Below are 60,948 nucleotides of genomic sequence, written 5' to 3'. Positions count from 1 at the left end.
TTTTGGACATTTAAAATGTTTTTTAAATTAAAAAATGTAAAAAGTGATATTCTTTTACTTTCTGTCTCTTTGATCTCAGTCTTTCAATGTTATCCTCTCTTCATTTCATTTTATCTATCTTATTTTATAGTAAATTTACTAACCTTATTGGGCACTTCCTGGTTTTTAGTCTGTGTGGCTAGTGAAGGACGCTTCACTTCCTAGTTCTCACTGTGTGGCTTGCTTCACGCTGATTGATTGAGGGGAGAGATCGATCCTTTCGCCTCTCACACAGGTCCTAAGTTCCCGGGAATTAACACTGGACTGTTTTTGGCTCACCATCTAAGGACGTTGATGCATAAAAGCCTGCGGTAAGTTTGTGGGTGAGCATGAATCTGTGGAACAGCGAGTGGCATTTGTTCACCGTTCAGAGCAATTTACGGGCCATTGTTTTAAACCTAAAACTTAAATTGGGCTACATTTCTCATCTTTTCATAATCAATGGGTCCAAAATTTAGATGTATTTTTGAATGTACATTTCATAAAACAGAACTACATCATTGAAGATGAATACAGATCATGGTCACCTAAGGAAGCTATCAGAGCAACAGAACACTATCAGTAAATGTTTAATACTGCAATTCTATACAACTTTAAAGTTGTTAGTGCAAGGCTAGTAACAGTTGGAGCAGCCAATGCCTGTATTCAGTTCAGAGTCAAATATGATAAATCAAACTATCAATTGATTTCGGTTCCAGTTTAGGCCAATAATTTGAAGGCTGGAATTCTGTAGAATATTAAAATACAATCAGGTCACAATAATAGGATGAATGTCACCATGTTTGATAAATTTATGTGTAGATCCTGTGTATCTAATAATTAACAATACAACATTTACATGTTTATTGAATTATCTATTACTTTTCAGTTCCAATATCTCAAAGGTATGCAATATCACAGAAACATAACTGATGGACTTGACATTAATGGTTTCACAAGCTCTAGCACCCACATAATGTTTGCAACATGTGGAGCTCTTTCCATCAGGACAGCCTGGGAATTTCTCCACTCTCCAAACCATGCCTTAACTCCCCACTCTCTTAACTTCCTCACTGTCCTAAATGGTCTTTTTCAGTTCACCTTTCTGTTCCTTCATTGGTCTAACTCAAGCTCAGAACAGGCGCCTCTGTGGGAAGTGCAAGGCTGGGGTATTTAATGCAAAGTTCCCCTAACAGATCTTTTAACAAGCTGAACTCAACTCACCAACAGAATCTCCAGCACTATTTTTGACATTACCTCATACAAGAGAGGATTATTGGTGCAGTGGTAATAGTAACAATAGCGAACACGCTGAAAATTACTCCATCTTAACTCTCAATTTGCCCATGTGCTAAATTTAACAATGAAAAGAATTTCCAGACCAGTGTAACTACACTTTATGGCAGGGGATCAAATTGAACATCTGTATGATTATTTTCAACCTGATTTGGAAGTTATTCTACTCAGTGTTCCTTTGACTTCCCCTTCATAATGGACTATTCCATCATGGGTTGGCTGCACCAACAAGCCCAAGATTAATGAGACTGGATAAGGCACCATTGATTTTCCATCTTCAAACTTTTTTTCTGTTTGACACCCAAAGAGATCAGAAAGTTACTGTACTGTACAACAAGGGTTGTAGGCAAACTTATATTCTGTATGAAAGGAAAAGGTGTAAATAGTATAATAAGGGTAATAAAAATATAACATGGAGCACAGTTTTCTTGTAATAAAAGATACTCAAGTTAAAGGTGCTTTGTTTTCCTGAAAAAATGCTTGGAAAACATTTTTGAAAGAAAATGTTTTCCAAGCACCTATTTAAATCAGAACAATATAATGTGCAACTGACAATGTAGCTGATGTTGTCATATTGTGCATTTGCAATCAAACAACAAAAAAGTATTTGCCAAATGTTTCCTATGAAGGCACTAACCAGTTAAAAATCTTAATTGTGTTTTTTTTCTTCAAACATGCTGTGAGTATTCCAGTATGGAAGTGAAATTGCTCTTTATAGAAAAATAAACGGAATGCTTGGGATAACCCAGCATCATAGGTGTTTTGGCTCCAAATCAGAAGGTGACAAAGGTCCTTAACCAACATTTGCCTCAAATCAGTTCCTCAACATTGTCATGCAACAGGAGCATATTTCATCGTAAGCTGAGGAACAACTAATGGAACCCAGTTCACCTCTATTGAATGTTACCTCCTGCTAACAGAATGCATGGAGTTTGGAGAATTCAGATGTCAATTAGGGATGAGAATTTTTAATTTGCTTCTCATTGTAAATTGTGTAAGTCTGTGGAAAAAAGATGCCGCACATTAACCAGCTGAAAACAAATCCAAGGGTGAAGTACTCCAATTCCATCCCTTTCTATTGATCATTTGGGTTCTAGATGAAATTGGATTGTTAAGAACAACAGAACCAGGTAAGAATGAGGAAAAAAATTAATAATCTCTAAAAGATTCTGTTATAATAAAGGTGTATTCTAACCTGCTATAATGCATGGCATAATGATAAGTTAATGTAGTCCATTGCTAAAGTACCTTTGCAGCACAATTCCTCCAGAAGGTTTTATGTTCAGATGGTATTGGTGAACAAAAAAAAGCTATTAGGCTTTCCAAGAGGGATGCAAATGAATCATTGACTTGCTTAATCAGTCTCAGTTTTCCACAATTGCTTCCAATCTGTGGAACTGGCAATGCATTTAATCAATGGATTAGTATTAATATAATCTTATACTACTATTGGGAAATTCAAAAGCCATGTACCTTTGCTGTGGCCCAAAGTACTCTACCCTTTTCCAATCTGAAATGAAAGGTGTGACTCCCACGACTTGTTATTGTTGCTAAGATGATCTTTACACATCAGACTGTTATTATTTATTATCACTTATTGACACATTAGAAAATTTTCAGTAGGCAACGATCATGGAATCACTTCCTTAGAAAATAATTTACCTTCGGCCTCATTACACTGGCAGTAATTTTGTGCTGCTGCTGCTCTCACATTACCAAAAGCAGGCCTGGTGCTCTCAGCACAGACAACCTGCTCAAGTACAGTTACTTTTTTTTGTGAATACTTTTTGTTTTCTATTATAGTAAAGTATTCTGTTGTGTTCATTTATTTCAGCATTTGCTTCTGCATTGGTATTGGATCACACAAAAAAGTGCACACTGACACCTTACAATGAGCAACATTAATTCAATTAAAGGTAATTTAATACACGAAACATAATAGGCTCAATTTTAAAACCGAGCCGGGAAGGCAGGCGGGGGTGGGGTCAATTTGAGATCGGGAAACCCTTTAGTATGGGTTTCTCGGACATCCTTACGATTTTGACATAAGGCAATAAGTCTTTTATTTGTTTTTGATTGGCTGATTAACAGGCTGGTCTCAGTCGGACGAGAGAACAGCCAGGGAGAGGACGACTTCAGGTAAGTCTGCAGGTAAGTCTTTGTTTGTATAGATGGGGGGTGGAAGGGGGGCTTGGGTGGGCACAGGGGGCATGGGTGGGCATGGGGGTCATGAGTCATGGGGGATGGGATCAGGGGTAAGTCACGGGGGGGCAGGATCGGGGTCATCGCGGGGGTCCACGATCGTTGAGGGGGAGTGGGGTCGGCAGATCAGGGTCGGGGTCAGAGGATCGGGGGGAGTGGTCCTCAATTGGGGGATGCGGTCCGCAATCAGGGAGGGGGGGAGGAGGTCGGTGCAGGTAGGCTTGTTGGGCCTGGGGGAAGCACTCCTGCTCATCCAGGCCCACAAGCTGTGCCTTTCTAGGCACTTACCTGTTGGTCTTGGGCCTTCTCGCCTCCTTTCATGAGGTGTAAAGCACAAGGCCCGGGAATCTCGGCCCCCCCTGGGTTGAAATCGGGAATTAGTGAAAAATGGAGGCCTGAAGCCGCCTTGAAAGGTTTTAAGGCTGACCCGCCTCCTGGGAGCGGGTTGGCTGCTCGCCCCTCGTCCCGCGCCCTGTGAAAACCGGAAATGGGCGGGTTGGGGGCGGGTCTGAAATGGTGGCAATTTTCAATGCACCCCCGCCCCAAACCCACCCATTTTTAACTTTTAAAATCAAGCCCAATATCTCAGGTCGGAAAACTTCATAGTAAAAAATAAATCTTGCATAGTTAGAGAGAGAGAGAGATGGGGTGATGTTTTTAGGGGCAGTTTATTTACCAACTGATCAGTTGAACTCCCCCACAAAAAAGTGTTGTGCCAACCTCCTTGTGACCATAATTATGGAAACATTGTGCTGGTACAACACCCAAATAGCTCTTTTTGAATGAAAAGTAGACTCCTGTCCCTCTAAGTGGACAAGAGCCTTCCAATGTGATGTGGTCAGAAATGCTCTTTAGCTAATCAGTACTCCACTTATCTCATTTGCCCTGATGCAGTATCCAAATGGTGGCTTTAGTGTTTATCAGATATCACTTGATATCAGAAGCTGGGTTAAACTGATATTACAAACTTACTGGGATTGAATAACATACCTTTTTGCCAAGAGTTTATTTCATTGAGGTTGTACCATTAACGACACTCACTCTGTACATGGTTGCTATTAATGTATCACAACCATTATCTGTTAAATTCCAATCCATTTGTGTGTCGATATCTGTTCAAACAGTTTATTGATTTGTTCATGTTATGAAACACAAACAATCTCTAAGTTATTGAGCAATGGAAGATTCTATTTACAGTTCAGGAAAAGTGGAAAGGAACAGAGTGGGTTCCTGGATTCTCAGATTACCTTCTGATGTCTGCTTTATGACTGTTTCTGTAGCTTTTTCCAGTATGATTAAGGGATTCGATAGAGTAGATACAGAGAAACAATTTCCTCTGGTGGAGGGATCCAGAATAAGGGCATATAACTTAAAATTAGAACTAGGCCATTTGGAGTAAACTCAGGGAGCACTTTTTCATACCTCGGGTAGCAGAAATCTGGAACTCTCTCCCCAAAAGGCTGTGGATGTGGGGCGAATTTAAATTTTCAACAGCGATGCTAAGATTCTTGTTAGGTAAGGGTATCAAGGGATATGGTGCAAAGGTGGGTAAAGATACAGATCGGCTATGATCCAATTTAATGGTGGAACAGGCTCAGGGGACTGAATGGCCTATGCTTGTTCCTACCTTCCCATGGGATTGAGTGAATCTGCCTTTGAATCTCTGTCTTTCACTCCACTGACTCTAATTAGACTTCAGCTTCAGGTGAGTGGCAGAATCATTTTATTGACAAAAAGCTGTCTCCCAGTCCCCTCTTATCGCATTAATAATAACTACCGGAGGTTGGATTTATCCACAGCTTGTTTGAAATGTGACTTTCGTTTGGCACTATAAGTCAGTCAAGTTATGTAATTTGATTTGGAACACAGCATAAACCAGGCATTTGTCGGGGTAGGTTTCATACCAACCCTGGTTCAAATTAGATAGCATACCAGTAGGAACTGCCATTTAGCTCACAATCGACTTCCCCTTCTCTGCCTCGTCAGCAACTATACCTCTGTATATCTCTGTGTCTACTCTTCCAGTTCCACTGTTTAAATTTTTAAAAATGTTTTAATTATCTGTGCATGTTCATGCTTATAGATTGAATTTGCTCTTGCAGAACTACTGTGCCACGTAAAATGAGGCAACACCACCCAATCTACTTAAATGGATTCATTTTCTAAATCTAGAGTGTGGCACTGGATTTTTAGCATAAATTTGTACATGCCACCAGATTTTCTCAGACTGTTTGATGAGTAAAACTGGGGCAGATGCTAAGTTCTCTGTGTCTTTTTCTTTTGGTACGTTATGCTTTACTTATTCTGAGGCCTGTGATTGATGGGTACATCAGAAACTGCTCTTTGGATGAGCTTTTCTTTAGCATTTAATCTTCAGATCAGATAGCTCAGTTAGGCCATTTCCTCATCTCAAATCAAAATGTTCTTTTATTCCATTTTAAACTGTCTTTCATTTTCGATGATTGTCTGTGAGACAATCTCCTCTCAACTATTTGGAGAATATTTTAACCTTTCTGTATTTGAATTTTCAGATTTTTCTCTTTCAGCAATTCTTTACTCCATGATGTCACTGTTCTGATAGCAATGTGATAAATGCAATGACTGATAATTCAACGATTTACTGTGTCTCTTTACTGTCATAACTACCGCTGTTTAAGGGGAGAAGTGTAAAATAACTGAAAATGGCTGTATTACCACTGCGACTTTGCTTGAATTCCACGTTCAGTTGGACTACTCAGTAATATAAAAGCAGAGTAATGAAAAATGCAACAGAAAAGTTGAAATATAGAATATTAGTTAAAAGTATTGTGAAGATAAATTAGTAATATTGGAGAATAGGAGAAGAAAAAGTCAGAGAAAGCAGAAGAAAATGTTTCACATTTGAAATTTATTTTCATTTAAAAACTTTTAAAATTGTTTTACATCCTTTATTTGAATAAAATAATATACAATATTTAAACTACTGCACTATGAGTAACTTTATTCATGCAATAATACGACACATTTCAGAATCAGAGCACACAAAGTAAAATCTAAAAAACTGACCAGCCCAGGGAATCTGAAATTCCCTGTAGCTGCTAATAAGCTGAAGGTTAATGCATTTCAATGAGCCTGTAGCCAGAGTTCTCTGCACTTGTCACTTATCCAGGACTCACACCTAATGTAGGCATCTTTAATAACTTCTGAAACCACATTATTGAAATTAATAAAGGATACTATTTTAAATAATTGAGCAGACAGTGTTTGAATACAGGTTATTTTAATAAAACTGATTAATCACAGTTTCTTGGATTGGTGCTGATCTGATTTTTCTGCATGAATTTTTTCATCGTATTCACAATACACAAAACTAAATCACAGACTTTTATGACCCAAAGAAAATGCAATTATCTGTTAAATCTTTGCTTAGCCATCTTATTGGTTTCCAAAATCTGCATATTTGTGTTACATAACTTTAACAGAAATTAATTCTATATTTGCCCTGATATAGCAATGTTAATTAAATTATAATATGGTTGTAATAGAGGACTGAAAGTTGATTAAATTAACAGCAGAGTATTTTAATCTCTTAAACGCCCCTTATTTCAAGGTAACACATCTTGAGTGTTTCATTAATTTTTATCTCATTAACTGTGATGTAGCTACAAAGTTTTCACAATGGGGTCATTGTGGCAATGAAGGTTTTACTATCCTGGTCAATATAATTGGTGCTTTCTGATTAATAATACTTAAATATTACAAAGTAGAATTTTAAAAACGTATGGTATGGCACAACATTTACTCACATTATGTATAAACTAAACATATACAGGCTGGGGATGATATAACTTTAACTTAGGAAAATGCAACCTAATTTTCCAACCGAGCTTGCTTGATTCACACGACACTGGAACAGTGGCATCAGGAGCACCTGCTTAACATGGATGGGAGCTTCTAATGTCCTGCATGCAATGTTTCAATGTTGATGTGTGCAGAATGTCCATTTGTTACTACATAGCGGTAAATCTACAGCAGTTATTTTAAAGGACACAGTAATGTCCAGGTAATTATATTTAAGCCATGAAATTAACAAATGGACATTCCGAACACATGAACATTGAAACATTGCATACGGGACATTAGAAGGGGATAATTTTATTATTAAAATAAAGCTCCCATTTCATGGCTTAAATATACTAATTTTTTCTCATGAACCTTTGTATCAATTGTTCTGCTGCATTGTTTTTGCCAATGGCACCATTACTCCTATCAATGGGTTTCCCAATGGAAATTCTCCTATCTGATCTTCTTGGAAAAAAAGGAGAAGCCAGGCAGGTCAGCCTACACCACTGGCACTCTCTACCCATCCACCAGTACCTACACACCTGTATCTACAGACAAAGGTTCACCCTTACGTCACTTTATCAAAGGATTGGTGCATGTGGAGGCTCCTGTTGCTAAAGGACACTGGGACAGCAGACCTGAAGACACAACATTAAATATGTGAATGCCTGATTAATCATAATGCTGGATGCTTTCTAAGTAACACCCCAATCACAATGTGCCATGCTTCCTGCAGTATTGCATGAAAGAAGGCACACTCGACAAGATGCCATACCTATATGTGCTGGCCATGTGGAATTGTCTTCACAGCATCTGGGTTATGGGACAGCCAGATGCAGAGCTGTGCCATCAGCTCCTGGGACACCTGCAGCTATCGCACAACGCAGGGCTGGTACAGCCAGCAAAAATACTGATCACTTACAGGCTAAAACTTGCCTCCACTTCTTGCAGACATGTTACAATACTGGCCCATTGGGTGCTGGAGCTGTGGAGTGGAGAGGAGGGCAACCTGCCTCACAATCTCCTCATGCAGCACCATTTCCACTTCGCAGCCATCAAAGAAGGGATTGAGTTCTGGGCTGCACCATCACTTGCCTGCAAGGTTCATGCTTGCGTCTTGGTTTTTTGTTCACTTTGTCTGTCACTTCTTTGCCCTTTCCCTCTTCAACTTTGCTGCAGGCCACCAATGGATTGACCTGCCTTCTGAGCCTTTCCTAAAGTTGTAACGATTTTTGGCCCCCTTTTCTGACATTTCCCTTTTAATTGTCTGCATCCCTTTAAATTTCAACTACATTTAACTTTCCACACCCACCACTAGAGTGCTTCCTGCACACGTCCCCAAGCCGGACCTGAAGTCGTGCATAATTATAACAATAAGCTGATCGTGGAAAATTGGGTGCAAACAGCACATTTCACTTCAACACCATGAAGATCTAGTTCTTTGTTCCTCCCAAAAGATACACCTTAATATATAATTATGCAGAGCTGAAATCTGAACACCTGAATATTGTCAGTCACATTTTGCTACCCAATAACATTTGCTTCCCACTGGCAATGAAAGCGTAGAAAATAAGCTGGCATCCACAGAAAAATCATTGCAACCTTGCTAAGGTTCTTCCACTGTGACGGTCATGTCAGATGTGGGAATACTAATTGGAGTTTTTGAGGGTTCAGCAACTGGCACATGCTTAACTATAAACTGAAAGGACCACCTGAGACTAGAAAATGAATCGTTATTGGTGACAGAAAATGGCAATTCCTTGACAATGACAATTCCAGAAAATGACAATTCAATTAACTAGCCAGTTTTAAAATGCTAATTCAGTGTCCAATAAAATATAGATTGCTTTCTTGACTTAAAAAGAACTGTTTTAATAAGTTCTACTTATATACTGTGGCATTTACTTATGACTTATTCATGTGTAAAGGATTGGATATCTCATTATTTCTATTTATGAAATCAGGGCTACCATGGGTGCAACTGTTCCTTCAATATTCCCAACAAAACCCATATAAAGTACATTATTTCTGAAAAAGCTGTTTGGCTTTGCTAGAAACTAAGATAAAGTCTTATCTCTAATTATGAATAAGGGTGAATTTGTCCTTTTCAAATCCAAGTAGGGTAGTACAGCTTGTCATACCTACTGTCAAAATGCAGGAGATTACCACCACCACCATCATCATCATTAAAGAGTCAGTCCACTAGCATCTTTAATGTTGCTCAGTTATCACAGCAGGCAAACCCTAAGCTGTGCATTTCTGCTTACAAATGGGAAAATGAAAGACACCTGGGGGGGCTGACATTCTAGTCAAATCTAAATCAGCACTATTTTTAGTAACCTGGTTAATGCGTTTGTATCGAATAAGTGGTCTTAAAAGTTAATTAAAACACCACACAGCGAAATTTCAACCTCTTGAGCTTTAACAGTCCTTTGGGGAAGTAGAGCTGTAACCCTTATGTTATTGTTACAGTGCTAACAGCAGCAGCAAATTAGTAGAGCTAGTGTGCAAGTGAAATTACATTAAATACTGGCACTTTGCTTGCACCTGCCACGCTATTCTGTCTGGCATACCCAGGTTTGTTCTTTGCATGGACACCCAGTGGTGCTTGGAGTTTCAGACAAATCCAATGGCTTGTTTCACCTTTGGAATTCTCTACCCCAGAGGGCTGTGGATGCTGAGACATTGAGTGTATTCAAGGCTGAGATAGACAGATTTCTGGGCTCTAGGGGAATCAAGGGATATGGGGATCGGGCAGGAAAGTCGAGTTGAGGTCGAAGATCAGCCATGATCTGGTTGAATGGGCAGAGCAGGCTCGCGGGGCCATGTGGCCTACTCCTGCTCCTATTTCTTATGTTCTTTTGTTCTTACCTGGTTGTATGTACATTCAACTCATTGGTATCAAGTTAACCGTAGTTCATTCGCCTTGTGGCTGACCCAGCTGCTATACTGGGGCCAGTACAATGTGAATACATTGCCAGAGCCTGATATATGGAGAGCCTGAAGAAAAGTGCAACAAGGGTACCTGATTCCACAATAGTCATCACATTTCATTTGAATGATTCACTTAGGGATGAAAAAATATTTACTGATTGGGTTTTTCAGTAGGAAAGGACAGTTAGAGTGACATTTTTAAATCCATTTTTGGGATATGAGCGTTGCTAGCAAGGCCGGCGTTTATTGCCCATCCCTAGTTGTCCTTGAGAGGGTGGTGGTGGGCCTTCTTTTTGAACCGCTGCAACTCGTACGGTGAAGGTTCTCCCACAATGTTATTAGGTAGGGAGTTGCAGGATTTTGACCCAATGACATTGAAGGAACAGCGATATATATCCAAGTCAGTGTTATTGGTTAATATTGGTATTAACATTAAAACAGCTAACATTGAGATTAATTTAAAAAAATCAACAAATCAGTTTAAAAGAGAAAGTTAGGAATAATACCACGATGCCAGGAAAATTTCAAAGGAAAGAAAAAACTTAGATGAAGTGGAGAGTGGGAATGGTAGCAGGGGATTGAAATAAGAGTTGACAAATGAGAGTAAAGAAATGGTGATCGCAGGACGAGTGGAAAAGATCACAACTAAAAACTGTGAAGGGCAGAGAATAGAGTGAGAGGCAAGGGGTTAGGACAAGGAGGCCTAGAACCCAAACTATGAGCATGGAAGGAAAAGCAAAACTCTGCAGGCAGATTTAAAAAGCGATGATTACAAAAGCAGCTAAGAGAATTTGAATATCATTAGTATATTTACATTAAGACTGTAAAACCATTTAATTTTTACAACTAACTTTTCAGTATTAAACAATGTAATTGTAAGGTGTATTTTAAAATAATAGGTCTTGTTATTTGTAAATAGTGCAATTGAATTGTAAATGTATTCTGTTTGAGGGTGAAATTATACTTACAATGTAATGTGATGTGGATTTTATTGGTAGTAACTGAAAATAGTGTATTTCAGTGGAATGTACTGAACAAATATCTGGGGATAAATGTTATTAGTACTGGTGCCAAATCTTTCAAGTTGGCTAATTATTTCATACCTTTTAATTAACTCAACTCAGGTGCTTAGTTTGCTTTTTGGAATCTGATCCGAAATTGGCAAGATGACTTTTAAGTTAGTGGAAAAGCTTTTTTTTAAGCCTTCCTTTCATGATTATGGCAGATGAGGTCGTGGGAAAGTGTGATGTCTTCCAGTTTGGATCCGAAAAAGACAAATTGGAATATTTTCTTAATGGTAAGACACTATGAGCTGTGGAGGAACAAAGGAATTAAGGTGTCCATGTACGCAAATAATAAAACCCGCTGGACAGGTCAAAAAGCATTCTAAAGGCGAATGGAATGTTGGCCTTTATCGCGAGCAGGTTGGAATACAAAAGCAAAGAAGTGATGCTTCAGTTTTATAGAGCCTTAGTCAGAACCCATCAGGAGTACAGAGTTCAGTTTTGGGAACTACACTGTAGGAAGGATAGACTGGCCTTGGAAGGGGCACAGCACAGATTCACCAGAATGATATCAGGGCTGAAAGGATTAAATTGAGGACAGGTTGCGTAAACTTGATTTGTATACCCTGAAGTTAAGGAAGTTGAGTGGTGATCTAATTGAGATGTTTAAAATAGGGTAGATACAGAGAAGCTATTTCCTCTGGTAGGGGAATCGAGAACAAAGGGTCATAATCTTAAAATTAGAGCTTTCAGAAGACATGTCTCTCCCATTCTCAATGTATGGACCTGAACATATCTTCTGAAAGCTCGACTACTATGTCAGAACACAATGGTGAGAGAAAACCTGTCTAATTATGTAAATTCAATGATAAACTCATTGGGGTAGTTTCCACTTTGGGCGCAATTGGCAAATAGGGCAGAAATTGCGCTTGAAATTGCACTGGTTAGGTTATAGTTCAAGTTTCCGCTAAAAATCATTTGCATAATCACAAATGCGTTTGCATAATCACAAATGTAAAATCGTCCATGAACTAGCGCCAATGGTCAGTGTAATAGAACCTAATCCTTTATTTTATTTTCTTTGCATTAAAAATATTCACTGATGTATTTGAGAGTGGTAACCTGGTGCAGTTTTATTAATACAACTGAAAATGGGTTTATTTCAAAAAATAAGCATTTTTAATAAGAGTGCCTAGTCCTCCACCTGTGAGCAACCTGATTTTAAATGACTGAAAATAACTTAAAAAAACTATACTGAACCATTAACTAGTTTAATTGGTGTACACTAGTCAGTTTCTGGCTTTGAGCGCAATGATTTTTGAACTAGCGTTAAAGATCGCGGAAACTCGATTTGCACTTGGCGTAACTTACGCTTGATTATCTGCGATTTTCCTCGCTCTTTTGTGCTGGTTTGGGTGCATTGTGCTGATAAAACCAGCGCAATCGAGTGGAAACTCTACCTCTCATTATAAATTGGTCCTGACTTCTGGGGTTCGGTTTTCCCGGGAAATTGCGGGTGCATTGGGGGCAGGGGCTCCGAAAAATGGGACATCCCATTCGAGTTCGAAGCCTGGCTCCAACCCGTCGAAGTCCAAGTTCTCCACGGACGCACCTGTGTGCGCGCGGGTGTCCCGAATCTGGAATTCCTGCCGGGAAATAAAGTCGGTGGGATGATAGTTAAAGAGCCTAGTGCATCTCATTGAGGTACTTAAGGCACTTTACTTGTGACATATTAGGTAGTTAGAATGATTCTTAACTTTCCTCGGCGGCTTTCCCACGGCTTCTGATTCACGCCTGGTGAAACCAGGTATAATAGGCCGGATCAGGCAAAAAGAAACAAAATAAATTAAATAAAAAACCATTGCACGAAGTTAAAACACAAAATCGACCTCCCTTTCCGCCCTGCTCAGATGTCCGATGTCTCCCTCTCCGATCTCCCCCTCTTCACTCCTTGATCTTCCCTTCTTCACCCCTCCCCACGATGTCCCCCCAATCTTCCCCCTCCCCACCAATCTTCCCCTCTCCCCTCACCCCCGATCTTCCCCTCTTCCCCCCCCCCCGATCTTCCACTCTCCCCCCCACCCCGATCTTCCGTTCCAGTGCTGGATGATGTCTTGCTCTCTCGCTTTCTCTCCCCCACCTCGCGTTGCAGCTCCTGACGGCAGCCAGCCTGTCAATCAGAGCGCGAAACCCGGAGAGCACGTTAATCACCATCAATTACGATGCAATCGCGTCGGAAACGGTAAGGTTTGTTTATTCGGGTTTGCCACGCGCACCTTCACCCCCTCCCCCGCTGCCAACCCGCCGCCATTTCAAAATTGAGCCCCCGATTTTTGTTTGACATCTCATTTTGGATTTTTTAAGGCTTTCCACTGGGGAAAAAAATAACTTTGAAGATTACTTTATGGCACTGAGAATAAATGGGAAAGCAGTAAAACTACAGCTGGGGAATGTTTTTTTTAATTCATTCATGGGATGTGGGCATCGCTGGCGAGGCCGGCATTTATTGCCCATCCCTAATTGCCCTTGAGAAGGTGGTGGTGAGCCGCCTTCTTGAACCTCTGCAGCCCGTGTGGTGAAGGTTCTCCCACAGTGCTGTTAGGGTGCTACCTGCCAAGGAAATCAGGAGCAATAGTGTATTCTGAAGTTAGCTACACAAATATTAAAGTGAACTAGTAGAGCTTTGCTGTACTGAACAGGAATTATACAGCAGTGACTACCCCATTATTTATCAAGATTACTGTTTGATTAATGGCACAGTGGCATTTAAGTCACTGTTAATTATTATACTTTAAAATCAGAATACTGATAATATGTCTTCTTGTCAAGGGCAAGAAATCTAAATGGAAGGACCACATGCATTAGCACCAAACCCCTAGCAGCTGCAGCTAACTCTTGAGGTAAATTAGTGAGCCAACAAAATGACACAAATATCTTTTATCTGAAAACGGAACTTTCTAGTCGGGTTCAGTGTTGTGTCAACTATCAAAACTGAATTCATTCCTTTTTGCATAATGTACATTATGCTTTAAAAAATGGTTTAGCAATAAAACTTTATAACAGATCATCAGGTTATTTAGTATTAACCTTCTCATGTTAGGTCACATCAAAAGCTATGGGGGCTGATATCAATCACACTGACAATCACTTAGCCCTTCAGTAATTTCTTTTGCCCCAGTCTTTTTTTAATTTTCTAAAATGCATTTTATGTTCATCAAGAAATTAGAAATAAGTATTGGGAATAGAGAAATAATTACTTTTAGAACCTTATGTCCCTATCAGGTGCTCCCAATATAGCTGCAGCTGTTATCTGCAAGGCAAAGCTCGCTTAATCTTTATTGCAATAATATACCTTAATCCTGGGGCACGATTTTAAAATGAAAGTGCGGGTGCGTTGGGAGCGGGAGGCAAAGAAAATCGGGACTCTTTGGAGCGGACAGGAATCCCAGCTCCAACCCACCAAAGAACTCGCACAACCCAGAGTCATAGGGCCCGATTTTAGCACCCGGTCTCGGGTGCGTTCTCGGCGGTGGGGGCCTCAAAAATTGCGAAATCCAGGAGCGGGACCGGATCGCGCCTCGATCCCGGCCACTTCTGGGTTCCTCGCTGACGCGCGGGCGTGCATGCGCACGCAGCCCCCGCTGGTGGGAATCCCGCAGGCAATTAAAGCCAGCGGGATGCCACTTGACGCTATTTACTTTGCTATTTCAGGTCATTAACTGACCTGATTAAGGGACTGTGTGTGATTTTTGAGCAACATGGGACTGTTTCCGTACTGGGGGAAACACTCCCAGCTGGAATGGACGTGTTGCAGCTGTCAGCCTGTGGCAGCTGCAAAGGTCCATTTGACAGGTTGGGGGGGGAGACCCTCACTCATTGCAGGAGGCCACTCTGTCACTTGGGACAAAGTTTGGCCTCCACCACCCTCCTCCTGACAATCAAAGTCACCAACTTGCACACTTACCCCGGGGTCCGGAGACATGTACCTACCTTGCGGACCCCCTCAGATGTACATCTTGCGGATGGGGGCCGCCGTAGCTGCAGTCATGACCTCCTCAGAGGGCGAACAGCATCACCAGCCTCGCCATCCACGCCGTCCACCTCTGACACGTGGAGCTCCACAACAGAGTGCTGTGACACATCCACCTGCACAGCAGGAGGGAGGGCTACCGCAGAGAGAGATGTGTCGCAGAGGGCACTACCCTCGCCACAGGGTCCACAGACCGAGGCTCAGCCTCCTGGACCTCTCTGAGCAGCAGTGCACACGGAGGCTCAGAGTCACTCGACATGTAGCCGTGGACATCTGCAGCCTCTTTCATGCTGAGCTGCTCCTGGCTGGCCCTTGCACCATCTTCCTACCTGTCGGTGTCAAAGTCACCACTGCCCTCCCGAACTTCTCCTCCGCATCCTTCCAGGGTGCCACTGGGGACATCGCCGATGTCTCTCAGTCGTCTGCGCAGAAGAGCCCTGCAAATACACCTACACCCACTCTGTAGTGACACAATGGGTGGCATCAGTGGTGGGTCCTCATAGTGATACCCAGGAGTGGGCTTTATTGCACAAACCGGACAGGATTCGCGAAGACATGGCAGTAGTGGTGCCAATAGAATGTGTGATGTGAGTTGTTCTGAAATTCAATAGAAATAACAACCATGACAAACCCTCAAATACCCTTGTGCATCCCCTTCATGCTCACGACACGTTTGCCTTATGCTGCCTACTGCACATATGTGATACATGCCCTGTGGCTGCAGCACAGGTGGTGGCAGGTTGAGTGAGGCTGGCCGTGAAAGAGATGCACGAGAGGGTGAGTATGGGATAGAGCCATGAGATTGTATGAGGATTGGGTTGCGTGGTAGTGGCGGGATGAGTACTGGCGAGGTGAGTAGGTGCAGGTAAGATGAGGATGGGGTTTGAGTGGGTATGAGGGGTGATGTGACAGAGTAGTGTTGGCAGTGCAGAAGGAGATGTGGGGTGGGGGCAGTGATGTAGCAGACGGAGTGTAGGGGAAAGACTACGTGTTCTCACTGTGGCTGACCTACTGAGGTCATTGGACCGCCTCCTGCACTGTGTGCAGGTGGGCGATATGTTGGTGGCGCGGGTGACCCCCTCTGCCACCTCAAGCCAAGCCTTCCTGGTGGCAGAGGCAGGCCGCTTCCTCCCGCCCGCCGGGTGGAAGATCTCTGTCCTCCCCCTCCTCCTCACCCCATGTATTGATACCTGGGGTGAGGGATCATTAAACTGGGAGCAGTCGTCCCCCTGGGCTGCTCCATGCAGTCATCTTTGCTATTGGTTGCAGCATCTGTCAGTGGAGGACTGCCCCTTTAAATAGAGCGCCTCCAGCTGACAGATCTTACTGCGCATGCGCAGCCTGCCCGAGGCACAGATCAGCATTGGGGAACCCGGAGAAGCAGGTAAGTGAATCCAATTAGTGGGTTGCCTGCTGCGATCGTGTGGGAAACCCACTAAATTCATCGGGTGCTTCTTGCCCATCCGCCGGGAACCCGCACCCCTGGTAAAATCGGGCCCATATTGTCTAGGACAATATTTAAAGCAGTAAATCAAGTACTTAAAGTACTTGAAATGTCCATAAATCCAATTAAGGCAAGCGATTTTAACGCTGCCTCAATGTGTTTCCCGTGCTGTGTGTAACACGCCATGGGAAAGTAGTCGGGTTTCAGCCAGCAGCCACTTGGACATTTAAATCCCTGATTGACAGATGGGGATAAAAGGTCAGGTATTGCAGCAGGGCACTCAGTTCTCTCAGAAAAACATTCTGTCAATCATCCTTGTGCATACCCTTCGTGATCACAAATTCTTAGCCTTTCTCCTCCTACTGCTTCTACGTGGTGCATCCCCTGTGGCTGCAGCAGAGGTAGTGGCAGGTTGCTCATGTTCATGTCCTGACTGCTTAGATGCTTTTAGCCTACGCCCTCTGGGTTTTGGAGCCCGTGAGGGCCCTGCCAAAGACTGCTGCTCTGACACCTATGCAGGAGCAGACTCGGCCACCTGGAGAGGAGGCAGCATTGTGGGTATTGGTTGAGAGGGAGGCAATGGGTGAGACGTGGGAGCGCTTTGAGTGGCGTCCCCACTTCCATGTCCCCTTTCACCATCATCCCTCTCCTGGACCAGGTCAACATCACTTTGACCACCCTGCTGGACAATGGTTTGGAGGACATGTGTGATGCCTTTTAAGCCCAGTTGTAAAGTTTCTGTCCGTCTGTTTAAGGCGGCAGAATGTTGTTCATCCTGAGTCCGAGCGGCCATTGTCAGAGCCTGAGTGGACTCATCTGTGAGCCGTGCTTAAAGCTCAACGGAGGCTAGCCTTCTCTGCATTGCGGACACTCCCGCACTTACCTGTAACACTATCTCAGACATTTCCACAGTTACCTGTGACACTATCTCAGACAGTTTCACACTTACCTGCGATAGTATCTCAGCGATTCCCTCACGTGCCTGTGCCACCATTCCACTAATGCAGGAGCTGGACTCCTCCATCCTCTGCGCTATTGTGGAGAGTGCGCGTGGCACCTGTTCCATTACCTCGCAAATGTGCTACTGTCCCTTGATCATTCTCCTTTTAAAGGGTTCAGCATTTGCTTCCAACTGAGCAGAGCCTGGAGAGGAGTGCACCCACCGACGCGGACTCTCCACAGCTGTCCCTGCCACCAGTGTCTGCTTGTGCTCATTTGTGTGTGGTAACTCACCAGGTGCCAACCCAACTAGCTGACTACTAGGACCCACTGAGGTGTGAGTATCTGCGCTGGTGGATGGCATCACATAGGATCAGGATTGGGGTGAGTGATAGTGGTGGGGTCATAAATTGGGAGGTGAGGCAGTGCTCAGGAAGTGAAGGTAATTTGAGGATGAGCCTTAAGTGGGTGTGAAGAGTGATGTGATAGAGTAGTCTTGACAGTGCAGAATGGTATGAGGTGGGGGGGTTGGGAGTTTATATGCACCACAGAATGCAGGAGGATCAGTAAGTGTACTCACTTTTGCTGACCTAGTTAGGTCATTAAAACGCTTCCCGCACTGGACCCAAGTGCAGGATATGTTGCTCCTGCTCGTGACCTCCTCTGCAACCTCGAGCCAGGCCTTCTTGGAGAGGCACGGCACTTCCTCCTGTCGGCAGGGTAAAATAGTTCTCACCTCCTCCTCAGCCCGGCCAGAGCACCTCAAGTGAGGCATCGCTGAATCTTGGAGCTGCCTTGCCTCTGTGCAGCTCCATTGAGTCTTCTTGCTCCTTGCTTCAGCAAAATCCATTGGAGCAATGGCCTTTTAAACCTAGCTGCTCCAGCTGACAGCAGGTCATGTGGGTGCGTAGTCCGCCCACTGCGCAGCTTTCGGACGGCAAACCCGGACACAAGATTAATAGCCACCAATTAAGTTGCGATCGCGTGGAGAATGGTAAGCTTTTATTATTCGGGTTACCCGCGCGCCCGTTCACGCCCCTCCTGCTATCATCCCGCCGCCCTTTTAAAATCGTGCCCCACGACTCAGAAGAGCCAATTCTATTTCCTAAAACAGCCATCTTTGTTACCTTTTTGAGTGAGACTAAATTAGTAGTTTTGTGCTGTAGACTTCAGATGCACTTGGAACTGGGTAAACCAGCCAAACTCATTTTGCTTACAGGAGTTAGAGCTGGAAGTGAGGAGAAAAGACCATTCGGTCCATTGAGCCTGTCCCTCCAGTATTGCAACTCACCCAGTCGAGTGAACCACTAGAAATATATAGTACAGTTTTAAAGCAAATTATTGTGATTTATAAGCACAGAAGGATTCAGTAGAATTATTATCCTGATTTTAACGTAATCCGCCTGGTGGGAAAGGGATAGGTTCGGGTTGGACCCCATCCAATTTTAAGCTCTATTGATTTCAAAGGAGAATAGAATCTGGACATGGTGATAAACAGGTGTCCCACTGAACCCACCCCATTCCCACTGGGCGGGTTAGGTTACAATTACTCCCTATATTTTCAAAAAATACACAACATAACTTGTTTGTACTGATAATTGTCTTCCATCTATAGTTTGTGTGCATATATATTTATATAATCCAGCCACTGGAAACTTTGCTAAATATGCCATTGAAAAAAATTGCTATAAAATAGACAAATGTTAATTTATTGCTGTAAAGCGTAATGGCTCCATGCAATATTTTTGAATGAGCTGTATGTACCGTTAATTTGAATATTTAGTGGAGTCTCATTACAGCATTTTTACTTCAAGACTAATTGATTTCTTTTTAGTCAATCTACTGTCTGACACACTTGGAAGCTCATCACCATACTTAAGAGTCTCTAAAGTAAACTCCTGAGAGATCCACATGAGCAGAGTTTCCATTTACCCCACTATGGAGTGCACACTCTCTCCCTATAGGACTCACCCCACTTATCCCACCCCACTTCGAGAAAACTTAGGCACAAGTGGACAGGAGTCAAGGCTCAGCGCCCCCATGTGTCAGTAGGGGTACTGCTGGAGTTCAACTGGCTAAAATGTCAGAACTTACCAAGATAGAGCATTGGTAAACTTCCTGCTTGTCCAACTAGGATCATGTTATCCATCAGAGCATTGATTTGCAGAGGTGGCTGGAATGTAGTGGGAAGAATCCCAATCCCTCATGACAGGTTCACTCTTTCAGGTCTTGCCAATAAGCCAGGCTAACTGGTCAATCATCAACAATGGTCACTCACCCTGGAGTACTGCAGACTTGGCTGGCTCACGTATTGAATTACTGAGTCTGCCACATAGCTAAACTCCCATCGCCAGGTATGACATCTTGCAGTCATCTTGATCCCAGAGCAATCCTGCTTTTCCCCTTTCCCTGTCCAAGAAGGATAGTCACTATTTGGTCATCAGACAACTGATAATGGTAAGTTTGCACCATCATTAGGTGGATTAAAGGCATTGAGCCCTTTCTGAGCGGCATGGTGATCAACACAACTCACCACAAAATCTACAAGTGCATTGCCACCATCCTCCATACCCCATTTCTGGTGGAGGTGGGGAGCTTCAGCAGTAATTGCTTGCCTCTTTGCTACTCATTCTAAGGAAGCACTGAACCCTGGATATAGGAGCACATACCCCATTTCCAGTCAATGCCTTCCAGAAGAGGTCATCCCAAACCTCAGAATTTCCTTATCAACCATATGCTGGAAGGACCTATGATGTGCCAGTCACATTGATGCTATAGATGTACAAGTTCAATGCCTAGTGCTTAGGCTTACCCATCACCAGATCCTCATGAAAGGGTCTTTGGCAAGGAAATTTGCCCACCATGAGAATGATTCCCTTTCTGTGTTACTGAACTGTTGATCACTGTAGGTCTTTCTTGTGATCGTTCTTGCCATAAATCATTCTCACAGTCTAATCCTGTGTCTTGCACATGGACCAAAAGAAGCCCTTCCATTACATACCTAGGAGCTCTGAATCATTAAGAAGAATTGTTTGGACACACACCCTAAACACTGCAAGCTTACCTTGTAATGGAACATGCTGTTCATAATGGAGAGAAATAACTGATCGACTGCCAACCAGTTTGGAATTAATTCTAACTAACAACCTTTTCTTGGTCAACTGAACCATTGAAGCAATTATATATTTTGTGAGCAAGACAAGAGCTTTCACTGATATACTGTACCCAATACCAATCTGCCACTTGCTGACGGTTTCAGCACTCGCATCTCGTTGCTCGCATTTCATTCTCTGAGAAACTTCCCTTCTGCTGTGTACTCAGATTTCTAAAACACATGGCTGTTTAATCTTGCATATCCAGCCCGTGCAAAACGTACTGGAAAAGTCCAATAACAATGAATGGTATCACCTTTCATCCATTTTCTATATGCAGGAAATCTCAAAAAAAACAAAACATGACTTCTGACCTATTGTTTCACTTAGCAACATGCATGCACATACTTGCCAGGTTTGTTGTATGAAACTATCAGAGAGAAAGGGTCATTGGAACACTCTTAGAGCTACATTTTATTGCACCATCTGCAGCATTGTGATTTAGCATTTTTTTTTGCTGTATTGATGCTGCACTCTGCTGCTAATGTTTTATTGCATAGCACAGTTGGTGCCCAGGATCATTCACCAATTATATATGACATTCAAATCCTATAAAATGCATGTAAATGACACACATAACACTATAAATTGGTGAATTTGGCAGCCTGCTGACAAGCTGAAACACTTTAACGTGTGAGGAATCTGAGATAGACAGAAAAAGAAAGAATACAATGACAGGGAGTGAGGCCTACTCTTTGAAGAGCACTTTATTGGAGAATGTGAAGCCACCCAGTTCTAAAATATCAATACAGTACAACTAACAGAGAAACAATCGTTAACGCAATGTGGCGTGGGGGGAGGGGCACTGCTGTCGACACATCTCTGCAGACCTTTTTACATGAGAACATTCAACAACAGCTGGCATTTATATAGAATGTAGAAAAGCACCTCAAAAGTACCTCAAGAGGCATGAGGAAAACATGCCGAGCTAAAGGAGAGATTAGGAGGGGTGTCCAAAAGCTTGGTGGGTTTAAAGGAGACTTTTGAAGGATGGGAGTGGGGTTGGAGAGGCAGAGGGGTTTATGAAGGGAATACCAAATGTTGGGGGCATGATCACCAATGATGGGTTGAAGGGAGAGGGAGGATGCACAAGGAGCTGGAGGAACAGATAACTTGGGGGGGGGGGGGGGGGGTGGGGGGGAGTGTAGGACTGGAGGAGGTTACTGAGATAGTGGAGGCGGAAAAGGCCATGCATGTATTTAAAGAGAAGGATAACGTCACTTTCAAGCAGGTGGCCACATGGTTTTGAGAGGTTTAGAGATATATAGAAAGTTGGAAAGTTTGGCAATTGTAAAGATTTGTGGTTGTTTATTTTTAACGTGTAAGAAAGTCAGTGGCAGCATTTGCCCCCAAAGGGGTGAAAAGTTGACTATTGGTCATGCTTCAAAGGGACTGTAGTTGTCTTTGTTCTTTTTAACTGGAAGTGAAGCGTTAAACCAGCTAAAATTCCAAACAAAATGGAGGTGCTTTTCAACTTGGCCATCTGAGTAGTGGTCTGGCAAAGTGGATCAGCCACCCTTTATAGAACCTGCCCAATTTGCTTTCCATTGATTTCAATCAAACGAAAATCAGGCAGGTTCTACAACAGGTGGGCAATCTTCCACCATCATCATAATTCAGGCGAGGCCCAGGCACCAGTGATGCACCCCAATATAGCTTGCCAGTTGGGGCCTAACCAATTCTGATCAGCGTCGAAGTTTGGAATTCTGCTATCAATTTATCAGACACAGCACATCTTAGTGCAGCTCCTAGGTTTTTGTCCAGCAGTTGCAAGCGGTACTTTGACTTCATCAGAGTGAATGCTGAGAATGTTGACTCACACAACAAGATACACCAGACCCGCCCCTGCTCTCCATCCAGAACGTGGTTGGATGCTGCATGTCCTTTACCATAACGTGCCTTGTTGGAGCTGCTCGTTATTGGTTGGGCATGCTACATTCTGCTGGCCTGAAGCAGTTATTCCAATTGGTTGAGCAGACCATCATATCACCATCCTTCTTCATACAATATTGCTAGTGATTCCACGGTGCTGAAGTTCGGTGGTTTCACTGGTGTTACACACCACTTTAGCAGATAATAAGAAATAATCAAGGATGTAAAACATACACAACAATCAAAAAACACTTGCACACTGCTTTTCGACTTACCATTGTACCAACAAACGTACAAATGCATACTCCGTGCAAATAAGAGTATTGAGGTCACATACCCAATGATGTCTATTACTCATTTTTTAATTTATGAATCAAAAATGCAATTAGCCATGTGTGGCTAGTGGCTAACGTATGGACAACACTGCATGAGAACAATAGTTCACCAGGGGGTATCATAGTGGAAGGCTAACTAAAATTGAAAATGCTTGATCCTTATTTGATAAGGACTGTCACTGCAAAGCAGACACAGAATAGGATTCACCTGCAATACAATAGCGACTTAGGAAATGAGATCAACCGACAAAGTGCAGCTGTCGTCTTCACTAGAACAGGGATGGTACAATTAGTTTTTACATTTCACTCCAGATCTTCTTAAATTGTCATGAGTCATAGAGCATTCACTTACTGAATGAAAGCAAAATGGAATCTTAGACCAGCTTATAAGATATGCTCAGCCGGAATTTCCTTGGGGCCTTGCCACTCTGTTACCATAACATCGGCGAAAGCTTGGCGGAAACCTCGTTTACATGCATTGGATGGGGTTTCCGCCAAAGTTATGGCAGCGGGGTGGGAGAAGCCCTAAAGAAATTCCTGGTGGCTATCTTCCAATTTTTTTTGGATAGGAGCGTCTCGTGTTCTCTCTGCCAGTCCTCTACCTTTCAGTCTCTTTGAATTGATCAAATGCATATGAGTTAATGTGCTGTATCATTGCACAGATAAGCACAATGTGGATGAATTTCCTTGGGCTTTTCCCACACCGTCGCTGTAACTTTGGGGAAGTTCAGCAGAAACCCCACTTGCGCATGTGAACAGGGTTTACACTAAACTTCTGTCGAAGTTATGGCTGCAAAGTGGGAAAGGTCCTGAGGAAATTCAACTCCAATGGGCCAAGTTGTGTAAATAGCAATGCAGTAGATTGTATACTAATGTCTCTAAAGTATTCAATAGCATTTTAATTACAGAACCAAATCTTTGCATTCCAGTGGCTCTAAAGTATGTAGGAGTGTTTTAGTTATTTTAAATACACCACCAAACCCAATTTGCATAGATAATAAAAACAACAGTGAACAATGGTAGACGTAAATAGCACCACTGAACAGTGCAATCTACACAGCATATGAAACACTCAAACCAGCATAAAAAGAAAAAAAAAGTATCTAAGTTTACTCATTTATGTCTGCCTACCTGAATGATTTGAGGGCCAGTGTGTGTGTGGGAGTAGCAGCTCATCTTATATTGATGAAAGAGGACAGCACGGAGAAAGAATCAGCTTAAAATAACTGGACATTTCCTTTGTGTATTAACTATAGCTCGGTGATCAAATAGAACTGAGCAAACATCTTCCACATAAATAATATTAATAGAAAATGATTTCAGATCTGTAAGAAAGCAAATGGATTCTGTATGAGCTAAAGTATCTTGGGATTATCTTTGGAATAACATCTGTAGTCATGTCACATCTACCTAATGGATTGGTTTACATTTGAACAGCTCAGTGATTATCCATGTTATGATCATGGAATTTCCTTGCTTTCTGCAATCACCTTTTGCTAACCAAATGAACCTTTTGATTATTTCAATTCTATTTTCATTGAAGTTTAATATCCTTCTGCTTAGTTTGAGTTGTTTTTGAAAACATGCATCAATTAATTCTCTGTGTCAGCCCTGGCACAATATAGACCAACACAGATCGCACAGCTCTGAATTGCAAGACCCATCAATGAATTCTGTTGATTCAGCAAGATGCACTGATTTTCTATCATTTATCTTCAACCAGCCAATGTTTTTTTGCAATTTGCAGTTGGTGTGTTATGTTGTCTGTGCCTCTCCGTTTGTTCTTCCTATTTATTTTAAATCAGTCATGCATTTATAAAACGGTAATTATATTAGTATGCAGATTATGAATACAGAAATGTAAAATTTTTCTGGTTAGATTTAGTTGCAAAGAGATGGGTTATTTTGTCAAGGTAATTATCAATGTTAGGAGTGGGTTTTATTTTGTAATGCTGTCCCAAAGTGAATAATGTGTAAACAGTTCTCTGAGTCTTTGACAATGACTTTCCTTTGCTAATGTTCCACACCTCGATAAGGTTGTAACAAGTTTCATGGATTATAAATAACACTTAACATATTGAAATATCAGCTGAGAATGTGTAGTAATTGGTGGATATATTGAATGGAACCCCATCTAGTAGGGGAAGAGAATCCATTGCAGGAGATGCTCTGGCTACGATCAGCTAGGCAAGAGTGGAACCAAGCAAGGTTAGTCTCACTCAGTTGGACAACAGCGGAGAGGATGGTGTGGTCAACTTTGTCAAAGGCTGTAGCGAGATGGTGGAGGATGAGGAGGGATAATGCACCATGAACACAGTCACTATGGAAGTCATTTGTGAATTCGGTCAGGGACATTTCGGTGCTGTGTCAGAGACTAAAACCTGATTGGAGAGATTCATACAGGGAATTGCGGGAAAGATGGGCATGGATTTGGGAGCGACAACACATTCAAGGACTTGAGAGATAAGGGAAATTGGAGATGGGGTGATAGTTTGCAGAGGCACAGATGTCAAAGGTGGTTTTTTTAATGAAGGGGGTGATGATGGTAATTTATAAAGGCATGGGTACAATACCTAACAAGAGGGCACCATCTACAATGTCAGCTAGCTTGGGGGCCAGGAAGGGAAATTGGGTGGTCAAAAGTTTACTGGCAATAGGGTCAAGGGAGCAGGAGGTATGTCTCATGGTTCAAAGGAGCTTGGAGTGGGAATGAGGAGAGTGCAGGTGGTTTTGGCAGTGGAGAGTGGTCTGATAGTGTTTGATGTGGTCTAGCCAGATCTGTTGATGGACGGTTAAACCAGTTCTGTGTAAGAAACGCTAAAGTCTGTGTGCCTTGGGCTTGAGGGAGTGAAGATGGGGGCTATAGCAGGGGGATCAACTGGGATGGGATGAGTAAAGGTTTTAATGGGGGCATGCATCAAAAGTGGAGGTGAGGGAGTGATTGAGCAAATTGGCAGCTGCAGAAGTATCATCGTGAATGAAAGGCCAGGCATTTGAGTTTGAAAGTGCAGTTGTAAATGACTTGGGGAAGAGTTTTTTCCAAAGACAGATGCAGAAGGAAGTTGGTTTTAAAAAGGGTATGAGGATGTGGGTAGAAAAGGATACAAGGAAGTGATCGGAGATGGTCTTGTCAATGATTGAGACCATAGGAGTAGAGAGTCAGCGGGACATGGCAAAGTCGAGAGAGTGGCCTTGAATGTGGGTCGGAGCATTTATATAGAGGGAAGGGTTTAGGGATAACAGAAAGGCAATGAATTCAAAGGAAAGAGGGTAAGGGGAGCTGAGATGGAGATTGAAATCACCATGGTTGAGAAATCATTTCGTGCAGAGCCTGTGGGACACCACTACCCACTTCCAACCTCTGAAAAACTGCCCTTAACTCCTATTCTTTGTTTTCTCGCTCCAACTAATATTTAATCCAGTTTGCTATGCCCCCTCCTAATTCCATACTCCTTAATCTTCTCCAGTAATCTCTCTTGTCAAAGGCTTTCTTAAAGTCCATGTACTTGACATTCACTGTATTTCCCTCATTTACCATGTCTGTTACCTTCTCAAAGAATTCGCTGAGGTTTATCAAGCATGATCATCCCTTTTGAAATCTGTGTTGGCTATTTCTATTTCTTCTTTATCTGGATACGTGGTGATTTCATCCTTAATTAAAGACTCTGAAATTTTTCACAGCACAGATGTTAAATTGACAGGTTTGTAATTATTTGGATTAGCTCCGTTTCCATTTTTTGAAAATGGGTACTGCACTGTCCACTCTCCAGCCCTCCGACGCATATCCACACACAATGGGGCACTGAAATATAACTGGTTCGGAATCTCCTGGAGATTTGCACCATTGTGTGGCTCAGAAGTAACACTCGTGCCTCTGGGTCAGAAGGCTGTGGGTTCAAGACACACTCCAGAACCTTGAGCACAAAATCTAGGCTGACACTTCAGTGCAGTACTGAGGGAGTGCTGCACTGTCAGAGGTGCCATCTTTTGGACAAGATATTAAACTGAGGTCCTGTCTGTCCTCTCAGATGGATGTAAAAGATCCCATGGCACTATTTCGAAGCAGAGCAGGGGAGTTCTCCCCAATGTCTTGGCCAATATTTATCCCTCAACCAACATCACTAAAAAACAATTACTTGGTTTGCTGTTTGTGGGACCTTGTTGTGCGCAAATTGGCTGCCACGTTTCCTACATTACAACAGTGACTATACTTCAAAAGTACTTCATTGGCTGTAAAGCGCTTTGGGACGTCCTGAGGTCATGAAAGGCGCTATATAAATGCAAGTCTTTCTTTTTTATTTTAATGGCATATCAACATCGTAGGGCCTGAGTTACGGTGCAAAAGTCCCAGGAAATTATGGCATCAGTAACTTCAACCATTACTGCCACTCCCTAAATTTCCTGAGACTTTTGCGCCACTCCGCTGTTTCCCTCGCCAAAACAGTTGCACAGCTGCTTATCATAGCTCCACCCCAATTAAAATCAATGGCGAGATCAAGTTTGCAAAGCCACTGAGATCGCCACTGCAACTTAGGTCGAGGCAGAATGGCACTGGTGGGCTGAGTATACAGGAATAATAACAGGAACGTATTTAAAAGAGGCAACATCACTTCTGGGCATTACAATAATCTGAATTCTAAATTTTCTTGATTAAAGTAGAGTCTACATTTTTGAAGGTTCAATGTAATGCAAATGCGAATGTTAATTATACTGATTTCTTGCACTGCTCAATACTATAATCGAAAAAAGTAGGGTAATCATTGAAACACTGCAAAATTGACTCTTGTGGGGGGGTGGGGGTAACTGTCTTCTGCATTGCTTCCGAAATCACTATCTGATTTCAATCATAGGTGAAGTAAAGCACTCTTCTTAAAATCCACAGCTCCTAGCCATAGCCTCGTGATACAGTGTGAGAGTGACAGAACTGTTATTTTCCTAATAATCTTTTTCTTTATGCCAATATCTATTACTCTTTGTATCTTTCAGTAAGTTGCTGCCAGATATAACTAAAAAAAACAAATAAAATTAGGTTGAAATTCCTGCAGAAAATCAATAAGCAAAGTGAATTCTTAACCATCCATTGGCCGCACTGCTCCCAATCCATCAGTATGCTTGGTACGGCCTATTCAAATTATTTTTCCAGCAAATTGTGCCATCATTTACCACTGGAGGCTTGAGGAGCACAGCGGTTTGACTTACAGACTTCGTCGCCAATATTGGCGTTGTGGCGAATTCCGGGCTATCATTTCTAGGGCCTTTGCGATCTCCTCCCTTGTCTCTCTCTGGATTGTAGGCTGTATCACGTCGGGTCCTGGTGCTTCATCTTACTTTAACTTAATTATCTAAAATGTTCCTTTTATCCATCATAATATCGCTCATCTCGCTCTCAACCACTTCAGGATTCACCTCCTCTCCGATATCCTTCCCTTTAGTAAAGACGGATGCACAGTACTTCGTAAATGCATCTGCCATTTTTGCATCATCATCTAAAAATTGACAATCCTCTCCTCTCGGGGTCCCACCTCACTTTTAACAGTTGTCTTTTCACTGATATATTTGTAACATATTCTACTGTCCTTTTTGATATTTGTTGCAATTTGTTTCTCATTCCTCCCCCTTAGCTTTTCTTATCGGGTACGGTAGCATAGTGGTTATGTTACTGGACTAGTAATTCATCCTTACGCGGTCTCGCCTATATGTAACCCCAGACCCACAGCAATGTGATTGATTTTTAACTGCCCTCTGAAATGGCGGAGCAAGCCACTCTGTTGTACAATCCCGCTACAAAAAGACATAATAAGAATAAAACCAGATATTCCACCTGGCATTGGACCACTAGGCACCGGACACGACAAAAGCAAACCAAGCCCAGTCAACCCTGCTCAGTCCTCCTCACTAACATATGGGGGCTTGTGCCAAAATTCGGAGAGCTGTCCCGCAGACTAGTTAAGCAACAGCCTGATATAGCCATACTCACAACATCATATCTTTCAGCCAACGTCCCAGACTCCCCCACCGGCAAGACAGACCAACCACAGGCACAATGGTACACAGTCAGGGGACAGTGGCCCTGGGAGTCCTTGACATTAACTCTGGACCCCATGAAGTCTCATGGCATCAGGTCAAACATGGGCAAGGAAACCTCCGGCTGATTACCACCTACCACCCTCCCTCAGCTGATGAATCAGTCCTCCTCCATGCTGAGCACCACTTGGAGGAAGCACTGAGGGTAGCAAGGGCACAGAATGTACTCTGGGCGGGGGACTTCAATGTCCATCACCAAGAGTGGCTCGGTATAACCACTACTGACTGAGCTGGCCAAGTCCTGAAGGATATAGCTGCCAGACTGGGCCTGCGGCAGGTGGTGAGAGAACCAACATCAGGGAAAAACCCATTTGACCTCGTCCTCACCAGTCTACCTGTCGCAGATGCATCTGTCCATGACAGTATCGGTAGGAGTCATCAACGCACAGTCCTTGTAGAGACGAAGTCTTCACACTGAGGACACCGTCCATCGTGTTGTGTGGCACTACCACCATGCTAAATGGGAGAGATTCAGAACAGATCTAGCAACTCAAAACTGAGCATCCATGAGGCGCTGCGGGCCATTACCAACAGCAGAATTGTATTCCAGCACAATCTGTAACCTCATGGCCGGGCATATCCCTCGCTCTACCATTAAGCCAGGGGATCAACCTTGGTTCAACGAGGAATGTAGAAGAGCATGCCAGGAGCAGCACCAGACGTACCTAAAAATGAGGTGCCAACCTGGTGAAGCTACAACACAGGACTACATGCATGCTAAACAGCGGAAGCAGCATGCTATAGACAGAGCTAAGCGATCCCACAACCACCGGATCAGATTAAAGCTCTGCAGTCCTGCCACATCCAGTCATGAATGGTGGTGGACAATTAAACAACTAATGAGAGGAGGAGGCTCCGTGAACATCCCCATCCTAAATTGTGGCAGAGCTGAGCACGTGAGGGCAAAAGACAAGGCTGAAGCATTTGCAACCATCTTCAGCCAGAAGTGCCATGTGGATGATCCATCTCGGTCTCCTTCCGAGATCCCCACCATCACAGAAGCCAGTCTTCAGCCAATTCGATTCACTCCACGTGATATCAATAAACGGCTGAGTGCACTGGATACAGCAAAGGCTGTGGACCTCGACAACATCCCAGCTATAGTTTTGAAGACTTGTGCTCCAGGACTAGCTGTGCCTCTAGCCAAGCTGTTCCAGTACAGCTGCAACACTGGTATCTAACCGACAAAGTGGAAAATTGCCCAGATATGTCCTGTCCCCAAAAAGCAGGACAAATCCAATCCGATCAATTATCACCCCATCAGTCCACTCTCAATCATTAGGAAAGTTTTGGAAGGTGTCGTCGACAGTGCTATTAAGCGGCAATTACTCAGCAAAAACCTGCTCACCGATGCTCAGTTTGGGTTCCACCAAGACCACACCATAAGACCATAAATGGCGGAGCAGGAGTAGGCCATTTGGCCCCTCAAGCCTGCTCCGCCATTTAATGAAATTATGGCTGATCTGATTTTTACCTCAACTCCACTTTCCCGCCCTGTCCCCATATCCTTAGACTCCCTTGCTGATCAATTATTTGTCTAACTCAGCCTTGAATATATTCAATGACTCAGCCTCTACAGCTTTTTGGGGTAAAGAATTCCAAAAATTCACGACCCTCTGGGAGAAGAAATTCCCCTCATTTCTATCTTAAATGGGTGACCCCTTATTCTGAGACTATGCCCCCTAGGTTTGGATTCCCCCATGAGGGGTAACATCCTCTCAGCATCTACCCTATCGAGTCCCCTCAGAATCTTGTATGTTTCAATAAGATCTCCTCTCATTCTTCTAAACTCCAATGAGTATAGACCCAACCTGTTCAATCTTTCCTCATAAGACAACCCTTCCATACCTGGAATCAACTTAGTGAACCTTCTCTGAACTGCCTCTAATGCAAGTATGTCCTTCGTTAAATAAGGGCACCAGAACTGTACGCAGTACTCCTGGCGTGGTCTCACCAGCACCCTGTACAGTTGTAGCATGACTTCCCTGCTTTTATACTCCATCCCCCTAGAAATAAAGGCCAATATTCCGTTTGCCTTCCGGATTACCTGCTGTACCTGCATGTTGACTTTTTGTGTTTCATGTACGAGGACACCCAGATCCCTCTGTACCGCAGCGTTTTGTAGTATTTCTCCATTCAAATAATATTTTGCTTTTTTATTTTTCCTCCCAAAGTGGATGACTTCACATTTTCCCACATTATATTCCATCTGCCAAATTTTTGCCCATTCGCTTAACCTCTCAATATCCCTTTGCAGACTCTTTGTGTCCTCATCGCAACTTGCTTTTCCACCTATCTTTGTATCATCAGAAAATTTGGCCACAAGACACTCTGTTCCTTTATCCAAGTCATTGATATATATTGTAAATAGCTGAGGCCCCAGCACTGATCCCTGAAGCACCCCACTAGTTACAGATTGCCATTTTGAAAATGACGTTTTTATCCCGACTCTTTGTTTTCTGTTAGTTAGCCAATCCTCTATCGATGCCAGTCTATTACCCCCAACACCATGAGTTCTTATCTTGTGCAGTAATCTTTTATGTGGCACCTTATCGAATGCCTTTTGGAAATCCAAATATGCTGCATCCATTGGTTCCCCTTTATCCACCCTGCCCGTTACTTCCTCAAAGAACTCTAATAAATTTGTCAGACATGATTTCCCCTTCATAAAACCATGTTGACTCTCCTTGATTGTATTATGAGTCTCCAAATGTCCTTCTACTACTTCCTTAATAATGGATTCCAGCATTTTCCCAATGACAGATGTTAGGCTAACTGGTCGATAGTTACCTGCTTTCTGTCTCATTCCCTTCTTGAATAGGAGTGTTACGATTGCGGTTTTCCAATCCGCTGGGACCTTTCCAGAATCTAATGAATTCTGGAAGATTATAACCAATGCATCCACTATCTCTGTAGCCACTTCCTTTAAGACCCTCGAATGCAAGCCATCAGGTCCAGGGGACTTGTCAGCCTTTAGACCCATTAGTTTACCTAGTACTTTTCTCTAGTGATAGTGATTGTTTTTAGTTCCTCCCTCCCCTTTGCCCCTTTATTTTCTACTATTATTGGTATGTTATTAGTGTCTTCTACTGTGAAGACAGATACAAAATACCTGTTATTATTCTTTTAGTCATCCTTTGCTGGTTTTTAAAGTTTTCCCAATCTTCAGTAATCTTTGCTATGTTGTATGCTTTTTCTTTTAACTTGATACCATCCTTGACTTCCTTAGTTAGCCATGGTTGGTTCACGCTTTTCGTGGAGTCTTTCCTCCTCACAGGGATATATTTTTGTTGCGAGTCACAAAATATCTTTTTAAATGTTTGCCACTGCTTATCCACCATCATACCATCTAATCTGTTTACCCAGTCCACTTTAGCCAATTCCGCCCTCATTCCTTTATAATTGCCCTTATTTAAGTTTAATACAGTGGTTTCAGACCCAAGATCCTCGCTCTCAAACTGGATGTGAAATTCTATCATGTTATGATCACTGCTTCCCAAGGGATCCTTTACTTTGAGATCATTAATTAATCCTGTTTCGTTACCCATTACCAGATCCAAAATGGCCTGTTCCCTGGTTGGTTCCCCAACGTATTGGTCTAAGAAACAGTCCCTCAAAAACTCTATGAACTCCTCCTCAGGTCTACTTTTGCCAATTGCTCCAGACCTCATTACAGCCTTCGTCCAAATATAGACAAAAGAGCTGAATTCCAGATTTGAGGTGAGAATGACAGCCATTGACATCAAGGCAACATTTGACTGAGTGCGGCATCAAGGAGCCTTAGTAAAATTTAAGTCAATGGGAACCAGGGGGAAAACTCTCCAGTGGCTGGAGTCATACCGAGCACAAAGGAAGATGGTAGTTGTTGTTGAAGGCCAATCATTTCAGCCCCCGGACATTGCTGGAGGAGTTCCTCAGGGCAGTGTCCTAGGCCCAACCATCTTCGGCTGCTTCATCAATGACCTTACCATCATCATAAAGTCAGAAGTGGGGATGTTCGCTGATAATTGCACAGTTTTCAGTTCCACTCACAACCCCTCAGATAATGGAGTAGTCCATACCTGCATGCAGCAAGGCTTGGACAACATCCAGGCTTGGGCTGATAAGTGGCAAGTAAAATTCATGCCAGACAAGTGCCAGGCAATGACCATCTCCAACAAGAGAGAGTCTAACCACCTCCCCTTGACATTCAATGGCATTACCTTTGCCGAATCCCCCACCATCAACATCCTGGGGGTCACTATTGACCAGCCATATAAATACTGTAGCTACAAGAGCAGGCTGGGTATTTTGCAGCGAGTGACTCACCTCCTGACTTCCCAAACCCTTTCCACTATCTACAAGGCACAAGTCAGGAGTGTGCTGGAATACTCTCCACTTGCCTGAATGAGTGCAGCTCCAACAACACTCAAGAAGCTCGACACCATCCAGGACAAAGCAGCTCGCTTGATTGGCACCCCATCCATCACCTTAAACATTCATTCCTTCCACCACCAGTGCACCGTGGCTTTAGTGTGTATTATCTTAAAGATGCACTGCAGCAACTCACCAAGGCTTCTTCGACAGCACCTCCCAAACCCGCGACCTCTACCACCTAGAAGGGCAAGGGCAGCAGGCGCATGGGAACACCACCACCTGCACGTTCCCCTCCAAGTCACACACCATCTGACTTGGAAATATATTGCTGTTCCTTCATCGTTGCTGAGTCAAAATCCTGGAACTCCCTTCCTAATAGCACTGTGGGAGAACCTTCACCACGCGGACTGCAGCGGTTCAAGAAGGCGGCTCGCTATCACCTTTTCAAAGGCAATTAAGGATGAGCAATAAATACTGGCCTTGTCAGCAACGCCCACGTCCCATGAATGAATAAAAAAAATCCAATCTTAACCTATTTCCTCATATTCTTGTTTAGTTTTTTCATCATAATTATTTTTACGGTCCTCATTTGCCCTCCTCCTCAATTTTAAATTAGTGTCTAAGCTCTTTATTTATCCATGGCATCCTACAGCTATTAGTAGTTTCCTTCTTTTTAATGTAATATACTTTTTCCGTACCTTTATAATCTTTCAAAAAAAACCTTGCACTGTTGCTGTACAGTCTCACGTACCAATTTCTCCTTGACCTGATTTTAAACAGAGGACCTCCCCCCTTACTCTAGATGTATCAAATGGATCGAAAATTGTCACATTCGGTACACACGGTACCTTAATATTACAATAACATGTTACAACATCTAATTAACCAATTCTCAGACTACAGGTGCAAGACTTCACCGCATCAATAACCTCATCAAACACAAAAGCACTGCACAATGCAATTCACCAATTCATCAGAAGTTGCCCTTTTTTTAAAGTGAGTCTCCTCCCTGGTCTGTGCTGAGTCCCTGATTGATTACTGGGTAAAGTCAGCGATCCCTGGTCTGTTCTGTCCCTGATAGTTTACTGAAAGAGTGTTAATGAGGAACACTGGTCTCCGTGGAGGTTTAGAAGGCCCGTTGAAGCCATATCTGTGCAACAGAACTCTAAGACTGCTAGATCATTCACAAGAGTAAAGTTTTCATTATTAAATAATTATCTATTAATTACTTAAAAACTGCAATTTGATTGATTTAAACAATTATTTTAAATTACAATGACCAGAGGTGTACAGATTCAGAGGGGTTGGTAATGCAGACCCTGTGCATGCTGGCACTGAACTTAGCTAACTTTGTATTGTGTGAGGTCAGGTTTATATTTTTGGGTCTCCTAGGTTTTCTTGACTTTTGTATATTAGATTACTCTTATATGTGAGTCCCAACTCCCAGCGGGATCGATTTTGATCTTTGTCCAAGGCAATCCGCCGGTCGGTTGCCCGTTCCGGTGGCGAAGATGCTCCCGCGATTTGGAGACCCCAGCCTCATTCAAATTTGGCAGGCAAGCTGCGGGGCACCAAACAGGCGGCGCGATGCAGCTCGCCAGAATGAGGCCTCAAGAACAGGCCGGGCCAGCTGCCAGCAAGTTAATGTGAGACTGGGCGGGGGTGGGGGGGGTGTTGTTGTTGTGATCACGGAAGATGGAGGTCCCGGAGTGGCAGTGGCCCAGATTATTTTTGTGTACCCCGGAGGAGCACTCCTGCTCCTCAGGTCTCACCAGTATAATTCGTCACTTAACTTATTGCGGGCTTCTTTGGCACCATCACCCGTGGAACTGGTCGGAGTGTGCATGGCGCAGGCTTCAACCAGTTCTAACCAAAAGTGGCAATCGGGGTCCTGCTTAAGTAATAGGACTCTGATGTCCATATTAAAAGGGGCCTATTGCCTGAAACAGGAAGATGCTACTGACCCCCATTTTGAGGCCAGTCAAAGGCAATAAAACATCGACCCCAGTGACTTTAAGTATCTTCGATAATCTTGATATACAGGGATGCTTTCAGTAATGTGCCCAGGATAGTATATAGAAAAACCTTTCTGTTAATCACTTTAGTTACTGGAATTATCCTATGCCCCAACAGGATCTTTCTCCCATCTACAAAATGTGGTACAGCATCACAATATCAGAACTTGTTTCAGACTTTGATTATCAAGTAAATTTACTTAAAAATAGATAAACAAACAAATAAACAGAATAACATATTAGCAGGTAAACACCAAAGAAGAACAGAAATAGCTTAAAATATAGCAGCCACTGGCAGCAATTCACTCCCATTAAAGCCAGAGGACCCTACGTATGGGAAACAGCTTCCCATGCATTGCCCACTTCATACATGTGTTGAGCATTTGGAGCAATCTTCCGGTACTCACAAGTGAATTATGGATCAATTCTGCAATTTACATCGAATTCCTGCCTGTAAAAAGCCTAGCACATAGTAAGCGCAGGCTCTGAGCATCACAGGTGCTTCAGGCCCACTTTATTGTTCTCCCTGCTCACTGAATAGGCCTCAGACACCTCAGAGGAGTGCTATGGATGCTGATATTTGCATTATCAGACTTGTATTTAACTGTAAATGATCCTATTACTCATGACCAGACCACTCTTACACAGCCACTCCATCCCTTTTTATACCGTGGATTAATTCAAAGGCACAATTATTAATGCTTAAATCGATAAGAATTGGGCAAATGTTTTGCTGTATTAAACAACATGCTTTATTCACATGGTACAATTTGTGCTTTCAGTTTCTTTCATCAGACTCCCACTGCACTTCAATCAGCTTGCTGTAGCATGAACCCAGCTGATGAAATCTGAGCTCTAAAAATATCCATCATGTAAAAATAGTCCCAATATGATTTCTGATGGCATGCTGGTGAAAATACAACAAAAAAAATTGTTTTTATATTTCACCGAGTCTGGGATATAAATTGTTATCTTTATACATTTTGACCTATTGCAACATCTTCTCTTGGCACATCAACCTCATTGCTTCAACCACTTGAACTGATGGAGTGCAACAAAAAAGGACATCGAGCCAGATTTGTTATTTGAAGATGTGACGTATTGTGCCCTTTTAACTGGGAGTGTAAGGGATTAAGTATGAATCAAAGGTAAGACACCCCTATGAAGAGAAATTATTTACTTTAAGTACAGAATAAACCAAAGGGAAAATATACTGTACAGGATCAACAAAGCAGTGATTAAACACAAAGTGAAAGGGGGTTGAAAAATAATTTCTTAGGAAGATGACATTGATCACAATAAAGTAACACAAATGAACTACAACATCAACTTATATTTACATAGTGCCTTAAAAGTAAAAACACATCCCAAGGTGCTTCACGACAGAAATAGAGTAATGACTATATGAGTATTCTTAAACAGGAAGAGTTGTTTAAATCTTACTCCTCCATTCTTATCGCTTAAATAAATAGTCCAGGCAACTGGACTCAAAAGAGATAGTTTCATTCACCTACTTAAATTTAAATGCAACTACAATTTACTTGCAGTGATACAAGACATACATAGGTTAAAGCAATACATAGGTTTAAAACAATATTAGCAATGGTACAAGATATACATAGGTTTAACTAAACATGCAACCCTTAAAAGCTGTGCCAGAGAGAAGGTGATCTGTCTTCTTCTTAACACTCACGTCACGGAGTTCTGAGAATTCTAACTAACTGGGGTCTACGGCTGTTCTTATATTGGGTTTGTGTCCCAATCCCCACCCCTCCCTTTACTCCTATAGTGTGCTTGCGTGACACTATCATTCTTAGTATAGAGATGTTTTCATTCACCAGACCAGGGATGTTGTTTTTAAACTTTTTATCTGGATATGTACTGGGTCTAGAGGTATGATCTCATTCTCCAGACAATACACAAGGCTGTCTTTTAGCAGACCTTGAAGCTTGAAACTGATAACATATGTCTTGGAAACTGCAAGTTTGCAGTTTTACAAAAGCTGTTCTTGCAGCTTTAAGTAATAAACACACCTGTGAGCCTTTGCGGCCCTCAGTTAGCCTATTTCCCAAAGCATGCTGGATAATGATACTGGATTCCTTTCTCACAGAATATTGAACCATGGAGCTTGGTTGAAATGGTGAGCTTTGAGTAGGTTTCTAAAGATTGAAATAAGCGGAGAGGCAGAAGATTAATCTGGTTAAGCTTTCAGAAGGACATATCAGAAAAGAACTCAGCCTCTGCCACTAAAGTCCATCTTGTATATGTCTGGAGCAGGTTGCTTCACAACCAATTGCTAATTGCAACATTGCCAGACACTAACTATTAAGGCAAATTCTCCAACTTACACATTCAAACTGATATGAAGTATAGCTGCCATTTACTTCTTTTAGGATATTAGTTTGGACGGACTGCCTGTTCTTGTTAGTGGTATCCTCCTGTGTAGTATTCGGCTTCACCTAATCCCACTAATAAAAATTGTTGGACTATAACTTGGTGTTGTAAAATTGTTTACAATTGCTAATCCCACTAAGTTATCGATCTGTGCAAAACAGTACACTAACTATAGTAAAGAAACTCTAGATATGCTCATCCCATATCATTACAGAGATTCTCTAGGTTGAGAGATCTTGGGGGTAATTTTAACTCCCAAGAACGGGTGGGTTGGGGGCGGGTGGGCAGTAAAAATAGTTGATTGTTGGAGTGGGACCGCATCCCGGCTCCAACATGCCCACTTCCGGGTCTAACCCAGGCGTGTTTGGATGCCTACGCACAACAGAAACCCGGAAGTTCCGTCCCCACTTAAAGCCGGCGGGCCAATACTTAAAGGGACAATGTACCTCATTGCGATAGTTGAGGCACTTCATTTTTGTGAATTACAATTGTAAAACAAATTTAACCTTACTTGTTCGGGTTTTCCATCACTTCTGATTCATGTCAGGTGAAAGAAGGCAGATGGGCCAGATCCATGAGGTGAGTGCCTTTATTTCAATGCTTGTAGGCCAGGAGGAGCAGGAGTGCTTCATCCAGGCCCAACAAGCTCACCTGGTGTGATTGGACCCCCGTGATCAGCCCACCCCCCACCTCCCCGATGCTAGACCTCCCGCCCTGATGCTGGACACCCCAAACTTCTCCAAGGTCCCAGCCGATGTTATCCACATCCCTCCACCTCCCCCCACCACCCCTCCGAATTTTTCCACAGTTCACGACCTCTCTCTCCCTCCCTACCCCCTCACCGATTCGCAGCTTCTTCCCCTTCCCACAGGCAGCAGCCTGTCAATCTGGCTGCCTGGTGTGTGGGAAACTCAGAAGCACAAATTGAGTTGCGATCGCAGATTGAGACACACTTATTTGGCTTCCGGGATCCCCACGCGAATATCTACGAACGCACTGGGTTCCCGGCTCTGAACAAATAAAAGGGCCCCGATATTTACCGGGAGGTGGGAAGGCAGCGGGGGAAGTTGTAGCTGCTGGGAAACCTGGAAATTCGGGTAACGCGGAGGTCCTGCCGGATTTAACGGCAGGACCTCATTTGAATTTTTTGTCGCCGTTTCTCGGCCACCAGCCAGGCAGATTGAGAGGCCGGTTGGCTGTCGGGCGGGAAGGCCCGTGGCACAAGGCTGCAGCTGGGGAGCGGTGACGAGGGAGGGAGAGATTGAGGGGACGGGGGAGATTGCGGTCGGGCTTCAGATCGTGAGTTGGTCTCCTCAGGTCGCGAGTCGACGGGGGCTGCAGATTGCAGGTCGGGCACGGGCTTCGGATCGGGGTGGGCGGGGGGGGGGGTTGTCGGAGTGCGGGAAGGGATCACGGCAAGTTAACTTGGGGACCGAGGGGATGCACTCCTGCTCCTCCTGGCCCATAAGCAGTGCTGGAAAGGCACGTACCTGCTGGATCCCTTTACTTGCCGGTTTTCCCGAGCCCTGGGAAACCCCCGGCCCCAACCATTAAATCTAAAAGGCTGCTAAAATTTGAGGCCTGCACTCTCATTAACATATTTAAATAACTGACCCACCTCTCGAGAGCAGGTTAGTCACCCGCCCCCCCCCACTCCCAAACCACCTCTGTTAAAACCCAATAGAATTTAAAATACCCACACACTTTATTATAAACAATGATTAGATATCTTTAGAGCTACATTATCTAAAATACTTACAAAACAATAAGTGAATAAGCATGAATGTATCAGAGATTTTACCAATTGGTGTCTGTTATTGCATGATGCAAAGCTAATAGACTTTGAGTTCATTAATCTGTTAGATTATTCAAGTCTGTTATTGAACAAAAAATCAGGGAGGATAAAGGAAGAAAACAGGAGGAGAAAATCATTCCCCAAAAAGAACCTTAATTATATCATTTATTTAGTAACATATGCAACATTCATATAGAATGCTACAAAAACAAATAAGATGGTGTGTCCAACAAATATGCCAGTTGTTCATCATTGGCGACACATTTAACCACAGCATATCTAATTTTCTGGACCTATTGCTTGCACAAGTTGCACAATGTTAATGAGGTAGAAAATTAGCTGCACAAATTCAGTGTGATTTAAATTTATAAAAAGCAACACCATCCTTAAGGTCAGTAAAACAGAATTAGTTGCGCGGAAGGAAAATTGCAGAACAAACCTAAATATAGCCTAGTGCTGACTTAGAGACATCTTGTTTAAATCTTTGTTTATATTTATGCCAGTGGTGAAATGATTAAGAGGCAATGTCATCAAGAATCCCCTCCGTGGATGTCAAACATTCCTGCAGATGGTTATGGGGTCTTCCTGGAAGAAGAGTGAGAGTTAAACCAGGAAAACAGTAACATTCATTTTTATTTCAATTTTAGTTTGTTTCTTTTTAGATTTCCAGTACATACAGCTTGTTTATACTTGATCAGAAAGTTGCATTTGTGGTGAAGCATCTGAGATGGTAATTGGCATAGAGCTACATATGCTGATAAGATTTTATACTAAAGAACTCTGTATCCATCTAACAGCTCAAAGCAATAGATTTTCATCAGATTAATATAAATATAGATGCATTTATTTTGAATTCAAATAGGAAATTAAAACCCCGAATTTAACCGGAAGTGGGAATTGAGGGTGGTGCGAGGCGAGTGTCAAACTCCACCCAACCTCGGCAACATGAGGCCCAGATAATTTTAATGCCCAGGTTGCATCACATGACATGCTCGGACCATGAACTGCATATTTAAAGGACCCTGTTGGCTTCAGGCAAGTGTCTTTGCCTAGCGGAGGAACACAGGAACAGGAGTAGGCCATTTAGCCACCCCAAGCCTGTTTTGCCATTCAATGAGATCATGGCTGATCTGTGACCTAGCTCCATATACCTTTGGTTAACAAAAATCTGTCAATCTCAGATTTAAAATTAACAACTGAGTTAGCATCAACTGCTGTTTGCGGAAGAGAGTTCCAAACTTCTACCACCCTTTGCGTGTAGAAGTGTTTCCGAACTTCACTCCTGAAAGTCTTGGCTCTAATTTTTAGGTGATGTCTCCTAGTCCTAGATTCCCCAACCAACCAAAATAAGGTAGATAGAGAGAAACTATCAGTTCCCAGTAATATCTTGAAAACTTCAATCAAATCACCCCTTAATCTTCTAAATTCCAGGGAATACAACCCTAGTTTGTGTAATCTTGCCTCGTAATTTAACCTTTGGAGTCCAATTATCATTCTAGTAAATCTACGCTGCACTCCTTCCAAGGTCAATATATCCTTCCTAAGGTGCGGTGCCCAGAACTGAACACAGTTCTCCAGGTATGATCTAACCAGAGTTTTGTATATCTGTAGCATAACTTCTACCCTCTGGTATTCTAGTCCTCTAGATATAAAAGGTCAGCATTCCAATAGCCTTTTTGATTATTTTCTGTACCTGTCCATGACATTTTAATGATCTATTTACGTGGACACCTAAGTCCCTAAGTACTCTGATTTATCCTTTTTAGGTCTAAAGTGCATGAGCTCACACTTACCAACATTGAAATCTGTTTGCCACGGTTTTGCTCATTCACTTAATCTATTAATATCTCTCTATGATGTTATGCTTCAATCTACACTGCATGCAGTGCTGCCTATCTTTGTGGTCATCGGCAAACTTGGATATATGGCTTTCTATCCTGTCAACTAAGTTGTTAATAAATACAGTGAATAGTTGAGGCCCCAACAGATCCCTGTGGGTTGCCTCTAGTCAAATCCTGCCAATTTGAGTACCTGCCCATTATCCCTACTCTCTGTCTCAAGCCAGATCAATAATTTTCCCTCAATTCCATGATCTTCATCTTTAGCTAACAGTCTCTTATGAGGGACTTTATCGAATGCCTTCTGGAAGTCCATATAAACAACATCCATAGACATTCCTCTGTCTACTGCTTTAGTCACCTCTTCAAAAAATTCAATCAGTCTTATCAGGCATGACCTACCCTTTACAAATCCATGCTGGCTCTGTCTGATCAGCTGAAAATTTTCAAGGGGTTCAGTCACTCTATCCTTAATTATAGACTCTAGTAATTTCCTGACAACAGATGTTAGGCTAACTGGTCTATAATTCCCTGATTTCCCTCTCTCAGCTTTCTTAAATAGCGGAGTGACATGTGCGATTTTTCCATCTAAAGGAACGATTCCTGAATCGAGAGAACTTTGGAAGATTATAGTTAGGGCATCTACAATGTTCTCACCTACTTCCTTTAAAACCCTGGGATGGAAACTATCTGGTCCTGGGAAATTGTCACTTTTTAATGCCATTATTTTCTTCATTACTGTTAATTTGTTTATGTTAATTATGGTGAGTCCCCGTCCCTGATTCAAATTTAGTTTCCTTGGGGTGTCCCGCATGCTATCCTCTTCCTGTACTGTAAATACTGATGCAAAGTAATTATTTAAAATATCTGCCATTTCTTCATTTTCATTTACAATATCACCATTATCAGTTTTTAAGGAGCCCACATTGCTCTTGACCACCCTCTTTTTCCTCATATAAATGTAAAATTTTTTTGTGTTGCTTTTGATATCCCTTGCAAGTTTCTTTTTATACTCCCTATTTGTAGCTCTTACTATATGTTTTATCACCCTTTGCTGTTCTTTGTATCTCTGCCAGTCTCCAGGATCTGTGCTATTTTTTTGCATTTTTGTATGCTTTTCCTTTTAGTTTTATGTTGTCCTTACCTCTTTTGTTGTGCATGGCTGTTTTTTTTATGGCAAATAGAGCTCTTGCCCCTTAGGGATATAAACTAGTTCTGTATCATGTTAAATTTTTTTTTGAACACCTCCCACTGATCTTCTGTCCTTTTAGCCATTAACAGACAGTCTCTGTCTCATCCTGTTGAAGTCAGCCTTACCTAAATTTAGAATCTTAGTAGCTGTTACGGGTTTCTCCCTTTCAAACACATCATTGAACTCGATCATATTATGATCGCTATTAGATAAATGTTCACACACCATTAGGCTTTTAACTAAATCTAGCTCATTATTCATTATTAAATCTAATATGGCCTGCCCCCTTGTTGGTTCTAGGACATATTGTTGCAGAAAGCTGTCCTGAACACGCTCAAGAAATTTGCTACCTTTCTGACATGAGCTCGTTTGCTTATCCCAATCTATATGAAAGTTAAAATCCCCCATTAAAACCAATCTACCTTTGTTACATGCTTTTCTAATCTCTGCACTTATACATTCTGCCACCTCACTGCTGCTACCAGGGGACCTATACAACTCCTACTACAGTCTTAAATCTTTTTCTATTTCTCAATTCTACCCATAAAGTCTCCACTGCCTCTTGTTGTATCCTCTCTTATCATTGAAGTAATTTCATCCTTAAATCACTAAGGCTACTCCTCCCCTTCTACCAGTTTCCCTATCCTTCCTATAGACCTTCTAACCTGGTATATTCAGTTCTCAGTCCTGACGGTCTTGCAGCCATGACTCATTAATGGCTACCATGTCGTACCCTCTAAGTTGAATTTGCGTCTGCAATTCATTCAATTTGTTCCCTATACTCCATGCATTTGTATAAAGAACGCTTATTTTTGCCATACACCCTAACCTGTCCTTCTGCTCTAATGTTGTTTTTCTCACACATTTCTTATTTCTCTCTCCTGATTTAATTACTTTACATCTTTTAGTTTTCCCTTTACCTGTAGTGCCTAAAACATAATTTCTGACTATCACTGTACTCTCTTCCTTTTCGTTTGATTAAGAATTATTATTTATACTACCTTTTCCACCTGAGCACCCCCCCCCCCCACCTGTTACTAGTTTAAAGACCTTGTGACCGCCCTATGTATCCTTTCCGCCTGGACCCTGGTCCCAGCCCGGCTTAGGTGAAGCCCGTCCCAACAGTACAGTTCCTTCCTGTCCTAGTACTGGTGCCAGTGTCCCGTGAAATGGAACTCCTCTTTCCCACACCAGTCCTTCAGCCATGTGCTCACCTCCCTAATCTGCTTAAACCTACACCAATTTGCACGTGGTGCAGGTAATAATCCAGAGATTGTAGCCCTCAAGGTCCTGTTTTTTTAAATTTAGCTCCTAGCTCCTGGTATTCTCTGAACAGGACCTCTTGCCTACTGTTTCCAATGTTATTGGTCCCTACATGGACCACATTGACTGGATCCTCCCCATCCCTCTCTAATATCCTTTCAAGCCAGTTCGAGATGTTCCTCACCATTGCACCATGTGGGACCCTCGATTCTGCTTACAAAGGATGCTATCTTTCCCTCTAATTATTGAATCCCCTACAACTGCAGCATCATGCTTCTCCTCCTCCTCTCTTTGGACAGCCTCCTACTCCAGGCTGCCATGGTCTGCATTCTGGCTGTCCTTCCGACAGTCTTTATCCTTATCCTCACAGGTAGCAAGTACATTGTACCTATTGGATAGCATCAGTTTCTGTGGATTCTCATTCTCTATCTCATCTGGGTACCCCTTACTCTATACATTATAGGTCACATCAACCCCGTTCTGATCCTGTATTTCTCTACGAGGTGTGGCCAAGGTCTGGAGCAAACTGTCCAGATACTCTTCCCCCTCCCTTTTCTGTTGGAGTGTTTCCAACTCGCACTCCAGCTCAATGCTCTGAGCTGAAAAGATTCAAGGTGGAAACATCTACTGCAGATGCATTCGCTCGGGACATTCTCAATGTCCACAAACTCCCACATACTGCAGTTCAGACATGCAACCTGTTCTGCCATATTTTAGTCTATATTTATTTATAGTTAATTACCTTTAGTCTGTTTTGTTTTTTTTTGGCTTTTGTAAAAAAATTAGCAGGTCCTTCCCCCTCTATATCAAGTTCCCACTGTGTTTGCTCTGTGCTTCAGCAGATAACCTTCTAATTTATACACCTTTTGAGAACAGCAGTTGCAACTGCTCAATCAGCTTCCAGCTAGCAGTAATTATCCTCTATTCAGGCAATCATTTACAGCGGATTAACTATTAACTGGTCATGGCCACTGACTTGCAGGTACTGTTAACCGTTAACTAACTTGCAGTTTTTTTTAAAGGTTTAAAACTCAAAGTTAAATTTTAAACTAAATTTTAATTTCAACTCACCCGCAACTTTACCACAGAGTCCCACTTGCACCGAATTCTCACGTTCCCACTCGGTTCACGATCCGCTCTATTTATGATGCATTCTGTGCTTCAGCTCTACCAGGTAAGTATAAAACTTATTTTTGTGGGGTCAGAAGGAGCAGGACTGCACCTCTGGGCTCCATAAAGTAAGTTTGGGCTATTGCCCTCCTAGGGTCGCCAATTTCCTTCCCGCGAAACTCTCCTGAACCCCCCCCCCCCTCCTCTGCCGGAAACATACATGACTGTTGCTTGGAGGCCTCTGAGCCATCTGGCCTTTGATGGCCACAAGTCGGCAAGCTGCCTCTGGACCTCCATTTCGGGTGGGCAGCTGCCTGGTGGAATGTTAATATGGTCTGGCCGTTAAATGGAATGCAACTTCTGGGTGGGGAACTCACAGGTTACGCTGGCTTTCTGCCCCAGAGTTAAAATTCCCTCTATAGCCCTGGGACTTAATTTCAAATCTATCCCGAACCAATGGGGTTAAAAGCCTCCTTTCTATGCTGACTGTAAAGTTCTTAAGTGAAATAACTTTCAATGGTCACAACTTGATTCCTAATACACAAGCATTTGCAGTTCAAAACGGGCAATAATTGAGTGTAAAGTGGCTCTAAACTGGCAGTTGCATGTTAATGCCACAAGTATGCCTGGTGTGGGAAATAGAAATATTACACAACGACAACTTGCATTTACATAGCGCCTTTAAGGTGGTAAAATGTTCCAAAGCGCTTATCACGTCTTGCACAGTTGCAGAAGGATGTAGTTTTTTGAGAATAGGCTTGTTTCAAGTATTGCCTAATGTAGGCAATACTTGAAAAGAAAAAAATTGCATGGCTATGTGGAAACAGCAGGGGAATGGGACTAATTAGATAGCTCTTTCAAGGAGTTAGCGCAGGCACAATGGGTTTCCTTCTGTGCTGTATGATTCTATGATTCTAGTTTAACTAATTGTATCACTTAAGGTTATTTGTGGAATGCTGGAACTCAGTGCTTGATCATTTGTAATGGGAGGTTTTATCCTCTGCTGTAAATTATATCCGTGATATCTCTGTACTGTCAAGCTAAACCCACAAAAAGTGGTGACAATGATGTGATAAACCCTCATTAGAAAAGACACAGTCGCAGAAGTAACATGGAGAAAATGTTAATGCTGAAAGAACACAATTAGAGAAGCTCTGAGAAAGACTAACAAAAAGAGGATTAAAATATGAATGTCTGGGCCAGTCAAAGCCCCATTGTTGAAACTGTGGTAAATCAATTACAAATGCACACGCTGAGAAAGAACAGATAATGGATGCCTGGATTAGCAGAATTCTATTACAGCAACTGGGATGTATATATATCCACAAATCCAGGCAAAGGAGAGACATCCAAAGATCATGCCTAGCCTGAGGGGAGCTGACCACCAAACAAAGAATGAAGAAAGAAGACTTCTCTTCTGATCAAACCAGTGCTATCGTGAGACTTTCGGTTTATTAACTTGTGAAGTGAATGTACCTATCAAACAGTCTGTAACTCAATGAGAATTTCATATACATAAAGAATAGGGAAAATTCTTCTAAATTTCTGCCTCCTCTCTTCTCAGGATCCTGTTTTTAAACTTGCATGGATGGCTGCTCTGTACTGGGTCAATATTAAACAATTTTACAACACCAAGTTATAGTCCAACAAATTTATTTTAAATTCCACAAGCTTTCAGAGGCTTCCTCCTTCCTCAGGTGAATGACACCATTCACCTGAGGAAGGAGGAAGCCTCTGAAAGCTTGTGGAATTTAAAATAAATTTGTTGGACTATAACTTGGTGTTGTAAAATTGTTTACAATTGTCAACCCCAGTCCATCACCGGCATCTCCACATCCTGGGTCAATATTAGTTAGCTAACAGATTTTCACAACAGGCTGAAGGACATTGATAGAGCAATGAGAAAGGAATTTTACCATATTATCTAACCCATGCTATATCTGACCTGGGAGATTTTATGTGGATACTCTGTGTTCTTCCAACTTCCACCTATTTCCTTCGCCTCACTATTGGCAGACTTACCTTCGCATTCTAGGCCCTAAATTCCGTCCCTAAACCTTTCCGCCTCTCTACCTCTCCCTCCTCCTTTATGACGCTCTTTGACCAACCTTTTGGTCACCTGTCCTAATGTCTCCTGCTTTGGCTCGGTTTCAATTTGTGTCTGATTATGCTCCTGTGAAGCGCCTTAGGACGTTTTACCAAGTTAAAGGAGCTATATAAATGCAAATTGTTGTTGTAAAATAAATAGGAAACTGTTTTATTCTCTGTAATGATATCCCTCACCTTGATTAGCACAAATCTTCCACCACCCTTTCAGGTAATGCATTTCAGATCATAACACTTCGCTGCGTAAAACTTTTTTCCTGATTTCGCCTCTGGTTCTTTTGTCCATTACCTTAAATCTCTGTCTTCTGGTTACCGACACTTCTGCCAGTGGGAGCAGTTTCTCCTTATTTGCTCTATCAAAACCCTTCATGATTTTGAACACCTCTATCAAATCTCCCCTTAACCTTCTCTGCTCCAAGGAGAACAACCCCAGTTTCTCTAGTCTCTCTACGTAACTGAAGTCTTTCATCCCTGGTACCATTCTAGTAAATCTCTCCTCCCTCTCTAAGGCCTTAATATCCTTCCTAAAGCGTGGTGCCCAGAATTGGCCACAATAGCTGGGGCCTAACCAGTGTTTTATGAAGGTCTAGCATAACTTCCTTGCTTTTATACTCCATGGGGGGAGATTTAACCACCCCCCCCAGGACGGGCGGAGGGAGAGGCTAGGGGCATCAAAAATGCAAAAATCGGAATCCCGCCTTTAGCGCACCCACATCTGGTTTTAACGGAGGTGGGTTAGGGGGGTGAGGCGTTCGGGTGACTAACTTGCTCTCCAGAGGCAGGTCCGTCATTCATTATTTTTATGAGGCTGCGTGCCGGGATTGCACACTCCCCTGTGATTGATCTACCCCCACAAACCACAATCCCACCCGACCTCCAATCCCCACCCCTGGCCTCCGATTCCCCCCCCCCCCCGCCCCCAGACTTTCTGATCTCCCCAAGGCTTTTCCGATCTCCCTCCCACCCCGGACTTTCCGATCTCTTCCTCCCTCCTCTTTGCTCCGTGGCTGTGGCCTGGTGCCGCAAACCTTCCCGCATGGCAGTCAGCCAGCCTGCCTCTTAATCTGGCTGGTTGTTGGCCGGGAAATGGAGAAAAAAATTTAAATGAGGTCCTCCCGTTAAATTCGGCATGATCTCCGGATTACCTGCATTTCCTGGTTTCCTGGCTGCTACAACACCCCCCCGCTCGCTCCCCACCTCCCCATAAATATCAGGGCCTATGCCTCTATTTATGAAGCCAAGGATCCCATCTGCCTTTTTAACAGCCTTCTCAACTTGTCCTGCCACCTCCAAAGGCTTGTGTATGTACACCCCCAGGTCTCTCTGTTCCTGCACCTCCTGTAAAATTGTACCATTTAGTTTATATTGCCTCTCCTCATTCTTCCTACCAAAATTAATCATTTCACTCTTCGCTGCGTTAAATTTCATCTGCCATGTGTTTGCCCATTTCACAAGTCTGTCTAAATCCTCCTGAAGTCTGTTACTATCCGGCTCACTGTTTACTACATTTCCGAGTTTCGTGTCATCTGCAAACTTTGAAATTGTGCCCTGTATACTCAAATCCAGGTCATTAATATATATCAAAAAGAGCAGTGGTCCCAATACCGACTCCTGGGGGACACCACTGCATACTTCCCTCCAGTCTGTTGTTCACCACTACTTGCTGCTTTCTGTCCCTTAGCCAATTTCGTATCCAAGCAGCCACTGCCCCTTTAATTCCACAGGCTTCAATTTTGCATCTCCCTACCTGATTTTCCTGGTCTATGATGAATTGGTGTCATTGCATACTAATACACCAGGGTTTATAATCCCAATTTTTAATTCTTGCACCATGACATCTTCCAATATTGATGCCCCTTTTCTAATCCCATTACATTTTCTGTTGCACTTCTGCATATGGTTCAAGAGGTTAATTAGTTCCTCCAAGTAAAATAAAGTAGTATTCACTAAATTCTCATGATCATGACTCACATCCAGCGCAGTACAGTGCTGTGGGAACATTTCTGCTTGGTCTGACCCAATACGTTCAGACATCATTAAATATTGGCTTCCAATGATGACAAACCAGCTTGCGGGTTCCAAATTATTGATTGGTATAAATGAAGGATATTAAATCTTTAAGTCCACAGCACAGTTTTCTGTAATTACATCACTCATCATATGCTGACATTGGACAGTCATAGTTTTGCACTTTTGTGTATGAAAACAAGCACAACTGCATCAGATTTCAGTGAGAATCACAAGTCACATTTATTCAGGGGCTTGTTCATGTGGAAAATTAATACAATCACAATCTAAACTGCACATTTCACAGCCTGAACTGTTTAATTCATTTCTTTTTCCTTTGTTTGGCCTTTTGGGAGAGGAGGGAATGAAATTGTTCTGAGCTGTATTTGTAATAAAAGCATTCGCATGCTCATAGCAACAACAGCAACCTGCATTTAAATAGCGCCTTTAACGTAGCAAAATGCCCCAAGGCGCTTCACAGGAGTATTATCAAACAAAATTTGACACCAAGCCACATAAGAAAAGATTAGAACAGGTGATCAAAAGCTTGGTTAAAGAGGTAGGTTTTAAAGAGCGTCATAGAGGAGGAGGGAGAGGTAGTGAGGCGAGGTCTAGGGGGGGAATTCCAGAGCTTAGGGCCTAGGCAGCTGAAGGCACGGCCGCCAGTGGTGGAGTGGTGAAAATCGGGGCTTGCAAGAGGCCAGAACTGGAGGAGCACAGAGATCTCGGAGAGTTGTAGGGCTGGAGGAGGTTACAGAGAGAGGTAGGGGTGAGGCCATAGAGGGACTTGAAAACAAGGATGAGAATTTTAAAATTGAGGCGTGTATTTAATACTTTAAAATCTTTATTCGCCCATTTACCTTAAGTAATATAACGAATGGACTAAAATAGCACACTGAGGAACTGAGGAATAAAGAGTGAAAAATACTTGAAAAAATAAAACAAACAGGAGAAATGGTTTCTCTCTTTGCAGTCACTCATTCCCAGCCACACTTATGCATTGGGTACTAGCAGGTCGATATGGATTCATTAATTGGTAGAGTGTTACATTGATCACCCATGATGGATTGCATCAATTGTATGTAATGCCTTTCAAACTCAGAGAGGATAGTCTTAGTGTAATCCATTATTTATTTTTTGTTTTACATGGCAGGAATAGTGTTGCATTTGCATGCTCACTGGCATTTGTTTAATTTTTGAAGGGGGCAAGCATGTCTGAATCTAAGTTTGGGTTTAGCAAATAATCTGAATTGCAGAGTTTCAATTGCTACTTTGGACTGGATACAATTCTTGTTATATTTTTATAATTTATGGAAATGACAGGAAATCTAAGAAAATAAGGAAAGATTAGGTAGATAAATAGTGAAATGTGAAGGAGTTATTATAAAGATGTTTCTATCAATGATACCTCTACAGTATGAAATCCTGTGTGACAGACCATGTGAATAGTTCCAAATATTTTACAGTAACAGAAACTGATGTTGTTGTTGTTCAGCTGTGTCTGATTGCTTTTCTCATATAGATTACACATCAGAGGAGTGCTATATTCTACACATTGTTTCTCATCTAGTGTATCCCTTGTGTAGATCGGAGAGTAAATGTAACTCTAGTTACAAATAAATGCATTTAACAAAAATCAAAGCAAAATTTAAACCTACAATGCATGCAGAATTTGATGTTTCCTAAATTGTCAGCATTGTAGAATGAGAACAGTTGGCAACTGCCAGGCAACTAACGAAAATGACTAATGGTCCGATTTTAACTCTGGGCCAGATTTCAACAGGTGAGCAGTGGTGTGAGTTAGAAACTGTTCCAGAAATGAGGTCCGGGGTAGTCTAACTCCTAGGCTAAATCCTGCTATTCCAGGTGGGAAGTCGGCAGGAAGTGGCGGAAAATGGCATGGCCCAGAGTCTGTTCACCCACAGCAGATAAGCGGGGGGGGGGAATCGGCTTCCGGGGCTGTCCTGCAATCGAGGTGGGGGGGCAGGGGGAACCACGGTAGGGGAGGCCTAACCTCTCCTTGTGGGGCCTGGAAGAGCACCTGACCAGCTTTGGCATTGTGTCCTTGCTGCCTGCTCAGGAGAGCAGGTGAAAATTGTAACCGGTTGGCTCCCAGCATCTCCAGGACGGGTAAGTAAACTGGGCGATTTTAACTGCCCCTGGTTTCCGCTGGGCTGGTTAAAATAGTTATCTTAAACTTTTTTTCTGTGTAAGTCAGGCATAAACTGGACAGCTACACTACCTTGTCTCAGATTTTTTTTTAGTAAAGTACTATTTAGAAAAATGATAGTAAAGTCAAGTGTTTAGAGTATATCGTCAGCAAGTGCTCCTCTGCTGAGACAGAACAAAGTAAGGCATTGCTAGTCTGTTAGGGTCACATGGTTGGCTCTTGGCCTGTAAGTTTGTTGCAAAGGATAGTATGTCTTCTTTCTTACTCTGTTCTTTCTTTGATACTGCAAAGCATCAGTGATAAAGAAAAGAAAAAGAAAGACTTGCATTTGTATAGCACCTTTCATGACCTCAGGACGTCCCAAAGTGTTTTACAGCCAATGAAGTACTTTAGAAGTGTAGTCACCGTTGTAATGTAGGAAACGCGGCAGCCAATTTGCACACAGCAAGATCCCACAAATAGTAATGAAATAAATGGCCAGATTATCTGTTTTAGTGATGTTGGTTGAGGGATAAATATTGGCCAGGACACCGGGGGAGAACTTTCCTGTTCTTCTTCGAATAGCTTCATGGTATCTTTTCCATCAAACTGAGGAGAGGGAAGTGTGGGGGCTCAGTTTGAGACTCATCCGAAAGACAGCACCTCTGACAGTGCAGCACTCCCTCAGTACTGCACTGAAGTAAAAAAAAGAAGCGGCCAATTCGAACAATTCACTCAACATCCCCAATTCTGATCTGCATAGGTTAATATCTTTCTTTTATCATCAGTATTTCTATATAACATTGATGTATACATGAGGGAGGAGGGAATAGAGGATGTAACTAACAGGAAATATTGAGCAGCCTGGGGCTTTTTTCTCTGGAAATAGAAGGATAGAAGAAGATCTGATAGAGATCTTTAAAATGATGAAGGTGTTCCATTAGGGTGGATGTGGAGAAATCGTTTTCACTCGTGGGTGAGTCCACAATAAGGAGGCATAAATATAAAATCAAATAAAGAATTTAGGAGGAATTTCTTTATGCAGAGTGGGGATAATGTGGAAATCACCACCACATTGTGTGGTTGAAGCAGATAGCATTGCTGTATTTAAAGGCAGGCTTGATGTGTAAATGATGGAGAACGGAATAGAGGGATACAGGGACAGGATGGGAAGAGGTAATTAGAATGGGAGGAGGCTCGTGTGGAGTATAAACACTGGCTTAGAACCAGTTGGGCTGAATGGCCTGCTTCTGTGCTGTCCATTCTATTTAATTCTATGTAATTCATAATTTGGTGAGTTAAATAGTTTTCAGAATGCAGACAGAAAGTCTTGCCCAGCGGTTGCATGGCAAAAAAAGTCTATAAGCAACCAATAGGGTCGATCTTCTGAGACATCTGATCTTACATATGAAGATATGAAAAGGACAGACAGGAAAAGACTCATTGGTCCATTGTAATGCCCTATGCATCATGATACAGACACTCCCTAACTACCCAAATCGACGTAATCTCCTGGGAGAGGCGAAAAAGCAAACAAAAACCAAGGCCAATTGGAGGGAAAAAATCTAGAAAATTTCTCTCCGACTCTTTTAGGTGATCAAAACTAGTTCAGGAGATAACAGTGAGTCTGATTTATATTACAGGGTACCTACCTCTTGTACATAGTGGTCTCTGTCCCAGCCAGAAATAGGTCCAGCTCTCTCTTGAAGAAATACAGCAAATCAGCATTGACCACACGAGCCGGCAACCTGCTCCATAGGTCCACTATTCTCTTGTCACAGTTGCCTCCAGTTGCACTAAATATAGAAATTATTCAAAAAATTCATACCTGTGTGAGAACCTGCGAATGAAATATACATAAAGCAGATGGAATGCAGCAGGAATTTTAACAGATTTCTACAATAAATATCAGCAATAAACAGAAAATGAGCAACGTTCAGTGATTAATGTAAACTAATTAGAATAGAGATCCCTCTGCATTATTATAATGAGCTTCTTAAGAAAAGTTTAAATTAATTAAAATGGCAAAGGTAACAAGCAAAGAAAGATACATGGAATAGCTGTCCATCAGAAGTATGCTATGTCAATTCACCATTTGTGGAAAAAAAAGTAACTTGTTATGAATGAGATTGATCCAGGTTTATAAAATAATGAAGGGTCTAGATTGTATTTCAACTGGATAGGTTGAGAAGGAGCAGGGTCATGCTTTCAAGTTATAAAAGGGCAGAACTAGATTGGATGTTAGGTGGTTCTTCTTTTCCCAGAGATTAGTGGACCTATGGAACAGGTTGCTGACTCATGCAGTGAACACTGATTTGCTGTATTCCTTCAAGAGTTGAGCTGGACCTGTTTCTGCCTAGGGTGGAGATCACCTTGAACAAGGGGTAGATACCGTCTGATTATAAATCAGGATCAACGTGATCACCTGGGACAGTTTTGATCACCTAAAGAGGTCAGAGAGGAATTTTCCAGATTTTTTTTCCCTAATAGGCTTGGGTTTTAATTTGTTTTTCCACCTCTCCTAGGAGATTACCAGGCCTCCGGGTGGGTAGGGAGTGTATGTATCGTGATACACAAGGCATCACAACTGTATGGGACAGGCTAGATGGACCAGTGGTTCTTTTCCTGTCTGTCATTTTCATATAATCGTAAGTCAAGTAACAGATCATTAACTCTCCTGAAGTTCAGTCGTGATCAAGTTATATAGAAGAGAAATGTTCCACGTCTGATCCCACCTGCAATAGAAAGAGAACGAAGAAAGAAATTGCATTTATATTGCACATTTCACAGCCTCAGGATGTCCCAAACGCTTTACAGCCAATAAAGTACTTTTGAAGTGTAATCACTGTTGTAATGTAGGAAACGTGGCAGCCAATTTGCGCACAGCAAGGTCCCATGTACAGCAACGTGATAATGACCAGATAATCTGCCATAGTGATGTTGGTTGAGGGATAAACATTGGCTAGGACACCAGGGAGAACTCCCCTGCTCTTCTTCAGAATAGTGCCATGGGATCTTTTGCATCCACCTGAGAGGGCAGACAGGGCCTTGCTTTAATGTCTCATCCGACAATGCAGAACTCCCTCAGTACTGCACTGGGGTGTCAGCCTAGATCTTGTGCTCAACTCTCTGAAATGGGATTTGAACCCACAACCTTCTGACTCAGAGGTGAGATGAACCACGGATGACAACTGACGCCACGGTTGACAGTTGAATGCAAAATATACATCACAGTTCATCAGTAAAATACATTAGCACATGCCTTGCATGACACGTGCACTAAATGATGTGTGAAGCATCAGTTTGCATGTGAATGTGAGAATTATATTAACTTGTGTACGAAACACGTTTTAGTTTCACAGCTAATATGATGTAGACTATGTATACACTGAGAAATCAATGCACCCAGACTGCTGGCTGTTACTCTAAATGTGCCACTGTTGAAGAATCATGTTTATAAACCAATATTCAGACCAATATGCTTCATATGCAAATGATGGAACCTCATACTCAAACCAATACATGTAAATTGGCAAAGGCGATACATGGAGCGGTCTGTAGTGACCTAGCCATTCTCTATGCTAGAGGAAGAAGATAGCTCTTTGATCTCATTTCGGCTTCCTGAAGATGTGTAATGTCTTACCATAGGTGCGTGACCTGAATAACTCTATAGGGACAATACAGCAGTGTCCCAAGTCCACCTCCTGCCTTAATTCGCTCAGCTATTTTTCCAATAATACTACTGAAGAACATTGCAGCAGCTCTCCTTCTGAGCTCTCCCTCAATTTTTAAATTGATGAAATAAAATGAATCAAGGGACTTAACTAATATTAATCCACTCAGTTAAGAGTGATGTCAGACTTTTTTGAGGAGAACCGGTCATTATGCAATTGGTTGTTATTGAGGTTCCTGTAAAGTATGGACATTGTAGAGAATCTCATGTAATGAGGGACTGCAGCGTAGTGTGTACTTTAAGTATTCCCATTGTTTGGTTGTTGATCCTCATTTTAGCGTGGCACAAAGTATATTAATTCATAGAATCATAGGAAGTTATGGCACAGAAGGAGGCCATTCAGCCCATCGTGTCCATCCTTAATTCCATCCAATTGCAAGTTTAGTGATGGTTAGTTGTTTTGGTTCGTTGTTTTGGATAGTTTTGTTTTCATTAGATTATTAATGCAATTTAAAAGTTTACTTTAATATCAGGATGGCTCGTAAATTGCTTTGAACAGCGAACGAATGGCACTCGCCACGCCTTAGATTTATACTAACACGAACTTACTGCCGTCTTTACTGCACTTCCTCGAAGAGGAAGCTGAGAAGAGCCCAGCGTTAATTCCAGAGAAGCTAGGACCCATGGGAGAAGCGAGAGGATCGAGTTCTCCCCTCAACCAATCAGATTGCAGCATCCTTGAGCAGCCGCGAAGAGTCAAAACTTTGAAGTACAAGCTGCAACATAAAATCCAGGAAGTGAAAACTACAACAATAAAATCGTTTGTAAGAACAGTTATAGACAGTGATAAAAGAGAGGGTAAAAAATATCGAATTAAATAAAAGAGGGAAAAAGTAAAAAAAATGATTTAAAATTTTTTAAAATTATTATATATTTTTTAATGACCAAAAACGATTAAAATAAGGAGTAATGTGACTCCATGGGCTATAAATTGGGCTGTGTAGTGCCCGTTTTGTAGGCACTACGCGGTCTCCTAAGGACCCAAAATGGCATCAGGAATCTGCACGCACACTTCTAGCGTGACATGTGCTGGACGCCATCTTGGTAAAGGCGTTTGTGCTTGTGCAGATAACAAATGCCAATAGCATGTAAAGTAGGGAGAATATGTGTTAGATTAGTGTGCAACGCTGATTTAAAGGGACAGATGCGATTTTGGCACTCAACGCTCCAACCAACGCACTGTCTTAACCACGCACAGCTGAACAGGTCGTAAATGGCCTGGAGGGCTCCCCACCAGTGGTATTTAAAGGGATTGTGCAGATGTTGCAGGTTAGTTGCTGGATTATTGCTTCTGGCTGCTGGTACAATTGGGCATGTTTGTTGAAGCTTCCTATACTTGGAGAAAGTTGCAATATTATTCAGGGAGTGGTCTGGTAGGTCCTGCATTACCGTTGGTGGCATTTACAACAGTGTGCTGAACAAGGTTTCTGGCAACCATGGCTGGACTGCTAGGGCTCCTGCTGGGCACTGAACATGACTTGGGGCATGCAGAGAAATCATGCAGAACAGGTCAAGCTGCGAGAAGAGGGAGGAGGAGGAGGAAGAGGCGGCGCAGGGCACTAAGCAGGAGACAATATCCAATGAGAGCCTTCAGGGACCAATTCTCTTACCTCAACCTGAGCAAAGATCTGTGCATCCGATGGCTGCAGTTCACGAAAGAGGTTGTGACAGAGATTTGTCAACTGCTGCAGCCACAACTGCAGCCTCAGAGCAGGGTAAGGACAGCATTGCCTGTGGCTGCGAAGATAATCGTGGCGTTAAACTTTTACGGCTCTGGATTCTTTCAGGCCATGCTGGCGATATGTGCAACATTTCGCAGTTTGCAGTGCATTGCTGCATAAGGGAGGTCATTGAGGCACTGTCCGAGCTGCGCAACAGATTCATAAACTTCCTGCTTGACAGACAGAAGCAGAACGAGCAAGCACAATGGTTTGCTCGCAATTCAGGCTTTCCCATGGTGCACGGTGCCATTAACTGCACGCATTTTGCTATGCATGGTCCACATCTCAACTCGGATATCTTCATAAACGGAAATGGGTTCCACTCCCTCAATGTGTAGCTGGTGTGCGACCACAAGCAAGGCATCATGGAGGTCAATGCCCGCTACCCTGGCAGCAATCATGACGCCTCCATTATGCAGTAGTCCAACGTCCCATCTATCTTTCAACCGGCACGGCAAGTCAAAGGCTGGCTTTTGGGCAACAAGGGCTATCCCCTCATGAGGTGGCTCATGACTCCGCTCAGGAACGCATGCACACATGCAGAGCAGGCGTACAATGAAAGCCATTTGGCCACACGAAACATCATCGAGCACACCATAGGCGTCCTAAAGCAATGCTTCTGCTGTCTGGACCGTACTGGAGGGGTCCTGCAGCACTCTGCTGAGCGGGTGTCAAGATTTGTCGTTGTATGCTGCATGCTGCAAACAACCTCGCCCTTATTAGAGGACAGCCCTTGCCAATGCCTATCCGGCAAGACCCTGAACCAGAGGCAGGGGAAGAGGAGGAAGAGGAGGAGGAGGGAGAGGAGGAGGAGGAAGAGGCAAGGTGGCAACAAGGTGCACAGGCTCTGTCTGCTAGGGGTCTGCATGCTCAGCTCATTCGTGAGCGATATCAATAACCGCAACGACAGCTTCCAAATCAGCAACAGTCCTATACTCCTCACCTTTCCTCTCCCATATGACCATCAAATCGTCCTCCTTATGATTACACATTGCTTCCTCCCCATAGGTCATCGTATGAATAAAAGCCACCAACTGCGATGTCAAATATAAATTTAAAAAAAAATTTATTCATGGGATGTGGACATCGCTAGCAAGACCAGCATTTATTGTCGATCCCTAATTGAGAAGGTGGTGATGAGCTGCCTTCTTGAACCGCTGCAGTCCGTGTGGTGAAGGTTATCCCACAGTGCTCTAAGGTAGGGAGTTCCAGGATTTTGACCCAGCGACGTTGAAGGACTGGTGATATATTTTGAAGTCAGGATGATGCGTGACTTAGAGGGGACCGTGCAGGTGGTGGTGTTCCCATGCGCCTGCTGCCCTTGACCTTCTACATGGTAGAGGTCGTAGGGTTGGGAGGTGCTGTCGAAGATGCCTTGGTGAGTTGCTGCAGTGCATCTTGTAGATGGTACACACTGCTGCCACAGTGCACCAGTGTCGGAAGGAAAGAATGTTTAAGGTGGTGGATGGGGGGCCAATCAAGCGGGCTGCTTTGTCCTGGATGGTGTCGAGCTTCTTGAGTTGTTGTTGGAGCTGCACTCATTCAGGCAAGTGGAGAGTATTGCATCACACTCCTGACTTGTGTCTTGCAGATGATGGAAAGGCTTTGGGGAGTCAAGAGGTGAGTCACTCACCGCAGAATACCCAGCCTCTGACCTACTCTTGTAGCCACAGTTTTAATGTGGCTGGTCCAGTTAAGTTTCTGGTCAATGGTGACCCCAGGATGTTGATGGTGGGGGATTCGGCAATGGTAATGCCATTGAATGTCAAGGGGAGGTGGTTAGTCTCTCTCTTGTTGGTGATGGTCATTGCCTGGCATTTGTCTGGTGCGAATGTTACTTGTCACTTATCAGCCCAAGCCTGGATGTTGTCCCAGTCGTGCTGCATGCGGGCACAGACTGCTTCATTATCTGAGGGGTTGCGAGTGGAACTGAACACTGTGCAATCATCAGCGAACATCCCCACTTCTGGAGGAGGGAGGTCATTGATGAAGCAGCTGCAGATGGTTGGGCCTAAGACACTGCCCTGAGGAACTCCTGTAGTGATGTCCTGGGGCTGAGATGATTGGCCTCCAACAACCACTACCATCTTCCTTTGTGCTTGGTATGACTCCAGCCACTGGAGCGTTTTCCCCCTGATTCCCATTGACTTCAATTTTACTAGGGCTCCTTGATGCCAGACTTGGTCAAATGCTGCCTTGATGCAAAGGGCGTTCATTCTTTCCTCACCTCAGGAATTCAGCTCTTTTGTCCATGTTTTGATCGAGGCTGTAATGAGGTCTGGAGCCGAGTGGTTCTGGCAGATCCCAAATTGAGCATCGATGAATAGGTTATTGGTGAGTAAGTGCTGCTTGATAGCACTGTCAACGACACCTTCCATCACTTTGCTGATGATTGAGAGTAGACTGATGGGGCGGTGATTGGCAGGATTGAAGTTGTCCTGTTTTTTGTGGACAGGACAAACCTGGGCAATTTTCCACTATGTCGGGTAGATGCCAGTGTTGTAGCTGTACTGGAACAGCTTGGCTAGAGGTGTGGCTAGTTCTGGAGCACAAGTCCCTCATCCCACAAGGAAAATTTATAAACTTACACATGAAACCATGGATACATTACACTATTCATCCTTGTGCATTCCCCTAGTGCCTGTCTTTCTTGTGCCTTTACATTTCCTAGTGCTCCTTATGAGGTGCATCCCCAGTGGCCTGAGGTGGAAGGCTGCTGACCTTCAATGCAAATAGCCTTGGAGGACGACCTCGAGCAGCTCTGGGCCAGGAGGGCCCGGCTTCAGACTGCAACATCTCGGCCTGGGCTGTAACTGTCTAGGTTGGCTGGCTGACAGGCAACAGCAAGGGAACTGGCGGAGTGGCAGGGGTGGTAGCAGAAATGCTGTCATCCTGAGAGAGGACAGCAGGTTCGACTGCCATGGCACCACTGCCACTCGCACAGAGCGGTGCCTCAGAACTCCTGGTGAGCTGCTGGAGAACAGACTGCTGGATTGCTGTGACACCCTGCAAGTCCTGTTCCACTGTGGTACCCAGAGCCACGATAGCAGCAGTCTGAGCCTGGAACACAGCAGAGCTTCCAAAACAGCAGGCTGAGATTCCAAAGCAGCAGTCTGAGCTCCATGTGAAGCATGCAGACCTTTGATGGTATCTGTTTGTGCTGCAATGGAAGCCATTTGTGCTGCAATGAAGCTGAGACGTCAGTCATCAGACTCTGCATCATGGCGGGTTCCACAGATGTGCTGATGGAGGTGATCTCTGGTTCCATGTCGGAAAGCGTGGGCTCCAAGCTCTGCCGAAAAACCTGTGCCAAGTTGGAGCTGGATTCCTCCATACCCCTCAACATTGTACGCAGGCTTTCTGGCAGGCTTTCCAGTGCACCAAGAAATTAACCCCACATATTTTTGAAAGTTAATTTTTAGTTGTTTGGCAGTCATTAAGACTTACCGCGCCATTAAAACTTAGTTTAGTCCTGATATATTTAAGCATACCTGTTTTGTGGTGATAACGTTTGTTTCCAGCTGGGCAGAAGAGCAAGTTGGTGCTGGTCCATTGATTCTGTTGATTGCAGCCAGCGATATTCCTTTAATGCGAACCTGTCAGATCGCCGACAAACCAAGAACAAGAAGTTTGGGCTTTCCATGTTTGTCTGCACATGTGCAGATGCCGGAACTTGCTCTTTCATTTGGCCACTAACAACGGTAAGCACTGCTGAGCTCATCGTTCTTTTTAAAGCAATTTCCGGCCTGATATGTTTATGTCTATAGATCAGAGCTTATACAGAGTTATTGCATTTCAATGTGGCTGGTATGGCCTTTAGTCCTATGTAGCCTATCTCAAAGCTTTTTCTTAAAAAAATTAATCAATAATACCTTCAAACTGTCAAAAAATGCCTTATGTTTGTTGATGAGTGCACTATCTTCCCTCTGTGGCTGGGGCGCAGTGGTTCCTGACCAAGCTTTGTGAATGTGGTGCTCTTCATTTTTCTAATCAAACTTAGATACATGAAGTAAAGAGTAAGTGGAATTTAATTCACCTATTGGCAGCGGTTCAAGAAGGCGGCTCACCACTACCTTCTCAAGGGCAATTAGGGATGGGCAATAAATGCCGGCCTCGCCAGCGACGCCCACATCCCAT

General features: G+C 43.0%; 1 long non-coding RNA gene across 1 annotated transcript; it reads left to right on the top strand.

Annotated features, from left to right (window-relative positions):
• Positions 1 to 5,148: 5,148 nt before the first annotated feature.
• Positions 5,149 to 57,840, top strand: LOC137344745 (uncharacterized). Its single transcript, XR_010968453.1, has 3 exons — positions 5,149 to 5,221; positions 11,498 to 11,569; positions 57,820 to 57,840. It is a non-coding gene; the product is annotated as an uncharacterized lncRNA (long non-coding RNA).
• Positions 57,841 to 60,948: the final 3,108 nt, after the last annotated feature.

The sequence above is a fragment of the Heptranchias perlo genome, chromosome 27 (assembly GCF_035084215.1).
Source record: "Heptranchias perlo isolate sHepPer1 chromosome 27, sHepPer1.hap1, whole genome shotgun sequence".
Taxonomy (NCBI): domain Eukaryota; kingdom Metazoa; phylum Chordata; class Chondrichthyes; order Hexanchiformes; family Hexanchidae; genus Heptranchias; species Heptranchias perlo.
The sequence above is the reverse complement of the archived record's forward strand: the minus strand, read 5'-3'. Positions and strand labels throughout refer to the sequence as shown.